The sequence below is a fragment of the Pelophylax lessonae genome, assembly GCF_965119305.1.
Source record: "Pelophylax lessonae genome assembly, chromosome: 8".
Taxonomy (NCBI): domain Eukaryota; kingdom Metazoa; phylum Chordata; class Amphibia; order Anura; family Ranidae; genus Pelophylax; species Pelophylax lessonae.
In genome coordinates, this window is record NC_138775.1 from 137,015,646 (window position 1) to 137,087,734 (window position 72,089).

At 42.1% G+C, this 72,089-nt stretch overlaps 1 protein-coding gene across 1 annotated transcript; it reads right to left on the reverse strand.

The window, feature by feature from the left end:
• Positions 1 to 42,645: 42,645 nt before the first annotated feature.
• Positions 42,646 to 44,090, reverse strand: LOC309561533 (uncharacterized protein). The gene is made up of 2 exons (XM_082265496.1): positions 44,031 to 44,090; positions 42,646 to 43,771 (listed from the first exon to the last, which is right to left on the reverse strand). The coding sequence occupies exons 1-2, from the start codon at positions 44,075 to 44,077 to the stop codon at positions 42,652 to 42,654; spliced, it is 1,167 nt and encodes a 388-aa protein (XP_082121622.1). The 5' UTR covers positions 44,078 to 44,090; the 3' UTR covers positions 42,646 to 42,651.
• Positions 44,091 to 72,089: the final 27,999 nt, after the last annotated feature.

The following is a 72,089-nucleotide window of genomic DNA, read 5'->3' on the forward strand; positions in this document are numbered from 1 at the left end:
TATAATATGCAACCCCCCCAAGCACTCTGTGTATGTCCAAATAATGTAAAGTTACTTTATGACCATTGTATTTACCCTGCGTTATCCAAACTGTGTTTAATCAAAAGTGTAAATGCAGCACATAAAGTAAACACTCTCAGGCCCCTTTCACACAGGATTTCCGATCCGGTCCCTGTCAGTTTTTCAGGTGGACCAGATTGGATGCTCCATGTACCTCTATGGAGCAGCGGATGTCAGCAGTGACATGTCCACTGACACCTGCTGCTATCCGACCTGATGTGGTCCGTGAAATTTGGATGGATGGAAACCCTATTTTCCATCCATCTGGAGGATCGGATCAGATCGAATGCAAATGGACAGGCGGTCCGTTTTCATCCGATCTCCCATAAAGGACAGGCGGGGATCTGACAGCTCCATTCCTGCAAAGTAAGCGGTGATGGCGCTGTCATGCGCCCGTTCAGCGGAGATCGGTGGATCGATCCCCGCTGAGCAAAACAGAGTCCACTGAGCACACCGCCCGTGTGAAAGGACCCTAAAGCTAAATTCACAGCTATGCATGTGAGGAATGCATGTAAAATTGTATGCCTTCCCAACAGGCACAGAAATGAGCTGCACTTTAGCAGATGCACAGCAGTTCTAATAATTGTTAAGGGCCCCCCATGCATCTTCAAATGTGCGCTCCATACTGGACTTTCTCATGACTTTTCCATGTTGCTCATGTGTGAAAAACATGCTCACACTTGGTCACACCTGTAGCTTTGAAACAAACCGGAGTACATAAAAATTACAATAGACAGAAATATGTCTCTAAATGATCAGTGTTCATATCATTGTACTTTCATCCATATAGCTTTGAAAATCATGATATGTTTATTGGGGAATGGGGATTTTTATTTTGTATATAGTGTGTGTGTGTGTAAAGTTTATTTGGGTTTACACTTTTCACAGCACAGAGTTTGGATAATACAGGATAAATGGAAAGGTCAAAAATAAACTACACATGGGGGGTGTGGCCGGCTGTGAAGGCAGATGGACGCAGCTGCATAGAGCTCTCTGAAAACGGGCTCCCTGCAGTGAAGGAAAGCGACTTTCAGCACTCCTGAGGGATTGAAAAAACACCCAAAAGATCCAGCAATCTAGCGGGAGGATGGGGAAGAGGAAAGAAAGAGGAATTCCCCGCAAATTAGGGGACTTTAGGAGCCCGGCCGGGACTCCAGGAAAATACCAAAATGGCGCTGACTCCTCCCCCTCTCATGGCAATGCTAGAGAGCAAGAAATGAATGCTGCAGAAGGAGAAGGAGAAGGATCACAGAATGCCCCAAATGAATGCAGTCTGCAGATGCATGATGACACCAGCAGCCCTCTAAAGCAGAAGAGGAAAATCACTCCTTCCAATGGAAATGTAAGTGATATTGATCATGATCATGACTATGATTTCACACGTGCTAACAATCCATATGATGCAAAATTAAATGCAATACCCACCACAGGCCAACCTATATCAGATTCCACAATTAAATACATAATAATGTCATTAAGAGGAGCCCTACAATATGATGTGATGAGCTTTATGCACCAATCTAAAAAAGAAATAGACGACCTTGGAGAGAGAGTGGACTATGTAGAAAATAAAATGTGCGATTTCACCAATGCACATAATGATCTAGTTGATGCACATTTCGAGCTGGAGGATGAGATTAAAAATCTTAAACTGAAAGTAGCAGATTTGGAAGACAGATCAAGAAGGAATAATGTAAAATTCCGAGGCATTCCTGAGAACATAAAGCCTGCTGATCTGTAAAGCTTCCTAAAAGAAATGATTTCCACACTGCTACCTACGATTCCCCATCAGGAACTGATGATAGACCGTGCACACCGGTTACCTAAACCCGCACATATACCACAAAGGCTGCCTAGGGATGTTATTGCCAAAATCCACTTTTTTCAAGTAAAAGATCAGTTGATGCAATTTGCACGGCATAACTCACCTCTACCAGATCCCTATGCAGGAATAATATTATACTCAGATCTTTCACAAGCAACTATACAGGCACGCAAGAATTTAAACACGATTACTAAAATTCTAAGGAATCATAAAATAATTTACAAGTGGGGATTTCCTACGAAAATTATGATAGACCGAGATGGAATGACGTATAATATCACCAACATGGAAGAAGGCCTGAAAATTCTAAAATCGTGGGGCTTATTACCAAAAGATGACGAGAATGCGCTTGGCAAAGTTCCACCTGAGAAAATCCCACAACAATGGCAAACAAGTAACAAATAAAATATCTCACCTATAAAAGGAGAATCTTTCCCATTCACCATATATTTTTATGATCACACGCAGGAAAAATAGGATATTATCCGCCCTCAGGTATTGAATAACTCAGGGAACCCCATGTCGGGGAGTTTTCTTTTATTCCTTTTCCCTTGTTCTCAGTTCGTTTCTAACTTTTCATTAACCCCAATAACCAGTACAGTCCTAATGTACACAGGAGTTAAAGTACATCTCCCTTTTTACCTTTCTACACCTATAGTTTATGGTTTTAGTTCTACACTACTTTCAGAAAATTACAGGGTACAACACTGCCACATACTGGATGGAACAGGATCCAACAATAAAGATCTCAATATATCACTTTTCTCTTCAAAACATCTACTAATGCTAGTCTCCATCAAAAAACCTTACCAATCTAATGGGTCTTAAATTTTTGTCAATTAATGCAAGAGGTCTCAACAGCCCCGTATAAGCGTAAAGCTCTATGGAATGACATTTTAAAACATGACAGTGACATTGTCTGCATACAAGAATCTCACTTTGCAGCAAACAAAGCACCAAAATTCTCTCATCACAAGTTTCCGCATATCTTTGTCTCCAACAACACCAAGAAAAAGAAAGGAGTTATCTTAGCAATAAAAGACTCTGTGTCCTTTCAACCTCTGGAAATTAAAACTGACTCTCAAGGAAGATTCATCATACTAGTAGGAACTATTGAAAACACAGAATATACCATAGTTAATATCTATGCCCCCACACAAAAACCCTCATCCGTTCATAAAGAAAGTAATATCGAAGGCACGGAAAATACAAAAGGGACACCTTATTATATGTGGAGATCTTAATGCACCATTGGACCCCCTTATGGACACCTCGAAGCAAGGACACACTAAAAGAATTGGCCTAAACAGTATTTTTTCTAATGAGGATATGTATGATCCCTGGAGGTGCCTTCATTCCACCGAAAGGGATTACACATATTACTCCCATGTTCACAAATCTTATTCCAGAATAGACTATTTTATTACAGACAAATTATTATTGCAGAATATAATCAATGCTCAGATACACAATATCTCTTGGTCTGATCATGCCCCTATAACAATGGAAATCAAAATAGGACAACCCTGTACCAATAACAGAGTATGGAGAAACAACACTTATATCCTTTCCCAAGAAAAACATTTGTCCATGCTAAAAGAAAAACTTAAAGAATTCTTTGCAATTAACGATAATGACTCGGTGGAAAACACCACCTTATGGTTTTCTCATAAAGCCTATGTTAGAGGTCTACTAATCCAAGTAGCCGCTAGGGAAAAAAAAAAGAAAAACGACACAATAAATAAAATATTAAAGGATATCTCGGTACTAGAAGAAAAACACAAAAATACCCCTAATGATATAAAACTAGAACAACAACTCAATAACCTCAGAACAGATTTAAGAATAATTTTGATAGAAGATCATGATAAATACTTAAATTAAACTACTACTCCCAAGGTAACAAAGCTAGCAAACTATTGGCTAACCAACTACGCCAACGACAAATTAAAAATAAAATTAGCAAAATAATTCATCCCAAATCAGGTAAAGTAAGTTATAACCCCCAGGAAATAGCTGATACCTTCTCAGAGTATTATGAATCCCTGTATAATCTTAAAGAGGACCTAAACACCCATCAACCCACATCTGAAATGATATCTGACTTCCTAAAAACAATAAACCTACCTGAAATATACCCCAAGGATCTGGAATCACTCAATGCCCAAATATCAGAGTCAGAAACCCTCACAGTTATTAAATCATTACCCAAACATAAAACCCCCGGGATTGATGGATTGTCTGGAGAATATTATCAAGCCTTCAGCAACATCTTATCTCCATACCTGACCAAATTATTTAACCAAGTAGCCAAATCTGGAAAATACCCAAAAGAGATGTTAGAAGCACTAATAATTACCCTTCCCAAACCAGGAAAAGACCCAACCTCACCCATTTATAGACCTATATAATTACTCAACGCGGATATAAAAATCTATGCAAAAATATTAGCGAACCGACTAAATAATATAACATCATATCTCATTAGTCCAGACCAAGTAGGTTTCGTTAAAGGAAGACAAGCCCCTGATGGTACTAGACGAATGATAAATCTAATTAATCATATAGAAAATAGTCAAACTCCCGCGATTCTCTTAGCATTAGATGCAGAGAAAGCTTTTGATAGAATGCATTGGAAGTTTATTTCTAAAACTCTAGAAAAATTTGGAATCAAGGGATTTATACACTCGGCCATTATGACTTTATACTCACAACCCTTAGCTAAAGTGTTCTCCTCAGGTTTAATATCCAAAAGATTTAATTTGACCAATGGAACCAGACAAGGTTGTCCACTATCTCCAATAATATTCTCATTAGCAATAGAGCCTTTAGCGGAATATATACGCAATAACCCCGATATTAATGGCATTAAAATAGGGCAATATGAACATAAACTGGGGCTATTCGCAGACGATATTATTCTAACAATGACAAACCCTGACATATCTTTACCCATGGTTCAAAAAATACTAGATCAATATAGTAAAGTCTCCTACTACAAAGTCAATCAAAACAAATGCTATGTTCTACCTATGAATATTAAGGAGGATCACATTAAAAACCTGCGTGAGAAATATGGCTACAATTGGGATGATGTATCTATATCATATCTAGGTATACAATTGACGTACCCAACCTCCAAATTATACCAAGTTAATTTTCCCAAACTCATAGAACAAACTAACAAAGACCTACAACATATCCAAAACGTTCAATTATCATGGGTTGGTAAAATAGCAGCCTTTAAAATGCAAATACTACCTAAAATCTTATACTATTTCCGGTCCCCCCCCCCCATCCTGATACCCCCCAAATTTTTCACGCAGATGAATATTAAATTAAAACATTTTATATGGAATAAGAAAAAACCCAGAGTAGCATTCTCAATATTAACAACTCCCAAAGCCTTAGGAGGAATGGGATTGCCAGATATAAAAAATTACTACTATGCATCACTATTAGACCAAATGAAATTCTGGTTCTCCTATCATGAGGACAAACTATGGACAAACATTGAAAAAGAGATCACTAAAGGACACGATCTATTTGCCCTTTCTATGGCCAAAATTATAATACCCAAAAAAATAGTCATACCCAACCTTCTTTCTATCAAATCAACACTATTAGCATGGAAGCATATCCTATCCAAAACTAAAACTGGAAACATATACTCGAAAGTAGCATTACCTACAAGAATAATAGACTACTATAAAATAAGATTATCGGCCGAAGAGTGGATAAATCAAGGTTACCATTATTATAATAACCTTCCGTTGCATCTCAGGAGTGTTGTGGAGGATAAACTAAGGAAATGCGCCCGACTAAAAGATCTGAAACTCGATGATAATATTGATATTCCCACGGAAATATGGCAATTTTTTACAGGCCAAAACTCACCAAAAAAGAAAGGAATAAAACTATTCTTTAATCTACTTTCCTTTTCCAGTAATAAAAATCCTAATATGACTAAATGGGAAAAGGATCTCACAAAATTTTACGTGGGAACAATGGCAAAAAGCATTATTGATTAATAATAAAGCATCCTCATGCATTGAGCATTGGGATAATTCACAAAAAATTCTAAACAGATGGTACTTGACACCATATAGATTATCGAAAATATTTCCTTCTGCCTCCCCGATATGCTGGAGATGCAATGAAGTAACAGGAAATCTTCACCACACTCCCTGGGCCTGCAAGAATTTAATACGTTTCTCGAAAGCTATTTCCTCACTTATAGCCGAAATAACCGGTAACCTGACAGAACTGACACCTGCGATGGCACTATTGGGAATAGACCTAGATTTATACCCAATATGTTATAGAACTATAGTAGCACACATTCTAATAGCTGCAAGACTTACTATTGCTAGTATGTGGAAATCTACCGAATCTCCCAACCAGTCCAATGTAATCACCAGACTGAATATACAAGCACAGTACCAACTGCTTTTAGCATACAAAAATTCATCTACTAATAAATTTAAAAAGAAATGGCAAATTTGGTTAAACAACCCAAGAGCATCTACTTACCTAAAGAAATGTGATATCTAAATCTCCATTATAGTTCAGATCAATTGGTTCCAATGTCCCATCCCTAATAAACCTTAGTACACGGCAACCAATCCGCTTAAAGATAGTTCCCATTAGGGGTAGGCGGTTTGGGTATGCTGTGTTTTATTTAATAATTTTTTTCTTTTTTTATATATATATATCCTTTAATAGTTTTTTCTCATCTAACTGTTACCTGGTACTCCTGTAATTCTCATAATTTTCTTCATTTTCTTAACTGTTGTTACATGTACCAAGCAATGAGTCAGAAGTAACAAATAATTGTAAATGTTATTGTTGAAATTGTTAACATAAAATTCCAATAAAAATTACTTAAAAAAAAAACAATAAACTACACATTTATCTGGACACACAGAGTGCTTGGGGAATGTTTATGTAGATAGGGATATGATGTGTGCCTGCTTAGATGTCTTTCAGCTGGGGGGGGAGGGGGCTGCAAACTTTGCCAGCTCCAACACACACACTCACCCTCGGGCTGCTATTGTCCCCCTTCTTGTCACCTTAACCCTTCTTGTCACCTTAACCCTTCACATGGTACCATAAGAACTTCCCTCCTGACATGACACTTTTCCAGGCATTGTGTGCAGCTCACCTCCCCATACTGACGAACTCTCTCCCTGCATGAAGTGTAAGTGCAGTGACTATGCCCCTCCCCCCGGGTTCTACCATCACACGGCAATGAAGATGGGAGGGGGAATTTGAGTAATGCCCCGTACACACGTGCAGATTATCTGAAGACTTTTGTCTGCAGACTTACCAAAACCATATAATATGAGGTCAAACCTAAACACTTTCAATTTGTATGCAATCTGGCAGGCCCTTGCACTACATAGAAAAGGTAAATCTGAAGACAAAAGTCTTCAGATAATCTGCACGTGTGTACGGGGCATAAGAGAGGCATAGAGCGAGCGTGCAGACTGCTGGCTGGGGAGACAGAAAGAGGATACAGAACTTCTAAATACACACACTGCCAGGCGATGTATGTATTTAGATGCAGTAACACTGCTGCTGACAAACCCCGGAATGAGCTGTAGTGGGACACCTTTCTAGATAGTGTGGCTGTCCCGGCTCATGGGGCCCCCTACTGGCCAGAGGGCCCTCGGGCAGTGTCCGAAATGCCCAAATGCTCAGTCCGCCCCTGAGTGGGACACAATCATGAAGTGGAACGAAATTTATTGGATATTTCAAACTTTTTTAACAAATAAAAAACTGAAAAATTGGGCGTGCAAAATTATTCAGCCCCCTTAAGTTAATACTTTGTAGCGCCACCTTTTGCTGCGATTACAGCTGTAAGTCACTTGGGGTATGTCTCTATCAGTTTTGCACATCGAGAGACTGAAATTTTTGCCCATTCATCCTTGCAAAACAGCTTGAGCTCAGTGAGGTTGGATGGAGAGCGTTTGTGAACAGCAGTTTTCAGTTCTTTCCACAGATTCTCGATTGAATTCAGGTCTGGACTTTGACTTGGCCATTCTAACACCTGGATATGTTTATTTGTGAACCATTCCATTGTAGATTTTGCTTTATGTTTTGGATCATTGTCTTGTTGGAAGACAAATCTCCATCCCAGTCTCAGGTCTTTTGCAGACTCCATCAGGTTTTCTTCCAGAATGGTCCTGTATTTGGCTCCATCCATCTTCCCATCAATTTTAACCATCTTCCCTGTCCCTGCTGAAGAAAAGCAGGCCCAAACCATGATGCTGCCACCACCATGTTTGACAGTGGGGATGGTGTGTTCAGGGTGATGAGCTGTGTTGCTTTTACGCCAAATATAACATTTTGCATTGTTGCCAAAAAGTTTGATTTTGGTTTCATGTGACCAGAGCACCTTCTTCCACATGTTTGGTGTGTCTCCCAGGTGGCTTGTGGCAAACTTTAAACAACACTTTTTATGGATATCTTTAAGTAATGGCTTTCTTCTTGCCACTCTTCCATAAAGGCCAGATTTGTGCAGTATACGACTGATTGTTGTCCTATGGACAGAGTCTCCCACCTCAGCTGTAGATCTCTGCAGTTCATCCAGAGTGATCATGGGCCTCTTGGCTGCATCTCTGATCAGTCTTCTCCTTGTATGAGCTGAAAGTTTAGAGGGACGGCCAGGTCTTCGTAGATTTGCAGTGGTCTGATACTCCTTCCATTTCAATATTATCACTTGCACAGTGCTCCTTGTGATGTTTAAAGCTTGGGAAATCTTTTTGTATCCCAATCCGGCTTTAAACTTCTCCACAACAGTATCTCGGACCTGCCTGGTGTGTTCCTTGTTCTTGATGATGCTCTCTGCCCTTTAAACGGACCTCTGAGACTATCACAGTGCAGGTGCATTTATACGGAGACTTGATTACACACAGGTGGATTCTATTTATCATCATTAGTCATTTAGGTCAACATTGGATCATTCAGAGATCCTCACTGAACTTCTGGAGAGAGTTTGCTGCACTGAAAGTAAAGGGGCTGAATAATTTTGCACGCCCAATTTTTCAGTTTTTTATTTGTTAACAAAGTTTGAAATATCCAGTAAATTTCGTTCCACTTCATGATTATGTCCCACTTGTTGTTGATTCTTCACAAAAAAATTACAGTTTTATATCTTTATGTTTGAAGCCTGAAATGTGGCAAAAGGTTGCAAAGTTCAAGGGGGCCGAATACTTTCGCAAGGCACTGTATATATGTGCCAGGGTATAGTTTGTGCAGTGCAATGGGTGGGCCATGCAGACTAGTCGTGCCAGTCTATGATTCTATAAAACTGCCATGCTGTCAGTGTTTTGTACCTGCTCTGCTTATAACTCATAGCAGCACCTGATGTCAGCAATGCAGCCCTCTGCTCCCATCTTATAAACCGATACTGACTTCTGCCCATCTACTCCAAGCAGTCTAAGCAGATAATTAGACTCTGTAATTTGTGAAGTGGGGCCTTGATGGATCGAACTTGTTTTTCGAGCACATCATACAGATCCTGGATTGGATTGAAACTGAAGAATTTGGAGGCCAAGTCAATATCTCAAATTCATTAACACCATAACAGATTGGCACTCAGTGGCGGCTGGTGCTCCAATTTTTTTGGAGGGGGGGGGGGGCAAACAGAAAAATGTAATAGGCATTGCTTTGCGGCAAAAAACGCTGTAAAAAATTGCGTGACTTTGAGGTCACTAAAGTGTGAAAGGGGCCTTCAGTAATTAAGGCAAAGCGTGCCCCCTTTCAATGCAGAGAGACCAGCGTGCTCCCTTTCAATGCACAGGGACCTGGTGCCCCCTTTCAGTGCGCAGGGACCTGCGTGCCCCCTTTCAGTGCACAGGGACCTGCATGCCCCCTTTCAGTGCACAGTGACCTGCGTGCCCCCTTTCAATGCACAGGGACCTGCGTGCCCCCTTTCAGTGCACAGTGACCTGCGTGCCCACTTTCAATGCACAGGGACCTGCGTGCCCCCTTTCAATGCACAGGGACCTGCGTGCCCCCTTGATTTAGTGTGTGAGTTAGTGCAAAAATATTGTTTTTTATAAACACTTGTGCAAAGATCATTGTGCCCTAAAAATCAGCAGCACCTTATTTGTATTCTACTGATCATGTGCTTTCAGAAAATATATGGTTTGGGGGGGTCTTTAACAAACTCTGAAAGCTGTAAGAGAAAAATAAAAAAGCAATGGAAAAATTGCAAAAAATGGCCTGGCCAGCTAAGTTTAAAAGTGGAGCACAGGGCCTGTCAGCAAAGGGTTAAGCATCAGTAAATCACTGCTCATTTAAAATGATGTTTTCTTTCAACCTTTTTTTGTATTGATACATATCCCCCAGGGTAGTACCCAGATCCCCATAACCATTGTATGCCCAATTACTTGCATAGAAGCCCTCAAAATGGGCACTTTTGATACAGTTCGGGTCCCATACGTTTGCAACGTTCAAAAGTTCTGGTGCAAACCAAACAGGGGGTCGTTCAGCCCATCCCTAGTAAGGATCTGATGTGGCCAATGGCTTCGGAATCTGAGGAATACAAAGCCCACTTCAAGTGAGTGGCAGTCCCAGATCACAAATGTGGATAAATTGCAATCAAATCTCATAAATATGATGGAATCCGTTCAGTAATGAGATAGAGAATGTAGTGTGGCAGAAGAGTGAACCAAGTTACTGTGTAAACTACCAGGGCAAACCCGGTTCGGTATCACTCTGGTAGCTTGTGCCGAGGGATAGAGACGCCAGTTGATGAAACCTGTATTCAATCTCCATGCCTGGAGCTAAAAGTAGGGTCTTTGGTTACTCACTTGAATTGGGCTCTGTACTTCTCTGTACTTCCGAGGCCATTGACCACATCAGATCCTTACCATGGAATACACAGCCTGACAACATTGAGCAATTATCCATAATTTCATCATTCTTTGTCATTTTGGCAATGTATGGAGATTTAGGCACTACCAAATTATGCCATATAGTTCTAACCTATTTTTTTGCAACATTCAAGCGATACTTATCAGCTGTTGGTTATTACTTTGTTTTCACTGACTGCAAGTGTTATACGGGTTGCTCCCTTCACACAGTCTGAAACATTGAAGCTATTGCATTTTTATACCTGTTTGTATCTCCTGTACAGCCGCATTCCCCTGCAATTACAACTTTGCATATCACCTTACTTAGCAGAGGAAACTGTCGCAGAACACATCCAAATGAGATCCAACAGGGTTATCTCTAATTAGGGCTCTTACTATGAGTCCGAACTCCATGTTTTTATATTTTGACAACACTGTAATTTTTTATGGTGACTGGTGGAGGCATTGATTTTTCTATGTGATGATATTTTTCATGTATTAACATTAATAAAAAAAATATTCCTAATCAAACTACTTGGATTATCAAGGTACCTTCTTTTGGATGGGCCCTTTGATTCCATTTTTTTAATTTGGTAGTGATATCTATCGGAGTTTGTTAGATCAAAGAAATAAACCTAGCCAAGGCCTGGACAGCAGTCCAGCACAAAGACTAATGAGAAGTATTGCCAGTACCCTGTTACTTTTTATCATCTGTTGGTTCAAATTTATGCAGGTGGTTACCACTAGGGATGATCGAACGGTTCGGGTCGACCATCGGTTCGGCCCGAACATTGGGTGTTCGAGGTTCGGCCGAATTTAGAACTTTTTGCCCAAAAAGTTCGGAATTCGGCAACCAGAACCGACAGAAAATGCAATGCTTCAGGAAATGGGCTTTAAAAGCCAGTGATTGGACCAGAACCATTAGCAAAAGCCAATTGAGGGGGGCAGGAAAATGCTAGGAATGTGATTGGAGTGACTAGGGGGTCCCTAGACCAATCATTAGTGAATACGCCCCCCAGTATATAAGATCGCCCCCGCCAAATTCCTAGCATTCTTGTACGGGACATGGAAGAGAGTGGAATGCTGTTCTGTTCTAATGTGTTACAAAGTGTCATTTAGCTATTTTTAGTGTGAGGAAAGGGATATCTAGTGTAGTTAGAGTGCTCCTTTACACTTAAGTTAGCTTCAAAAATGTAGTTTCTGTAGGGAAAGTGTAGTGTAAGGGGACCGTAGTGTAGTGTAGGGTTAACTGACAGTGACTGCTATGGAAGGGTGAAAAAACCCTTCCATAGCAGGGTGACCGCTATAGAGAAATGATCATTTCTCTGAGTTGCTTCGGGACAGGAATATGGCTTCTCACCAACCAAGCATTTTTCATGCTGCAGGGGCTGCCACTGCCAGTGCTTTTTTGAGGACATGTTTGATGTCAGACATGACATCTGAACATGTGTATAGGGGATATATATACACATATATGTCTGTATATATACCCCTAGACATATATAGGTGTGATAGTAGCAGAAAAATATGCTTGCGCTAATGAAATAATTTACAGTAATATATTTCTGCTACTATCACACCTATATATGGCTAGGTGTCTATATACATATAATTATGTGTGTATATATACCACTATACACAAGTTCAGATGTTTTGTCTGCCTCAAAAGAACCCCAAAAAATGCCAAAAAAACGCTAGCGTCAAAAAAAAAATGCCCAGGTGTGTTTTTGCTGGCATTTTTTGGGAGTTTTTGGAGGCAGGCAAAACATCAGAACTTGTGCACAGTACCACTATACACAAGTTCAGATGTTTTTCCTGACTGCAAAGAACCCAAAAAAATGCCTGCTTTGAAACCGGCAAGGTGTGAAAACCGAGAAGAGAAGCTAACCCCCTGAGCTGAAAGTGTTCTAATACAAACAATCTTTTTTTTTATGGTTCTGGACATGCTACAGAGCTGAAACTTCACATGTACACTTTTTTTTCTGGTTCTGTAGCATGTCCAGAACCAGAAAAAAAGATCATATAGGTGTAAAAGGAGGGTCCCACATCCCTGTTCTACTGAAAATCATCTTTTTTTTTTCATGGTTCTGGACATGCTACAGAGCTGAAACTTCACATGTACACTTTTTAGACCCCCCAGATACTAAATCCAAAGTCAAAATCAAAAAATCTCTTACATAGTTACATAGTAGGCGAGGTTGAATAAAGACAATAGTCCATCCAGTTCAACCTGTGTAGGTGTGTGTGACTGTAATCATCTAACATAGCCCTCAATCTCCTGATCCTTGAGATGTAAGTCTAAGAGTCTTTTGAAAGTCACCATACTACCCGCAGAAACCACCTCTTGTGGTAGACAATTCCACAATCTTGTAGCCCTAACAGTAAAGAACCCCCCACGTTGCCTGAGGTTAAAACGCTTCTCCTCTAATCGCATTGTATGTCCTCGAGTCCTCATGCAATTCCTTCGAATGAACAGCTTTTCTTCTAAGCTGAGATCCCCATTAAGATATTTATAAATTGCTATCATGTCCCCTCTCAGACGTCTTTTCTCCAGGGAAAATAAATCGAGCGATTGCAGCCGCTCTTCATAGGTAAGGTCCTCCAACCCCCTAATCAGTTTAGTTGCCCTTCTCTGGACTTTCTCCAGCTCCAACACATCCCTCCTGAGGACTGGCGACCAGAACTGGACAGAATACTCCAGATGCGGTCGGACCAGAGTTTTATAAAGTGGAAGGATTATAGTCTTATCTCTGGAATACATCCCTTTCTTTATGCATGCTAATATTCTGTTGGCTTTGGAAGCTGCCGCTTGGCATTGCATGCTGTTGCCTAATCTATCATCAACTAAGACTCCCAAATCTTTCTCCATTTTTGATTCCCCCAAGGGTTCCCCTCCTAACGTGTATTGTGTTTTTATGTTTTTGGTCCCCAAGTGCAAAACCTTACACTTCTCCACATTAAACCTCATTTGCCATGTCGTTGCCCACTCCGTAATTTTGTCCAGGTCATTCTGTAGGATAACTGCTTCATGCTGTGCAGTTATTGCCCTGGCCAATTTTGTGTCATCTGCAAAAACTGATAACGAACTACTGATCCCTTCCTCAATGCTGTTTATGAATAAATTGAACAAGGTTGGTCCCAGGACTGAGCCCTGGGGCACCCCGCTTACTACCTCTCTTTTTTTTTTTTCAATAATTGGCTTTTTTATCAAAAATGACAATTTTTAAGAGCTTTTTTTTTGTGTGATTAATAGTTAATGGGGCATGACCCAGAACCCTAGGGACTTTTTAGGGGCATTTATTGGGTTTTAGGGCTTAAAAATGGTGTTTTTTGATTACCGAAGTTCGGGTCCCATTGATTTCAATGGGGTTCTGAAATCCGGGCCGAACTTTCGGGAAGTTCGGATGTTCTGGCCGAACCAAACTTTTCAAAAGTTCGATCATCCCTAGTTACCACTGCTGTGCCTGTGAATGGGCTGCCATGCCCGCACAAAGAACAGCTCTCAGAGCCACAGAAGTGTGAACTAGGCTTAAAAAACAAAGCTTGTGAATGATGGCAAAGCCAAATTGAAGCTGGAGGATCAAAATCAACAAGCATTTTACTATCAGGGCTCATAAACATATAAACATGGCCATAAGGGCGGGTGCGTTACTGAGCCACCATAAAAACTTTCCTGAAACCCGCAGCAGCTGCGTGCACCCACCTAGACTGTCTTATTTTGGGACATATGTCCATGTACGTGCTTTAGGCAAGCCCCCCACACACATACCTGTGCACAGCCATATCTTCTAAAGGCTATCTATGGACAGCTGTACAGTCCCGGGCACATTTGTATGGAGGCTTTGAATGCTGTACTGCGACCTTGTGGCCATATGCATGAGCCCTAATAATTCAGCCAAGGATCTACCAGTTCCAGAGAAATGTCAATGTATGTGTTCAGCCACTGGACAAATATAACAGGCAACGGCAAAAGGTGAACATTTTGCAAAAACTAAGACGCTGGTCCTGTGTGGCAATAGCAGAAGGCATGAAGAAAGCTTTGAAGAAATTGGGGACTTTTAAAAAAGACAGAAGAAAGAATCAGGGTAAGATCATGTGAACAAAATTTTAGCACTTATACCTATATTGAAACTACATCTACAGACACAGAAGCAGCAACAACACAGCAAGCAGAACAGTGGGAAGTGACTTCAGAGAGCAGAATTGTAATGCATAATGATTTATGATTTAAGTACCACATGTAGGTGGGGAGACATCATGTCGTAACTTAAGCAGGCAGAGCAATCAGAAAGATAACTCTTCCAAAACATCATGTTTAATGTACCATCTCTTTTTAGGCCTCATGCACACTGGACATTTTTGCAGCTGCTGTTTTTGGCGTCAGACATTTTTTTCTGCAGCCAGTAAAACCCCCAGCATGTTACCCAATGTGTCCATGCACAGATAGGCTGTTATCAGCAGTTTTTCTGACTGGTAAAAAAACGCTCTAACTCTGATAAAAGCTGAAAAATGGCAAAAAACGCTGAAAAATGCAGCTATTCTGTGTTTATCAATGTTTTCGAGCCATAAGCTTTTGTGGGAGTATAGATTTGTTATAAAAAAAAAAGCTAAAAAAACGCTACAGCTGAAAAAAGCTAAAAACAGCTGAAAAATGCTGAAAAACGCTACTGCAAAAAAGCTGAAAAACTCCTTCTACAGCTACAGCTTTCCACTGAGGTTTTGATAACGTCCAGTGTGCATGAGGCCTTATAGTTCATTACAGTTAGATCACTTGTATTTATGAGGTGAACTGTAAAGCAGGACAGCTCTGACTGCTTGATAAACTGAACTACTCAGAAAAATGATCTACCTGTATACATCTCAAACCTTATTTTTTAGTTCTAACTAATGGTACCATTTTTTAAGATTATGCTACTATTTTAGGAACAAATAGATATCAAATCAGAAATACTTTACCATATTCATAGCTTTACATTTGTCTTGACAACATGCCAGAAGATAAAGTGAGGCTCTAGTTACACAGGAGGAAACATCATATTGTTGGCTTTGCACAGAATGGAGAAACGCAAGGACTGCCCAAAATAAATCTGTCTCGGGTATATATCTGTAGAAAAAATATATACTAATTAATTAACAAGTTTTCATTGATGTTATGTACAGTTAGAACAGGCATAAAAAGTTTTCGTAATGGTTTTATTATAACCTCTAGCTGACCACAATCAATATGCATATGTGTTTTTTCAGGGAACCAATCTGCAAGTTCTGACCTTGTGATCACCATGAAACTCATTCATGATGATCACTGGAACTGTGTTGGCATGTTAGCTTACAAAAAACATCTCTGCCAGATGACAGTGAAGATTGTCACTGTTACTGTGTAAAAAAGCGCAAAGTTAATAGCATTCCTTCTACCTCCAATTCCCTTCAAGTGGTTTTAAAGCCTCAATGTTTTTCACTTTAAAACAGAACTATAGGCAAAACTTGTTTTATTCTTATTTTGGATAGAGCAAGGGAGGGTTATAACTCCTGTCAAATTTTTTTTAGCCATCTGTGTCCCATTGTGGAGATTTCACTTTCAATGATAATGGTAAACAGGACAAATAGAGAGGGTGAATTTCCTTAACAAGGGAACAGACAGCAATAAAAACTGTCAGGTATTCTAAACCCTCTTCACCCAATCCAAAACTAAAAAAAAAAAGTTTTGCCTTTAGTTATACTTTAATGCATTCTATGCAGTAGGGTGAAAACCTTCTGTGCTGCAGCTCCCCCAGACCCCCTCTTTTTCTTAACGGAGCCTGATTCGATCCAGCAATGTGCATGAGCAAAGCGGCTCCAGCCACTGTCTCTTTCCTCATTGGACAGAATAATAGCAGCAGAAGCCATTGGCTCCCACTGCTGTCAATTAAATCCAGTGACATTGGAGTGGGGGGGGGGGGCAGGTCAGAGTCTCACGGTCTGTGTCAATGGACACAGCAGCAGGACTTGGGAGAGAGCCTGCAAAGATGCCCCCAGGGAAAGCAGCTTTCTGTGGGGGCACCCGATGAGGAGGAGGGGCCTGGAGCGTCAGCGGGCAACCCAGAAAAAGAGGATCAGCTCGATTGCACGACTGCACAGAGCATGTAAATATTGGCATGTTTGTAACTAATAAATATAGGTAATTGATATGTATAGTTAATTGATTTTTTAGGTTATAGTTGTTATTGTCCATTAGCCTTTTTACTGCCACCGCCACATGGCAGCGGAGGGTTTTACACACACACTCCTGGAGGCTACAATGTCACTTCCAGGTCCTGGTATCACTTTTCCCAGCAAGTATGGCCACAGAAGAAGCTAATCTATACTCCATTAGGTCCATTGGAGGGCATGTGAGACAACAGGGTTCTTTTATACCCCTGATGTCTCATTAGGTGAACCGGTCACCAAACAAATCCTCACATTTTTCTCCCCTGTGTTGAAAAATAAATTTCAGTGAAAATATATTTTTTTTCAAAAAGTTTAAGAAAATTTCAAGTCACACCTAAGCATTGAAAATGTTTTTTTAACCCCCCACACCCCCACATACATGCATTTACAAAAGAAAATGAATGTGTTGGGGGTGCCTACGCATGCACAAATGTTGAATGTGATACACATATTTCATGTTGATGTGGTCGTCATTTTGTGGGTGTTTCTCTCATCCTGGCACTTCAGGGACTTAAGAAATATTATAGGTAATCAGGAAATAAGCAAGTAATTTATGCTCCTTGAAAGCTGAAGGTGCTCTTTAGATGTTGCTTCTAGGCTGTGAAAAAGTCTCACACATGTGGTATATCCCATACTTTCACACATACTAAATAATACACACATATTTGTGGGGGGGGGGGGGTTTCACCAAGGAAATGTAGCTGAATACTTTTTGGCTTACATTTCTGAAGAAAAATTATTTAGTTGCAAAGTTTTTATAACAGAAACTAGGAAAAAAATGTTTTTTTTTTTCAAAATGTGTTGATAGTGGAATTGAGCAATTTTCTTTCCAAAAGAAAATTGAATAATCTATGGGCTGCTTTAGTCTTGGTCTAACCATGCACTGTTTAACTAACAAATGCATCCAATTACTAGTTGGTTATTAAGGAGATATTACCTGCTGCATTTATAACAACCACTGACTCATCTGCAGTCAGCCAATTCATTCCCTGGGGACAGCAAAACGTAAACAAAAGAGCAGACAATTAACTCACGTGAGTTTCTCATGCCAGACCAAGAAAGGGGGGATAACGAGAGTGCAGCCCTCTACTAAACCATGCCAGGCCACATGCCCTTAACATGGGAGGAGTGCTTTGCCGGGAGAAAATTATAAAGCACCTTGCTCCTATGTTGATGAGATGAAGACAAGGGCCTCTTCTCTCCCCACAACCCTGGTCCAGTGGTTAAGGGGAGTGACTTATCAGAATCTGGTAACAACTTTTAACGAGGGGCCCCCAGATCCTGTCCCCTCAATGTGAATGAGTATAGGGTAGGGTTAGTAAATAAAACACAAAGACAGTTTTGGACAAATCCTTTATTACGTCCAACATCAAACACGATTGGCAAAAAATGTAAAACAGACCAGCAGGCCTGAAAATTCCCCCCCATGGACTCATAGACAACCACCTTTGTAAAAATAATACAACATTTTATCAACAAACATTTTAAAAGGAAAAGCACACACAGTACAAATTTGTGTCCCTATCCAGGAGACACTAGACATGTGTACAAAATACATGAAATGGGTAATACATATCAGAATTTGGTGATGGGATATGGATGATGCCTGACATGTTTCGGACTAAGTAGCATAACATCCTTCCTCAGAGGCTGCATCCCAATTAACACTTTTATCTGAATAAAACAATATCATGGAATTAGAATGCGTCAAGACATAGTCAATATGTTCTATATAATGCAATGTGCATCTGCATGTTATAGTACTCACGTATCCATCAAGGAATGGCATGTATGAATACCATCCAATACTGGCTTAGAGAGCAGGCGGATAGGTGCTGCTTTTACGCAGAAGTGACAGGTCGCAATACTGAAAAGGATATTGCCAGACAGCGTGATGCAGTGCGCCCGCCAATGGGATTGTGTGGATCACAAGGACCCAGGGCTGGTAGAGCAATGAAGGCTACATACCTCTATCCATGCATAGAGCGCTCAGACAGCAAGATGATACAATGCCCAAATCGCTTACCTGATGCCTGCCGTATAGAGTATATATATTTATCAGGGTAATGATACTTAGTAAGATGTCCCGCAGCTGATGCTTATTGAGAAAGTAGTTGTGTGGGAATTAGCGTTGTTGGAGTGGGTCCCTCGGTGAGAGGGTGCGCAGCGCCGTCCCGTCAAGGGGCGTGGCAGGGTCCCGCGTCATGACACCGCTGGCGCGTGATACGTCACACGCATGCACATTGGGAACATCAGTTTGCCAAGATGGAGTGCGCCAGCGCGGGGTGGTTACCAGGAAGTGGCCACAAGATGTGAAATACAAAGGCCCTACCGCTGTGATTGACAGCGGAGGGCCTTTGTGCGCCGGGGATCACACAAAGTATGGCCATTGTCTACACCGCACCTGCCAGACAGCACCCAAATACCAGCTATCACACTGATGTGTGAAACATAGTAGACTCTTAAAAAGAAAAAGAAAATATTTTATATTTTGATAAGACAGTATATTGTAGTCAGCATTGAGAAATGTCGACACCTTGTATATAAACATCAAGAGAAAGGAAAAAAAAAGGGGGGGGGGGAAATGAAAAAATATGAATATGTGTTGGTAAATAGATTTTAAATACCAAAAACAGAATAGAGGACTGGTTATTGTTTATAACCCAAATTCATATGGCCCTGATTGAAAACCTGATAAAAAAAAGTTTTAAAATTGGTGGTTTTGTTAAGACCTGGGGAATAAGTGGCATTAAGCCAAAATATCCATTGTAGTTCTTTCTGTAACAACAGTTTATTCAGGTCACCCCCTCTGGGGTTTGGATGTATGTAATCCAGTGCTAGAAATTTGACATTGGGTATTTTATCAGGATGTACTGCAGCACTATGTCTGCCAAGGGGTAATTCAGGATCTCTTTTGTGTATACTATTAATGTGTCTGGATATCCTGTATCTAAACTAAAGTTTTGTCTTCCCGACATAATAGCACCCACAGTCGCAAGAAAGGAGGTACACAATCCCTATGGATTTACTGTTCGCCGTTAGGTAGAGCGATAATTTTTTTAGTGTCCATGTATTTGCACTGATTGCAAACATCGCACATAAATGTTCCTGTATACTTACAGGTATCTGTTCTGTTGAGTCGGAGTTTTCTTTGAACAAGTTTGTCCCTAAGAGAAGGTGCTCGTCTAAAGGTCACTAGTGGTTAAGCGGGTATAAATTGTGATATGGACTAGTCCATTTCAAAAAGGTGCCAGTATTTGCGCAAGATGTTTTAAAATTGGGCATGCTGCGCAGTATACTAGGTAACAATTCTTGATTTGTTATCTGCTTTGTCCTTCTTATTAAAGAATAGTAGTTTGCGACGTCAAACACGATAAACGATGGCCACCACCCGCACGTTAAAAGAAATCACCAACACCTGACTGCTGTCAATGCTTGGTTCCGTTGACTGACTTCTCCCTGCTGCTTAAGTAAAGAAAAGGGCGAGGTCATCCGATGATGTCATTGATTATATCTATATACTGTATATATATATATATATATATATATATATATATATATATATATATATATATATATATATATATACAGTATATATATAGATGTATCCATATATGATCAATGATGCCACTGGGTAACCCCATCCCTATAACATCATTGACCTAATATGAATGTGTCCATGTACAGTCAATGACGTGACCGGGTGACCCTGCCCTTTCTTTACTTAAGCGGTAGAGAGAGGTCAGTCGGTGGGAAACCAAGCATCGTGTTTTTTTTTAATGTGATTGACATAAACCTAAATTGCTTGTCGACGGGATTGACAGTACAGTAGATGTACATCGGGAGCATTTTTTTTTTACTTCTATAATAAAGGACTTTTGGTGTGTTTATTTCTAGGTTACATTCTATTTTTTTGGTGAATGAGTAAGGGTACTATATACCCCTTGCTCTTCAACATGGGGGGCCGGGATCTGAATCTTACAGATTCTTATAAGTAACTTTCCCACACCCCCACAACCCCACAACCCACAATCACTGGGCCAGGGTTTTGGGGCAACCCACAACATGGGGGCAAGGTACTTTGCCAGAGGGGGTCACCTCCAGCAAAGTATCTCTCTGTGCTGAGGGCATGTGGCCTGATATGGTTTAAGAGGGTGGGCCGCGGGGGGGCATGGCTGGGATGTGAGCGGGAAGGACGTGCAGGCGGACACTTCTCTCCTGTAGTGAGACAGATCCTCCCATCTATTATGCATCCTCTGGTAGCTTGGACCATCAGGAGTGTGCTGGGCAGCCGAAGATGACTTCCAGGGGCCGTGGGAAGCCCGTAAAAGCTTTGAAGCCACCGAGCTCTGCTAAGGGGTTGAGCTCTGATCCGGCAGTCGCCATGTCACTTCCTGTGGATGGCTCCTTAGGCCGCAGCTCCTTGGATGCACAGAAAACTCCGGACTCTTCCATGGTGACTGCAGGTGAGTCACTGGTTTCTTCTGCTCCTGTCTCACCAACGGGAATGAAGCATGATCAGGAAGCCATTACCAAGTCGATCCTGGAAGCAATTGAAGGGTGCAAAGCAGCCCTCATGCTGCGCATAGAACAGGTGGCCTCAGAATGCACCCTGATTAGACATGATATGAACAAATTTAGAGGAAGGCTTACGGAGGTGGAGGATCGTGTGGGTGCAGTGGCTCACGTTCTCACCAACTAGCTGACCTGCAGTCAAAAGTGGCATCCTTTTAAGTGGAGGATGCAGAAAACCCTCAGAGACAGAATAATGTCCAGGGGGTGGGCCTTCCTGAGGGGGCTGAGGGCTCTAAACCGGCGGAGTTTGCGGAGGCCTTCTTTAAGCAGCTTTTAGGCATTCAGGAGATGCCACCCACTTATGTCGTGGAAAGGGCGCACCGAGTGCCAACAGGTGCGCCCCCACCTGGTGCCCCTCCACGCCCATTTCTGGTGAGGCTCCTGAATTTCATGGATCGGGACATGATCCTGGCTGAGGCCAGAAATCGGCAAGAGCTTCCTTATGAAAATACCAAGAGTATGCTTTTCCTGGATTTCCCAGCCAAAACTTAAAGAAGAAGATCATTTACAGAGGTGCGACGCCGTCTGAAGGAGAAAAACATTGGATACAGTATGCTTTATCCTAGCAGACTGAAGGTCCCTTATCGTGGGGTGGCCAAGTTCTTTGATTCCCTGCAAGAAGTCAGTGACTGGCTGGATACCTTGTAAGTCTGTGTGGGCGGGAGGCCCTTGCGAACGCTTTCTACTGGAGCTAGCTAGATATTCAGAGAAGTGGGCACAATTTCTTCTGTTAGAATGACTTTTCCTTCTCCTTGCTGGCTTTCATCCTAACTGTATACTCCGCAAGAGGCCATGGCTATATGAGAGTGGCTATTTACATTGTGACAGACATTAATTCCTATCATGAGTGCTGGGTCTTTTTTTGGGGGGGGGGGGAGGAATGCGCAGACTCTGTTATATGGTGGAGTTACTATTTGGTCAAACTTCTGCATTGGGATCAAGGCTAACTAAGCATAAATATTACCTAGAGCACAGCCTTGCGGTACTGAGATTAGGAACTTTATGGACAAAGGCGTGGTTACGCCTCTCCTTTTTTCCCTATGGTTTGGGGATCAGGTGTTGGAGATACAACAGCTTTTAGCTTATCCGATAAACTGCAGTTCACAAATAGAACAGTAGATGTCGCTAATGCTAAGTGATATGCTATGCATTTTCTCTGATGTGTATTTCCTGTACACTGCACTTTACTTGTTGGTTATCTCTTCCTGTCTGTTGTTCTTCTCAAAATGAGAAGGTGATATCTTTGATTAGTGTGTTATGTTCCAATAAAGAAGCCAGTTCCTGTTTACTCCACAATGTCTAATCTAATCTGCACCCAGTGATCGCACTCTGCAACAGGTTATGGGCCCAGGATCCGGATAAAGTCTTATGACCAGGTGCGGCCCAGGCAGAACAAAGCTTTGAATGGGAGACAGTGTGACTGATGCGGAGATCGACATAAGGAAGGTTTCCAGTGATATCTCCTATAGACAAGTAAGACTGTTCATATATAAAGGAGGGAAAAATGTCCGGAAACTCAGAACTTAAACTCTAAGTGGCCAAGCTGAACAATGACAATTATCAGCTATGGACGTTTAAAGTGGAAATGCTATTATCTAGAGATGACTTGTGGGAGGTTACCACCACAGAGAGGCCACAGGACAGCAATCAGGACTGGGACAAGAAAAACAGACAGGCACGGGCCACCATAAGCTTACTAGTGGAGGATGATCAGCTCATACATATACGCCATGAGGACACAGCTAAAGGCATGTGGGACAGACTTAATAGACTGCTTTAAAGATCCAGTTTAAACAGCAAGCTGTTTCTACTGCGGAAACTTTACAGAATGAGACTTGGCAGAGAACAGGACATGCAGGAGCACATAAACGCAATGCTGGAAGTGATTGCGCAACTCATATCAATCGGGGAGAATATAACAGACAGCCACGCAGCAGCCATGTTGTTATGCAGTTTGGCCGAAACATATACTGCACTGATCAATGCACTGAAGACACGTCCTGAGACAGATCTGACACTAGCATTTGTAAAAACCAGGCTCATAGATGAGTATCAGAGAAGAAAGGAATTAGTGCATGACTCCACAGAAACCGACACCAGAACCGCTCTTAAAGCTACAGACGCAAGGTTACACAGGAAAGAGACCAGAGTGTGTTTCAGATGTCACAAACAGGGACACACAAAGAAAGACTGTACGATATGGAAAGCAGAGCAAAGAAGACAGCGTCCCTCATATGCTAAACAAAAGGTCAAAGCCACAATCAATGATCCATGGGAAGGAAACTGGAATGCCACATTAAAAGCGATAGGCAACCATAAATGTCAAGGCTGGTGCATCGATTCGGGGGCAACCAGTCACATGACGAGTGATAGAAGTTTTTTCACAGAACTTGATCTGAACAACAAAGAAACTATTTATCTTGCAGATGGAAGCAAAATACATGCAGAAGGATATGGGCATGGAACCATTGTATGCCCCGATGATGCGGGACAGAACCTAGCCATACCAGTGAAAGATGTGCTTTATGTTCCTAATCTAGAAGGAGGACTCTTATCTGTGAAGGAAAGGGGAGGTTGGGACTTTGAGTGAGAGGCGTGACCAGGCTGGCAGAGAACAATCGGCATGTTTATTGGTACATATAATTCAAATTACATATACAATGTTTTACAAAAAATTGTTGCATAATAGAAAAACAAATAAGTAGTCCCATGGTCCAATTGCATAGAGATCAACAGAGTGGGATTCCATATATGATGGAGTATTAAGGAGTATACATAGTATCGCAAATAGGGATTCCAAGTAGTAATAATATAGTAGTAGGATTAAGAACATCATAAGCTCTACGCGTTTCGTGGCCCGAATCGCCACTTCATCAGGAGAAGATGAACAAAATCTAAAAGGAAACATATAAGGAAATCGGCACAATGCTGATAATATGTATTGGAGAAGAGGGAGAGGGAAAAGGGGGCGAACCCCCATACATACCCATACTTGTATGAGGCTCAGATGGTAGTTGGAGGGGAGAGTGGAAGTGACCCCATGAAGTCTCACCGGGAGCTGAGGGCACACAAAGTCGGCGGGGCAGGCAGAGCGAGCCGCACACATGGTGAGTGTGGGCTGAGGTAGGTGTTGTAAGAGGATAAAGATATGTAGCAGCATAGAGGGATGTCTATCAAAAATATATATATGTAAATGATGTTGTTAGTAACATTGGGATAAAAAGTTATTAGAAGTACACCATAGTGCTGCTGCAGAATGAGATAAGAAGGAAAAGAAAAAAAAAAAAAGGTTGTATGTAATGATGTATATTGTATAATGTATATAGAATGAATAAGGAGTATGTGGTCCTATGATATAATGTAACATCATAAATAAGGAGTATATATATATGATACATATATGATCATGTACTGTAATATAGTATAATGCATAAAAAATGTAATGAATAATACATATTATATAGTATATAGTATTTAGTATATATGAAATATTTGGGTATGGCATGAGTGAATGGGAGATATGTGACCGTGTATTAGATATAAAGTGTAAGTGGATAGGAAATGTGTAATAAAAAATATGGTCTAAACATGAGAAATAAAGTGTGTGTGGGGGTGTATGGGTGAAAATGATATGCGAGGATAAAAAATGTGGTGATGTGTTGTATACTACTATATTATTACTACTTGGAATCCCTATTTGCGATACTATGTATACTCCTTAATACTCCATCATATATGGAATCCCACTCTGTTGATCTCTATGCAATTGGACCATGGGACTACTTATTTGTTTTTCTATTATGCAACAATTTTTTGTAAAACATTGTATATGTCATTTGAATCATATGTACCAATAAACATGCCGATTGTTCTCTGCCAGCCTGGTCACGCCGCTCTCTCAAAGTCCCAACCTCCCCTTTCCTTCACAATTGAACCGGGATGGAGTCGCACGGCACTCCCACTGTGCGCCTCAATTAAAGTCCCAAACCTCCCCCCCCTATGCATTCAAATTTAGGGATGGAGAGTCGTGACCTTAGCTGGCAGGTACATATGTGGATGACCTTTCCATGACCATCCAGCCTGGCTTTCAATCCCTTAGCCTCAGCTGTTGGTTCTGGCTCAATCCCCCTAGACCAAATGGGGGATAATATTTGTACTCTCTCTTTTTTATGACTATAACTACATCCATATTGTACCATTGGTTTATGTCTTTACATTTTTGTCTTGTAATGCTATTGATGTATTGGATGGGTGTTATGGCTGACCTGCTGTTGTTCCACTCGGGAGCTGCGATGCGCATCGACTGCTCTCCCTTTCCCTCTCTGCTATTGCACGGAGGATCGGGTGGGCGGGCCGCTGCGCATCGGCGCCACGCCCCACGCCGACTCATGGCGTCATTTTGACGCCATGGCGCCGGCGGCTGGTTTCCTCCTTCAGTGCATATGAGACAACACACGAGACGGCCATGCCTGTTGGCATCTTCCGTCCCTGGCTGTCTCTCTCTTGCACTGAGCGTGACGCTGGGTCCACTTGTCTGGCGGCCTCTTGGCGGATGCGGAGCACCTTGTTATGGAGTCTGGGCTCCACCTGCTGGTAGTACTTCCTTTCACTTCCTCCTAACTCATTCTTTTTGGTTCCAGACCCTTTGGTTATCTACATTGTCCCCTACTTTTCTGTTTGTCTCTGACTGGGTCCTCATTTATTTTGTTTCACGTGGCTGCTCACTCACCTTTTGGTTTCGGTATACCTTCACCTTCTCTTTTACTATGCCACCCTACAACACATCACCACATTTTTTATCCTCGCATATCATTTTCCCCCATACACCCCCACACACACTTTATTTCTCATGTTTAGACCATATTTTTTATTACACATTTCCTATCCACTTACACTTTATATCTAATACACGGTCACATATCTCCCATTCACTCATGCCATAACCAAATATTTCATATATACTAAATACTATATAATATGTATTATTCATTACATTTTTTATGCATTATACTATATTACAGTACATGATCATATATGTATATATATATACTCCTTATTTATGATGTTACATTATATCATAGGACCACATACTCCTTATTCATTCTATATACATTATACAATATACATCATTACATACAACCTTTTTTTTTTTCTTTTCCTTCTTATCTCATTCTGCAGCAGCACTATGGTGTACTTCTAATAACTTTTTATCCCAATGTTACTAACAACATTATTTACATATATATATTTTTGATAGACATCCCTCTATGCTGCTACATATCTTTATCCTCTTACAACACCTACCTCAGCCCACACTCACCATGTGTGCGGCTTGCTCTGCCTGCCCCGCCGACTTTGTGTGCCCTCAGCTCCCGGTGAGACTTCATGGGGTCACTTCCACTCTCCCCTCCAACTACCATCTGAGCCTCATACAAGTATGGGTATGTATGGGGGTTCGCCCCCTTTTCCCTCTCCCTCTTCTCCAATACATATTATCAGCATTGTGCCAATTTCCTTATATGTTTCCTTTTAGATTTTGTTCATCTGCTCCTGATGAAGTGGCGATTCGGGCCACGAAACGCGTAGAGCTTATGATGTTCTTAATCCTACTACTATATTATTACTACTTGGAATCCCTATTTGCGATACTATGTATACTCCTTAATACTCCATCATATATGGAATCCCACTCTGTTGATCTCTATGCAATTGGACCATGGGACTACTTATTTGTTTTTCTATTATGCAACAATTTTTTGTAAAACATTGTATATGTCATTTGAATTATATGTACCAATAAACATGCCGATTGTTCTCTGCCAGCCTGGTCACGCCTCTCACTCAAAGTCCCAACCTCCCCTTTGTAATGTTCTGGTACCTTTGGGTACCCTAATTACTCTTTCATAAGTGTATGCGCCCCACCATTCTCTTTTGGTAAGGTGCGCATACACCTTTAAGACTGATGCTGTCATCACTGAGCGCCGGACTGGATGGCTATTTAGATCGACGGCTCTCACTCACATGTGTTCGTTCAAACTGCTTTGTGCCTTGATGCTAACCTGTCTTGAAGCTCACATGCTTGCAAGCATACCTCGCTGTCGGAACCACGCTGCGCTGATCCCTGTATCCCGCTACCGGATCATCCACTCTTGCCGAACCTCTCCTCTGCTACATTGCTATTAGTGATAAGTACCCCACAGGGGAAACCTCTATAACCTTTATACTAAAGCTTACACTATCTAGCTCTGCATACTAAGGACTATTACTACATCTGCATTATCTAAGATTGCTAGCTCTTGAGCCTACTACCACCTGTTCTTGCACTGGGTTGATCTCTCTTGTATGTCCACCTGCTACTCTGTCATCTACTACCATACATGATTGCTAAACCTATCTGCATCCCATCTGCTACTATCTTACTTTCAAGAACATTTCCTTTCAAGTGTCTGTCATCTACCATCTCTACCCAACCTGTCTCTTCAGCCTATCATCACTGTGTTACTATATACATAAGTCACTCTAAGAAACATCTTATTGAGTGTGTGTATTTACTTGCTGAATTGAGATCATCCACACATGATGAGTCATACATGACTACTGAAGTGGAATATTTCTGCAGCTGAAAATCCACATCATACGTAAAACGCAGGAGCGTTACAGATTGAACGAACCACAAATGGATTCAGCAGAAATAACCACTCAGATGACACAATTAAAACAGCAAGTACCTGCGTTAATACACGCACTTGCTGAATTAAAAGAAGACAATCAGGCTCTGTCGCAGCAGGTAATTAGACTGACACAACTTACCACTGCTCAGTCCCCTGAACCCAAAATAAATCCTCCTTTGGTATTTACAGGCGATCGCAAAAAATTTCGCGAATTTAAAAACGCATGTGAGTTACTTTTCTTGCTAAAACCCCGTACCTACCTTACTGATCACATTAAGGTTTGTACTATTATTTCTTACCTAACAGGCGATCCTCGGGCCTGGGCAGACTCTCTTTTTGAGAAAAGCGACCAGCTTCTCAACTCCTATGCCTTGTTCCTAGCAGAACTCGCTAGCCTATATGATGATCCCAATAGGCAGAGTACTGCCGATCTTCAATTAAGATCCTTGAAACAAGGTGGGAGACCTGTAGAAGACTTTGTCGCAGAATTCAAGAGATGGACCCTTGATTCAGAATGGAATGATGCATCTCTGAAATCCCAATTTAGGCTTGGCCTATCAGAGGCCGTTAAAGACGAGCTCGCCCGAGCGGATCTGCCAAAAACCCTGGATGCATTGATACAACTCAGTATCACCATAGATAGAAGACTACGAGAAAGAAAGGCTGAGAAAATGGGAATGCCATTATCCAGTTCTTCTCGGATTTCGGCCGTTGACCCCGTTCCTATGGAGGTAGGAACCATACGCCCACCTCTATCAACTATGGAAAGAGCCAGAAGACGATCTGGTAATCTCTGCTTGTACTGTGCATCCCCGGATCACAAGATAAACGTCTGTCCCCTAGTCTACAAAAAGAAGGGTGAGTGTTCACATGTCCTCCTAGGGGGATTGACAACTTCAATCACTAACCCTTACCTTTCTGTTTGCTTAACATTACAGTGGGACCAGAACAGGATTACTACTAAGGCCATGATTGACACAGGATCTTGTGGAAATTATATTGACATACGTTTTGCTGCTTTAAATAAAGTTCCTATTATTTCTAAACTTAAACCTGTCTCAGTGAGTCTTATTAACGGTGTTCCTTTATCCTCTGGTCCGATCACTGATCAGACACAGGCACTCCTAGTCACTACTAACGGGTCTCATATGGAGACCACTACCTTCGATCTAATACCTTCACCCCACTTTCCCATTGTTTTGGGACTTCCCTGGTTGCACACACATCAACCAACCATAGATTGGAAGGAACGGACCCTGACCTTCCTCTCTTGCTATTGCGAGGGTACGTGTAACCTCCCGTCTTTCGGGAAGATCCTGTCTGTGGTGACAGATGAGATTGCACCACTATGTTATCAGGATCTCTCTGAGGTTTTTCTTGAGAAAAATGCTCAAGCACTACCTCCCCATCGAGACTATGATTGTAGCATTGATCTACTCCCAAATAGCAAATTGCCGTTCGGTCATGTTTATCCTCTTTCACAGGATGAACTTTCCCATCTCAAAGACTATTTGGATGAGAATTTGGAAAAAGGTTTTATTAGACCTTCCACTTCTTCCACAGCAGCAGGACTCTTTTTTGTCCGCAATAAGGACTCAAGTCTCAGGCCTATCATCGACTATAGGCAATTGAATGCTATTACAATAAAAGATCGCTATCCTCTACCGCTTATCCCTGAGCTCATTGAGCAGGTGCGTGGAGCTACCTATTTTTCAAAATTGGACCTGAAAGGAGCATACAATCTCATTCGAATCCGTGATGGACACGAGTGGAAGACTGCATTCAGAACCAGATACGGATTGTTCGAATATCTTGTAATGCCATTCGGGCTATGCAACGCCCCTGCAGTTTTTCAACGATTTATAAACAATATTTTCAGAGACTTACTAGATGTCTGTGTTGTGGTATATCTGGACGATATACTTATATATTCACGATCCCTGTCTGAACACATAAGACATGTAAGACTAGTATTATCGAGATTGCTTGCACACAACCTTTATGTGAAACTGAAAAAAATGCTTGTTTCATAAAGAAGAGGTACTGTTTCTAGGCTACATCATATCCAAAACAGGAATCGAGATGGACATGAGTAAGATATCCTGCATTCAGGATTGGCCTACACCAACCACATGCAAGGCGCTACAGCGATTCCTTGGATTTTCGAATTTCTACAGGAAGTTCATTAGAAACTTCTTTGCCATTGTGAGACCCCTCACACAGCTCACTAGCATTAAAAAACCATTCAAATGGTCAGATGAAGCAAATAAAGCTTTTCACCTGTTAAAGACAAGGTTTACTTCTGCTCCCATACTACGCCATCCAGACCCATCCCTCCAATACATTCTGGAAGTAGATGCGTCAAACATGGCAGTAGGAGCAATACTCTCCCAACAACCAACTCACACTTCACCACTTCATCCAGTCGCCTTTTTTTCTAAATCCCTAAGCAGTCCAGAGATAAATTACCCCGTGGGTGAAAAGGAACTGCTTGCTATAAAATTGGCTCTGGAGAATTGGCGACATCTACTCGAAGGCACCCAATTACCAATACTTATATACACGGACCATAAAAATCTCCAATATCTTCAGACTAACAAAACTCTCTCGCACCGACAGGTACGATGGTCACTATTCTTTCTAAGGTTTAACTTCCTAGTGACCTACACACCTGCAGATAAGAACAAAAAGGCGGATGCACTATCACGACTAACTGAAGAAAACTACTTTGAAATCCCTTCCGTTCCTATAATACCTCACAAACGCATTATTGGAGTTGTCCGTTCCTTGAAGGAAGAGGTTTTGCATGGTATAAGTTTGGATTCACCCCCACCACAACTAAATACTGATGCAGAAGGCTTCCTCTACTACAACGACAAACTTTACATACCACCTACCATACGCACCAAGATCTTGGAATTATCGCATGATGTGCCTATGGCAGGACATATGGGTATGACAAAGACTCTTAATCTGATTACCAGGCAATTCTGGTGGCTTGACATGAAAACATCTATACAAAAATTCGTCTCTTCATGCAATGTCTGTGCCAGGTCCAAAATTGACACTACGAGAACATCCGGTCTACTATGCAGTCTACCAATACCCCAAACTCCATGGGAAGTTGTGTCCTTGGACTTTATAGTGGAATTGCCTCCTTCCAAAGGATTTAATACCATCTTAGTGTCAGTGGACCATCTGACAAAAATGGCACATTTCATTGCTATTCGCAGACTACCTTCGTCCAAACAAACGGCAGAACTCCTGATGAAACATGTCTTTAAGTTACATGGTATCCCAAACTCTTCTGTCTGACCGTGGATCACAATTTATTTCCAAGTTCTGGCAAGAACTATGTCACATACTACGGATCGAGCGGAAGCTCACTTCTCCTTACCATCCGCAGACCAACGGACAGACTGAAAGAGTCAACCAATGCATCGAGCAATATTTACGTTGTTACACTTCTTACCAACAGGATGATTGGGTGGATCTTCTCCCTCTGGCAGAATTTACCTACAACAACGCAACCCACAGTACGACCAAGCAGAGTCCGTTCTACTTGAACTATGGGTTTCATCCCTCTATTCTTCCACCACGCATCCTTCCTTCAAATAACCCCGTAGCTTCAGACTATCTTACCCAAATAAAGGACTCTCTGGGTTTGCTTAATACTACCATTGCACACGCTCATAGTCAACAAAAGAAGTACTATGATCTTCGCAGAAGACCTTCTCCTCAGTACGCTATCGGGGACCTCGTTTGGCTCTCAACAAAAAATTTAAGACTGAAAATCCCTAGCAAAAAGCTTGGACCTCTGTTCTTGGGACCTTTCCCAATCAAGAAACTTATTGGAAAAGCTGCAGTACAGCTTACATTGCCAATAGACCTCAAAATACATCCCATTTTCCATGTGTCGCTACTGAAGCCCCATGTTCCTGACCAAGGAATAAGGCCTACTATCCCTCCTCCTCCTCCTGTACAAGTTGAAGGTGGAGAAGAATATGAGATAAAAGAGATTCTGGATTCTCGTATCCACAGAGGAAGACTTCAGTACTTGATTCGATGGAAGAACTATGGGCCCCAAGACGACACCTGGCTAAACACCTCTGACATACATGCCTCTAGATTAATCCGCAATTTTCATGCGAAGTACCCAGACAAACCAGCTCCAGAGGCCTTCAGGAGCCGGCCTTAAGGGGGGGTACTGTAATGTTCTGGTACCTTTGGGTACCCTAATTACTCTTTCATAAGTGTATGCGCCCCACCATTCTCTTTTGGTAAGGTGCGCATACACCTTTAAGACTGATGCTGTCATCACTGAGCGCCGGACTGGATGGCTATTTAGATCGCCGGCTCTCACTCACATGTGTTCGTTCAAACTGCTTTGTGCCTTGATGCTAACCTGTCTTGAAGCTCACATGCTTGCAAGCATACCTCGCTGTCGGAACCACGCTGCGCTGATCCCTGTATCCCGCTACCGGATCATCCGCTCTTGCCGAACCTCTCCTCTGCTACATTGCTATTAGTGATAAGTACCCCACAGGGGAAACCTCTATAACCTTTATACTAAAGCTTACACTATCTAGCTCTGCATACTAAGGACTATTACTACATCTGCATTATCTAAGATTGCTAGCTCTTGAGCCTACTACCACCTGTTCTTGCACTGGGTTGATCTCTCTTGTATGTCCACCTGCTACTCTGTCATCTACTACCATACATGATTGCTAAACCTATCTGCATCCCATCTGCTACTATCTTACTTTCAAGAACATTTCCTTTCAAGTGTCTGTCATCTACCATCTCTACCCAACCTGTCTCTTCAGCCTATCATCACTGTGTTACTATATACATAAGTCACTCTAGGAAACATCTTATTGAGTGTGTGTATTTACTTGCTGAATTGAGATCATCCACACAGGATGAGTCATTGAGAGTTGGGAATGGTGTCTCAGCGTTTCTCTACATGACTACTGAAGTGGAATATTTCTGCAGCTGAAAATCCACATCATACGTAAAACGCAGGAGCGTTACACCCTTTCCTTCACAATTGAACCGGGATGGAGTCGCACGGCACTCCCACTGTGCGCCTCAATTAAAGTCCCAAACCTCCCCCCCTATGCATTCAAATTTAGGGATGGAGAGTCGTGACCTTAGCTGGCAGGTACATATGTGACTGACCTTTCCATGACCATCCAGCCTGGCTTTCAATCCCTTAGCCTCAGCTGTTGGTTCTGGCTCAATCCCCCTAGACCAAATGGGGGATAATATTTGTACTCTCTCTTTTTTATGACTATAACTACATCCATATTGTACCATTGGTTTATGTCTTTACATTTTTGTCTTGCAATGCTATTGATGTATTGGATGGGTGTTGTGGCTGACCTGCTGTTGTTCCACTTGGGAGCTGCGATGCGCATCGACTGCTCTCCCTTTCCCTCTCTGCTATTGCACGGAGGATCGAGTGGGTGGGCCGCTGCGCATCGGCGCCACGCCCCACGCCGACTCATGGCGTCATTTTGACGCCATGGCGCCGGCGGCTGGTTTCCTCCTTCAGTGCATATGAGACAACACACGGGACGGCCATGCCTGTTGGCGTCTTCCGTCCCTGGCTGTCTCTCTCTTGCACTGAGCGTGACGCTGGGTCCACTTGTCTGGCGGCCTCTTGGCGGATGCGGAGCACCTTGTTATGGAGTCCGGGCTCCACCTGCTGGTAGTACTTCCTTTCACTTCCTCCTAACTCATTCCTTTTGGTTCCAGACCCTTTGGTTATCTACATTGTCCCCTACTTTTCTGTTTGTCTCTGGCTGGGTCCTCATTTATTTTGTTTCACGTGGCTGCTCGAGCCACGAAACGTGTAGAGCTTATGATGTTCTTAATCCTACTACTATATTATTACTACTTGGAATCCCTATTTGCGATACTATGTATACTCCTTAATACTCCATCATATATGGAATCCCACTCTGTTGATCTCTATGCAATTGGACCATGGGACTACTTATTTGTTTTTCTATTATGCAACAATTTTTTGTAAAACATTGTATATGTCATTTGAATTATATGTACCAATAAACATGCCGATTGTTCTCTGCCAGCCTGGTCACGCCTCTCACTCAAAATCCCAACCTCCCCTTTCCTTCACAATTGAACCGGGATGGAGTCGCACGGCACTCCCACTGTGCGCATCAATTAAAGTAGCAAACCTCCCCCCCTATGCATTCTTATCTGTGAAGCGTCTGACAGCCAGAGGACTCACTGTGAAATTCCAAGGTGACAAGTGTTCAATCCTAAACGGCAACCAGACAATAGCAAGTGCCAAGCTGGATGATCATCTATATCACCTCGACACAGTGAAGGAAAAGGTGAGACTATGTACTATACATATATGGCACAGACGTCTAGGTCACAGACACCCAGAATGCATACAGGAACTACAGAGGAGGAATCTGACAAGGGATCTAACAATATCCCCTTGTTCAGTTACTGTTAAGTGTGAATGTTGCATTAAATCCAAAGCTACAAGAGCAACACTTCCCAAAGTCAGTCAGAAGAGAGCTTCAAGACCACTTGACTTAGTTCACAGTGACGTGTGTGGTCCCCTAAACCCACCTACACCTGGAGGCAAAAGGTACATAGTGACTTTCATAGACGACTATTCAAGATACACAGTCACCTACCTAATGCAAAACAAGAGTGACGTTTTTCACAAATTACAAGACTATATAATAAAGACCAGTAACAAGTTTCAGAGGAAGCCTCTCATACTTCTGAGTGACAATGGAGGTGAATTCACAGGATATAAGATACAAGAGTACTTAAAACAGAATGGAATAGAACATCAAAAGACAGTCCCATATACACCAGAACAAAATGGAGTAGCTGAAAGAAAGAACAGAACTCTGACTGAAATGATCAGATGTATGCTGACAGACTCTGGACTACCACAAAAATACTGGGGTGAAGCAGCTATGACAGCTACATATTTGCAGAACAGACTTCTTTCCAGAACAATAGAGAAAACTCCATATGAACTTTGGCACAATGAGAAGCCAAATGTAAAACACCTAAGAGTATTTGGATGCAAAGCATTCATCTACGTACCTGAAGAAAAACGCACCAAACTCCAAAACAGAGCATTTGAAGGTATCTTCGTTGGATACAGTGACAATGTCAAAGGTTACAGAATCCTTAATCCCAAAACAGACAAGGTTACCATTAGCAACAGCATAACTTTTGTTGAAGATTTCAGAGACAATGTAATGACAACAGTAGAAGCAAGAATAGAAGAGAAAACAGACATTGACCAGCCCATCTCTGTAACTTCTGAACAAACAGTTGAAGTGAGTGCAGACTCTACCAGTACTGAAGAGCAGACACAAGAAGGCTCAGACACAAAACTGAGACGTTCAACAAGAGAAAACAAAGGTAAACCACCTGTACGTCTCTCATACAAAGCAAGCACTGCCAGTATCAACGAACCTGCAACCTGGGAAGAAATATCTCAGTTTTCAGAACAAGAAGCAAGTAAATGGATAAAGGCTGCTGATGAAGAGATAAAATCCATGCATGACATTAAAACATGGACACTTACAGAACTGCCACCCGGAAGGAAAGCCATAGGCTGTAAATGGACTTTTAAAGTGAAATACAATGCAGATGGCACAATTGAGCGATACAAAGCAAGGCTAGTAGCCAAGGGCTATTCTCAAAAATACGGAGAGGACTATGACGAGACATTTGCACCAGTAGTCAAGCACACTACAATACGGACTTTACTGACAGTAGCCGTCACAAGGAAAATGCAAGTGAAACATTTTGATGTGAAAAACGCGTTTCTACATGGCGAGCTAACAGAAGAGATTTACATGGAACAGCCGCCAGGGTTCAAAGATGAACAAAGGCCAGACCTAGTATGCAAACTTCACAGGAGTATATATGGACTAAAGCAAGCAGCCAGAGCGTGGAATATAAAAATAAATGAAGTACTTACACACCAAAACTTTCTGAGGAGTAAAGCAGACCCTGGCTTATACACAAAGAAATTGTCAGACAGATGGGTCTATATGCTTATTTATGTGGATGATATCCTGATTTGCTTTGAGCAAGAAGGGGATGAAGCAGAAATCCTAGAAAAACTAAATCAGAACTTCAACACCAAAAATCTTGACAACATAAAGAATTACCTCGGCATCCAGATCGAGAGAGAGGAAGATGGCAGCTTTCTTCTGAACCAAAGACACAAAATACAAGAAATAATTGAAACATTTGGAATGGAAGACGCCAAACCAGTAAAGTCTCCTATGGAAACCAACTACCTAAAGGAGATGAACTGCCAAGATAACCCATTACCTACTAATACTCAATACAGGAAGGCAATAGGGAAATTGCTGTATCTTACCACTGCTACAAGGCCGGACATTGCAGCAACTGTTGGAATCCTATGCAGAAAGGTTTCAATGCCAAGTCAAAAGGACTGGAATGCTGTAAAGCGAATCATTCACTATCTAAAAGGGACTTTGCACTACAAGCTAAAGTTACCAGCAAGTGATGAGAGCAGCTTAATAGGATATGTGGATGCTGACTGGGCAGGAGACACCAGCGACAGGAAATCTACCAGTGGCTACTTATTTTTTCTGTCAGGAGGTGCCATCAGTTGGACTAGTAAAAAGCAACTCTCTGTTTCACTGTTGTCTACTGAAGCAGAATACGTTGCTGCAGCGCAGGCAAGCCAATAAGTTATATGGCTGAGACAGCTATTAACAGATTTGGGTCAACCACAGTTGGGACCAACAGAAATCTATGAAGACAATCAAGGATGTCTCGCACTTGCACGCATGGAAGGAGTTAGTTCAAGAACCAAGCACATTGATGTGATGTTCCACTTTCTTAGGGATCTTCAAGAGCAAGGTCTTCTTGAGTTACTTTATTGCCCAACCGAGGATATGACAGCAGATATCCTTACAAAGCCTCTGACCGCTGAAAGACATTCAAGGCTTACAAAGAAGATGGGTTTAATAGACTAAGCCTTAGCTGTTGAGAAGGGGTGTTGGAGATACAACAGCTTTTAGCTTATCCGATAAACTGCAGTTCACAAATAGGACAGTAGATGTCGCTAATGCTAAGTGATATGCTATGCATTTTCTATGATGTGTATTTCCTGTACACTGCACTGTACTTGTTGGTTATCTCTTCCTGTCTGTTGTTCTTCTCACAATGAGAAGGTGATATCTTTGATTCCTGTGTTATGTTCCAATAAAGAAGCCAGTTCCTGTTTACTCCACAATGTCTGATCTGAATGGACTCCACTAGGGATGATCGAACTTTTGAAAAGTTCGGTTCGGCCAGAACATCCGAACTTCCCGAAAGTTCGGCCCGGATTTCAGAACCCCATTGAAATCAATGGGACCCGAACTTCGGTAATCAAAAAACACAATTTTTAAGCCCTAAAACCCAATAAATGCCCCTAAAAAGTCCATAGGATTCTGGATCATGCCCCATTAACTATTAATCACACAAAAAAAAGTTCTTAAAAATTGTCATTTTTGATAAAAAAGCCAATTATTGAAAAAAAAAAGAGAGAGATTTTTTGATTTAGTATCTGGGGGGTCTAAAAAGTGTACATGTGAAGTTTCAGCTCTGTAGCATGTCCAGAACCATAAAAAAAAAAAAAAAAAAGATAATTTTTCAGTAGAACAGGGATGTGGGACCCTCCTTTTACACCTATATGATCTTTTTTTTCTGGTTCTGGACATGCTACAGAGCTGAAACTTCACAGGTACACCTTTTAGACCCCCCAGACACAAAATCACACAAAAAAAGTTCTTAAAAATTGTAATTTTTGATAAAAAAGCCAATTATTGAAAAATTAAAAAAAAAAAAAAAAGAGATTTTTTGATTTTTACTTTGGATTTCGTATCTGGGGGGTCTAAAAAGTGTACATGTGAAGTTTCAGCTCTGTAGCATGTCCAGAATCATAAAAAAAAAAAAAGATTGTTTGTATTAGAACACTTTCAGCTCAGGGGGTTAGCTTCTCTTCTCGGTTTTCACACCTTGACGGTTTCAAAGCAGGCATTTTTTTGGGTTCTTTGCAGTCAGGAAAAACATCTGAACTTGTGTATAGTGGTACTGTGCACAAGTTCTGATGTTTTGCCTGCCTCCAAAAACCCCCAAAAAATGCCAGCAAAAACACACCTGGGCATTTTTTTTTGACGCTAGCGTTTTTTTTGGCATTTTTTGGGGTTCTTTTGAGGCAGGCAAAACATCTGAACTGTACACTAAAAAGTGTACATGTGAAGTTTCAGCTCTGTAGCATGTCCAGAACCATAAAAAAAAGGATTGTTTGTATTAGAACACTTTCAGCACAGGGGGCTAGCTTCTCTTCTCGGTTTTCACACTTGCCGGTTTCAAAGCAGGCATTTTTTTGGGTTCTTTGCAGTCAGGAAAAACATCTGAACTTGTGTATGGTGGTACTGTGCACAAGTTCTGATGTTTTGCCTGCCTCCAAAAACTCCCAAAAATGCCAGCAAAAACACACTTGGGCATTTTTTTTTTTTTTGACGCTAGGGTTTTTTTTGGCATTTTTGGGGTTCTTTTGAGGCAGGCAAAACATCTGAACTTGTGTATAGTGGTATATATACACACATAATTATATGTATATAGACACCTAGCCATATATAGGTGTGATAGTAGCATAAATATATTACTGTAAATGATTTCATTAGCGCAAGCATATATTTCTGCTACTATCACACCTATATATGTCTAGGTGTGTATATAAATATATGTATGTGTGTATATACACCACTATACACAAGTTCAGATGTTTTGCCTGCCTCCAAAACCCCCCAAAAAATGCCAGCAAAAACACACCTGGGCATTTTTTTTTTTTTTACACTAGCGTTTTTTTGGCATTTTTTTGGGTTCTTTTGAGGCAGGCAAAACATCTGAACTTGTGTATATTGGTATATATACACACATAATTATATGTATATAGACACCTAGCCATATATAGGTGTGATAGTAGCAGAAATATATTACTGTAAATGATTTCATTAGCGCAAGCATATATTTCTGCTACTATCACACCTATATATGTCTAGGGGTATATATACAGACATATATGTGTATATATACCCCCTATACACATGTTCAGATGTCATGTCTGACATCAAACATGTCCTCAAAAAAGCACTGGCAGTGGCAGCCCCTGTAGCATAAAAATGCTTGGCTGGTGAGAAGCCATATTCCTGTCCCGAAGTAACTCAGAGAAATGATCATTTCTCTATAGCGGTCACCCTGCTATGGAAGGGTTTTGTCACTCTTCCATAGCAGTCACTGTCAGTTAACCCTACACTACACTACGGTCCCCTTACACTTAACACTTTCCCTACAGAAACTACATTTTTGAAGCTAACTTAAGTGTAAAGGAGCACTCTAACTACACTAGATATCCCTTTCCTCACACTAAAAATCGCTAAATGACACTTTGTAACACATTAGAACAGAACAGCATTCCACTCTCTTCCATGTCCCGTACAAGAATGCTAGGAATTTGGCGGGGGCGTATTCACTAATGATTGGTCTAGGGACCCCCTAGTCACTCCAATCACATTCCTAGCATTCTCCTGCCCCCTCAATTGGCTTTTGCTAATGGTTCTGGTCCAATCACGGGCTTTTAAAGCCCATTTCCTGAAGCAATGCATTTAGGTTGGTTCTTGGGCAAAAAGTTCTAAATTCGGCCGAACTTCGAACACCCAATGTTCGGGCCGAACCGATGGTGGACCTGAACCGTTCGATCATCCCTAGACTCCACTGCACCCAGTGATCGCACTCTGCAATATCAGGCTGGGTGTACAAATCGCCATATGGCTATTTTGTTGTTACACAACAGCAGGGAACTTTTGTTTTTTGGAACTGTTTTTGAACTCTCAGTGCAATTCTCTTCCTATTTTTCTTATTCACTTGCAGATTATGAGCGTGGGGTTGCTCTCTCCTGTGGGACTTTAAGCTCTAAATCCTCTCTCGTGTTAATGCATATGTTTATGTCTGCTTTATCATGTCGGTTCATAACTTACAGCTAGTTTCCTGAAATGTCAGAGGGTTGAATGATAAATTTAAAAGGGCTCAGGTGTTCCAGTATCTCAAGCATACTAGGCCTCATGTAATTGTTTTCCAGGAGACGCACTTGGACAGCGGTAGGGTGTTGGCCCTCCATCACCCATGGGTGCAAAGGGCGTTACATGCCACTTATTCCACATATGCAAGGGGCGTCTTGATATTAATTATTAAAACGGTTCCCTGCACCATACACCAAATTGTTACGGATTCTGGGGGCTGTTTTATTATAGTAGTGGCAGATTTGTTCATGTGTAAAATGGTACTGGTAAAGGTTTATGTTCCTCCTCCGTTTCAGGTACAAGTGCTATATGAGATGATGGGAAAGTTGGCTCAGTTTATGCACCTTCCTGTCATTGTTGCGGGGGATTTTAATGCCATTCTTGATACCAAGCTGCATACCTCTACCTGGTGGTGGTAATCTCGTCAAAAGTGCTGTATTTCCTAGCCTTAAATCTACATTCCCCGATTCCAGCATTTAAAAGGAGGTTGGAGGCCTGGAGGCATCTACCCCTCTCCTTAATAGGAAGGATAAACCTGATCAAAATGAAGCTTCTGCCCATTATTCTGTACTTTTTACGGGTGTCACCAGTGTGGATTCCCGGATCTCATTTTAAAAAGATAGAGGGTTTGTTTAGCTCCTTTATATCAGTGTTAATTTTGGCAGCAAATTTCAATTTAGTTTTAGTCTTAGTCTTAGGACTAAAATGGCATTTTAGTTTTAGTCCCATTTTAGTCTTCTGCAAGTGTTTTAGTTTTAGTCGTATTTAGTCGACTAAAACTCCAGTACATTTTAGTCGACTAAAACTCCAGTACATTTTAGTCGACTAAAACATCTTACATTTTAGTCGACTAAAACGTCCTACATTTTAGTTGACTAAAACTCATTTTAGTCATCTATAATCGACTGGGTGTAGTTCAATTGTAATTTGTAATGCATTATTTAAGCATTTCTCTACAATTTCCAAACTCATTATATACTACTGCTGGTCCTGGAGTGAATGAAAAATCGAATATGTTATTATTTATGGTATTAAGCTTTGAGCATGCACTAGCACAGCACTACACACTACTATACAGACACAGAGTTAGTCATTATTGTCTTTATTAAGGCAAAATTGTTTTGCCAATGCCAATAATATTGCTTTTTTGACCAAACCAAAGGGGGTAACATAAAAATGTAAAAATGTAATAAAAATACAAAAAAATAAAAACTTTGCAGACATAAGCTCACTTCACATCAGTCCTGCTCTGTCACGCTCATGGCAACAGTACAGCATCCTGTCCTGAGACCCGAGACCACTGTGGGGGCTGGGGGGGTTGCTAAGTTCTCAGCCAACAAGGGAGTGTGCTCGCCTCACTCACTGCTCACTCACAATTTTGCCTAAGAACATACAGCCATGAATAAAGAATGGTAAAAAAACATCCATAGAAGAGAACAACTTCCTTCCTCCAGTCCAGTCCCAGCTCCCCCCTCAACCATCCAAGAACAGCTACAGAGACTCCAGGGAAGAAAAAATATGCATCAGCTCACTTTATCAATCCTGTGTCATGCTCATGGCAACAGTACAGCATCCTGAGACCTGAGACCACTGTGGGGGGGTTGCTATGTTCTCAGCCAACAAGGGAGTGTGCTCACTCACTGCTCACTCACAATTTTGCCTAAGAACACAGCCATGAATAAAGAATGGTACAAAAACATCCTCAGAGAGAACAACGTCCTGCCTCAACCATCCAAGAACAGCTGCAGTGCACACTTGCACAGGCACTGTCACTGCCAGTCTGGCACTGGCACTGCATAATAAACCAATACTGTAAAACTTGAGGAGGGTAATGCTTATTTCTAAATAAGAAGAACCCAATACATTTACAGTGTCAGCTTATTATTTTAACAGTTCTAATTCTCAGACTTATTCAATAAAAATGTGCACAGTGCACACAGTCTAATAATGCCATTAGCGTAAGAATTATAACAGACTTACCACTTTTTATCAACTCCTCCTCTCTCCTCTTTCTGAGTCTCAGCATTCGCAATGACAATAGAGGTAAATATTACACTAAAAAGATCTGCAGCAGGACCCCGATGTAAGGCTGCCCTTTTTGACCGTTACTGATCTATTTTTCTTTTTCATTAGTGTGATATTTGTCTCTATTCATTTGTCAATGTCAATGCTAAGAGAGAAAGAGGTTAATAAGTGGTGGTGGTTGTGTTATTGTTCCACATACAAATGCATTTTGTAGCCTGTGTGCACTGTGCAGCAATTTTCTAATGAATTGAATTGACAATTACAACTGTTTTTGAAGCACAAGTATTAGTTATGCTTTTTATAGAAATAACAATAATAAAACACTTCTATTTGTTTCGATTCATTTTAAGGAAAGCACTTCGTGCCAAAATGACCCTTGCTCTATTCTGCCGGCCTCTAGAGAGGTCACCTGTGACACTGAATACCCTCTCTGCAAAGGCTTGAGAAGCTGGCATAGCCAGCAGGTCTAAAGCAAAAGGTTTTAGCTGGTGATAAATAGTGTCACTCTTTGACAGCCAAAAATCTGTTGCAGTGTTGTCCTCAACTTGATGCAAAAGCTCTTCCTTATATTTTCTGATCTGCTGTTTTATGCTGTTTGGGGAGATCCTCTGCCTGGGTCTTCTGCGGCATTTAGAAAGAAACCGAAAGATTGGCTGCTTAGATGTGGATACCGGTGCTTCTTCAACTTCCTCAGATTTTTCAATATTCTCCTGTTCTACTAGTTCTTCCACATCATCTTCAGACAATTCATGATGTTGCATGTGGGGCGAAGTGGATTTTCTTATCACATACTCCTCTGCCTTTTTAAGCAATTCCTGAATATTCTCATGATCTGCCACATCAACAAGGGTTTCACAGACAGTAGGGTTGACAAAACAAGCAGCTGCTGCAAGTGGCGAGAACATTTCATCTGTTGGATCTAACAATGAAGCAAAACGCTGGTTCACATTCCCTTTCATTTTCTGTGCAATTGTGGCAAGGTCTTGGTAGCTAGTGTTCTGTTTAAAGTCCTCAAGGTGGCTGAGTAGATCAAAAAGAGCAGGGACAGCTAGGGACATTGACATGGTGTCACTCTGGAGGGTTTTAGTATGTTCTGCAAAAGGCAGCAATAGGTCATGCAATGATGTGAGCTTTTGCCATTCACTAGGGAGCAAGCTGTCCCATCCCATGTTGTTCGCGATTTGGCAGACTGACTCTTTCAGTTTGAGGAGTCTTGCGATCATGTTGAATGTGCTTGACCAGCGAGTGGGGCAGTCATTGAAAATGGTCAGGCCACAATGCTCCAATATCTTCTGTGTTGCGATGGAAGACTTGCGGAAGAGGTGCACTATTGATCTTGCTTTATCCAGTATTCTCTTCACACTTGCCTCCTTCTGCAACATGTGGACCACTAGTTGTAAGGTATGCACTACACATGGTGTCCGGTCCATGTCGATCTGTTGGTACCTAACAGTGGAACACAGCCAAATAAGCATAAAGTATAGAAAAGCTTTCTGTTCCATTCTATTATTTTAACATTTAACATCTTATGGGAATACTTTTAGAAAAGACTACTGGAAAAATAACAAAGATGCACCCATAGAGTAGACTAGAGCACGGATACTAGTGCCCCCAGCCCCCCACATCAATCATCTCATATGCATGTGATAATTAACTGTCAACCATACCGTGTCATGTAAAATAAAATCAAAATTGGCTCACCCACCGTAGGTCATCAATTTCAGACTCTGCCTCAGAGTCACTTTCTGTCATGGGGGAGTCTTCCTCACTAGAGGTGGGTGGTTCTTCTGCTGCTGCTGCTGCTGCTGCTGCGGTTTGTTTAAATGCTGCCACCATATTGCTCCCATTGTCTGTTATCACTGTAAGGATCTTCCTCTTTGGTATGTCCCACTCTTGCAAGCATTTGTCCACACATGTTTTAATTGACTGTGCAGTGTGTGGGTGGGCTACTTGTTCAAGGGCCAACAATATGTGTTCAGGTTTATGTTGTTCAACACAAAAGTAGCATGCACTTATAGCAAGGAATGAAGCTGAGAGTCCTTTCTTGGTCCACAAATCAGTGCAAATAGATACTCTCCGAGCACCAGTCAGTCTCTTTTTGATTTTTTGTTTTTCATCTTCATATTGTTTGTCAATTAGATTGCTTATTTTAGTTTTCTTTGGAACAGTCAGCTTTCTATCTACTGTCTCCATCATGCTAACAAAGTCCTCATCTTCAATCGTTCTGACTGGTAATCCGGAGCGCCCAATCCATCTTGCTATGGCTTCCTCCCTGGCCTGTTGTTCCTTAGAGTCAATTTTGTATTTTGAAGCACTGAAAAGAGCAGCATAAATTGTTTGCTGTGGTGGTGCACTGGCTTGACTTGGTCCATCATTTGAGGTTTTCTGTATCTGTGGGGTTAAATTAGGGGGGAAAATTATAGTTATTCTGATTTTACATTCTCTCGCACTCAGCGCTAAGTTATCTCTTTATACAAAAGTGGAGTTAAGTGCTATCATGCACTGCTTACCTTTGTATGAATTTCGGGATGAGTTGTCCGCAAATGACGCTTCAAGTTTGTTGTATTTTTGCCAGTTAGTGTCACTCCACATGGTTTGCAAAGGGTCTTGTTGTCCTTAGCATCAAATGTAAAATACACCCATAGATCTTCTCTTCTCTTTCTACCAGTCACAGACGAGACAGACGCGGCGGTTGCTGACATTTCTCTGGATGACAGTGAGTGCTGTGGGGAACTGTGGATGACAGTGGTCGTCAGAGCGAGGAGGAATGCTGCTGGACAGTGCTGGACTCTGGAGCCTGGTGGTCTCAGGTCTGTAAGGGATGTCCTGTAATGCCCTGGATGCCTGTGGGGGTCAATGGTCAGGAGACTCAGGACAGTCAGACAGAGGGGGCCTGTAATGCTGCTGGACAGTGCTGGAGCCTAGTGGTCTCAAGTCTAAGGGATGGCCTGTAACTGTAATGCCCAGGATGCCTGTGGTGGTCAGGTCAGTCAGACAGAGGAGGCCTGTAATGCTGCTGGACACAGTGCTGGATCCTGGTGGTCTCAGGTCTAAGGGATGGCCTGTAATGCCCTGGATGCCTGTGGTGGTCACTGGTCAGGACAGTCAGATAGAGGAGGCCTGTATTCTGGACAGTGCTGGAGCCTGGTGGTCTCAGGTCTAAGCCAGGGATGGCCTGTAATGCATTGCAGTATTGCACACAGGGCTGAAGGTGGTCTCAGTCTGGTCAGAGGAGGCCTGAAATGCTGCTGCAGTGAGTGCTGGTCTGCTGGATGGTGGTCTAATCAGTGCTGGATCTGGATGGGGGTTCGGGTCTCAGGTTTAAGGGTGGTGGTCTCTAACTAGTAACTAACTAGAAGTTATGGGCCGGGCGGGCCTCAGCGGCCTATGCCTCACGCGACGGCACACACAGTCCTGGATCATAGCGGTGGTCTGAGCTCTGAGGGGACTCAGGGGCAATAATAGCTGGCTGTTGCAACTCACTCTGGAGGATGTGGTGGTGTGCCGCGCCGCCACTGCCTGGTCGTCTGCCGTGTGACTGTGTGATGAGTCGGGCCTGGCTCTGGCTGTAGTGCTGTCTGGTGATGAGGTCTCAGGTCAGGTGACTGGTCTCGAGTCGACTCTCTTATAGACGTCGGACGTCACGGGGCACGCCACGCCAGACGCCACACAGGCGGAACTCAGTGAAAACCGGAAGTTGGGTAAACGTCCCTGCCTCACATTCTCGTTTAGTTTTGGTTCGTTGACGAAAACGGATTTGATTTTCGTCATCGTTGTCGTCATTTGACGAAAATGTGCCTTTACTTTGCGTCTCGTTTTCGTCATTTGAAAAATGCCGGTGACGAAAGCGGTGACGAAAACGTTTTCGTTGACGAAATTAACACTGCTTTATATGGTCCTCCTCACACACTTTACTGGGAATAGGAGTCCTTGAGGAGCCCTTGGATCAGGGGGTCTTGCGCTACTAGATTTATATAAATAATTCTTAGCAAGTCGGATGGTATATGCTCATAGATGGTTGATTAGGGATGATGGAGATGCGGCCAATTTTCTGGAGGCAGCATTAGTGGGCTTGTATGAGGGCCTGCATCACCTCCTTTTTCGGGGACTTAAGGGAAATCATGTACTCACGGATTCAATGAAGGTCACAATTAAAGCATTGGACAAGGTACGACTCCTTATGCAACCGGAGGGTGGTGGGCATTCCCCTGCTATGCCACTCTGGTTTAATCACATCCTACCTCACTTTGCTACTATACTGGATCCAGGTATTTGGGTGGAGAAAGGAATTAAACAGCTGAAAGAAATTGTGGGAGGAGGGCAGTTACTTACCTTTGATGAACTAAAATCCAAATTTCATTTACATAATTGGTACTTCTTCCGTTACTTACAGCTGCGGCATGCCTTCATTTCCCAATTTGGAGGCACTTCATTGCTAACCCAATCTTCTGATTTGGAGCGGTTGATGGCCTCAGAACATTTACCCAAAGCGCTGTCCACAGTATGTAGGGAGTTGTTCACTACACGTCCAAAGTCAATCAACAAATGTAGGGAGCGATGGATATCTCTAATACCTGAGTTACAGAGTGAGGACTGGGATGACATGTGGGATTATCCATTTAAATTTTTAGTATCTTCCAGGGACCGCCTTATACAATATAAGATTCTCCATCAGGTATACTACACGCCAGCCAGGAATGCAGGGATATATGCTTCTCGCTCCGCGGACTGTTGGTGGTGTTGGCACTCCCCTGCGGACTTTGGGCATATATTTTGGCAATGTCCGCTCATTCAGGGGTTCTGGCAGGGGGTGGTTGGGACTCTAGAGGATATTACCACATTGAGGGTGCCCTTGACTCTGACAGTGTGTCTGCTTGGTCTGGTGGAGGAGCTGGCACCCATGCGGGCACAGAGAATTCTATTATCGAATGCTCTGTTTTATGGGTGCAAGGCTATCCTTCCGCATTGGAGGAAGGCTGAAGCGCCATCTTTAGTGTACTGGAAGACACTTGTGAACAAGGTGCTGCCATTCTACAAGGCAACATACCTAAACAGAGGATGCTTTAAAAAGTTTCAAAAGATATGGCAGAGATTGAAAGAGAGCCCATCTACTCTCCTTGAGGTGGTTGTGATCCGCTAAGGGTGAGGGAGGTGGTCACATTGGAGTGGTGAGTAGTGGTCCCCTGATACTTAGGGGGGTAATGACATAAAATCTATGTTAAATGGACAGCAGGCAGTCGGGAATGAGTAGGGGAGGTTGACTTGTAAACCTGGATGGGGCCTATATGGGGGAGGCACCACCACGTTGGGATTTTCCTGGAGGATTTTCCTTTTGCTTTTACTTGTATGCATTGTATTATGTGGGCATTGCACTGGGGTCGTGGGAGGGTGAGAGAAGGGGTGGAGAGTATAGTTGCACCTCTGGTGCGGAATGTAGTAGTATTTTTTCTGTTGTTTTCTTTTCTGTTTTTTTTTTAGATTTATTTGTATGTGTATGTTTAAAAATCAATAAAATAATTTTTTTTTAAAAAAGAGGGTGGGCTGCATGCTCATTCCTCTCCCTTTCCTGGCCTGCCACGCTGCATTCTCATGTAAGGGTGTGGTATGGATTTTGAATCTATACCAGACCTAAAGCGCCTGGAATTAATTGTGTGGGGGGGGGGGGACCACACACATTTTTGTTCTACTGTAGCTCTTTTGTTTACATTCTTCTGTTACCAGGGAATCCCCTGCTGACAACAGATGAGTCACTGGTTGTTAAGGACATGGTGTGTGCTGGTTCTTTAAAAAAATCAAATTTCTTCTTTATTTTAGGCCAATATGTGTTCTGTGACATGTTTTTATTTAAAAAAAATCCCAATAAGCCTATATTAATTGGTTTGTGCAAAAGTTATAGTGGCTATAAATTAACTAATGTAGTATTTTTATGGAGTTTTTTTTTTTTTACTAGTAATGGCTGCGATCGGCAACTTCTAGCGGGACTGCGATATTGCAGCGAACAAATTAGACAATAATTAACTCTTTTTGGGGACCAGTGACACCAATACTGTGATAAGTGCTAAAAAATAGGCACTGTGACTGTACTAATGACACTGGCAGGAACGGGGTTAACATCAGGGGCGAACAAATGTTAAATTAATTCCTAGGGAGTGCTTTCTAACTGTGTGGGGGTGCTTGTACTGTGGGAAGACAGAGATCCGTGTTCCTGCTTAGCAAAAACTCTGGCTCTCTGTCTTCCCTTGTCACTGACTGGCGATCTGCCTTGTCCACTGGACCCACTGATTGGCTGTCACTGTGTCCACTTACAGCTGGAACTGGTCGCTCAAAACAAGTAAATATGATAGACTCTTCAGTCTTATAACTAATGCTAGAAGCATGAGGATTAAAAATATTCAATATTCATTGGGAGAGTGAAGTTTCACTTTAACAACCAGCTAGGTTAGTGCAGAAAAATCAAACATTTTATAACTAACATACCTTACCATTTAAAGGAATAGTGCATAAGGTATTTTAGCCATGTTTTTTAATGAATTGACAATCTTTTAAAAAAAATGCCGCAATTTTTGGTATGGTATTTTAGTTTTAATGAATTGAGCCCAGTGTCTCTTCAATCTATATAAAACCCATAGAGCCATCTCTATAAATAAATTTCAGTGTATATATATATATACACATATATACATACATACATACATACTGTGCTGCCACGCAGCTTTAACTGTCTAGCAGTTGTTATTACATGTTATGTTATGCTATGTTATTGGTATCTTCCTTGCACCCCTGCTGTTTCTGGCTAGATGGTTGCTCCCATCCTCCATTTCCTGCTGTAACTCCCATTTTGTTTAGTTGTTATGAGGAGACTGCAGAGTGTGGAAGCTGTGTAACTTCATTGAAAATTTACCTATGGAAAAGTCTCTATGTTTATGCCTTTGCTAACTTGAAGCATAAAGAAGCATTGGAGAACACCTCTGGAGTCTTTATTCATTGAGTAAACTATCTGTTAAAGCCATCATTCAACCTGCTGCACACACTTACAGACTGGGGGTCTACAAGAAGGTCACAGGTACAATCGATGCTGAGACAGAACAGTAAATTTCCAAGGTAATATGCAGCTTCAGAAAGTAAATTTCCATGGTAATATACAGCTTCAGAAAGTGGAATCCATCACATGGTTATCTCTGCAGCTTCAGAAAGTAAATTTCCAGAAGCATCCATCACAGGTATCTGCAGCTTCAGAAACGTGAGTACCACACATGCCTGTGTGTCACCAGAAGCATTACTCTGCATATGAAACCAGACACCTACTGAATGCTTCATTACTATTACAGCCTTCTGTGCTGAGCTATCCAGTCTGAACTAGTTTTCAGCACTAGCCAACTATTGTAACAACAAATACCTCAGCCCAGCCTGCTTACTAACAGAAGTCACTACTTACAGAGCTGAGCTCTGGCAGATTTCTAACAAGACACCAAAACTACAGTACTTATTATGTCTGACAGAGATCTCACAAAGTTACCTGCATTTAGTCAATATAAAGCAGACTCCTTACTTCATTCTGCTCGTCCTGTCAGAGCCCCTCATCCATCCTTGAAGGCAAGGGAGGTTTATGAAGCAAGTAAGGAAGAAACATCTAGTAACCAGACTGCATTATGGGAAAAGACTTTAAGTTGTATAACAGCCACTAATGAAACTAGCAACAATTCTGAGCAATTGAACACTGCTCTCTCAAGGGTTAAGAAGGCATTTGAGAATTATAAAAGACTTTCTGAGAAGTACTATTCCCTATTGTCACATTCCAACATAGAGGAAGCTGCATTGGAATTAAAGGACTTTACTTCTAATGACCAGCAGAGGCATAGCACATATCTTGAAGCAAAGGCACAGATAGAAGGTAGATTGGCACAGCTACATGAAACTACATCCTGTAACTCTGCTTCTTCCAGACACTCAGGAAAATCTTCTAGGTCTGCCCGCTCATATCATAAATCCTCTTCTAAGTCATTGCGGTCCTGCTCTATAAGGTCAATACTGAGCGACCAAATTCTCGAAACTCGCCAAAAGGTTGCAGTAGCCCAGGTTCAAGCCTGCTCTGAAAAAGAAGCAGCCTTCAAGGCAGAAGCTAAATGCAAGGAGGCAGAAGCTAAATACAAGGAAGCAGAAGCTAAACACATTCAAGCAAGAATACAAGCAGAAACAGAGGCTCAGCTAGAAATTCTTCAGAAGAACAGAGAAAAGGAAGTAGCTTTAGCAGAGTTATCTGTCTTGGAACAAGCCCTATTGGAAGAAGAAGGAGCAGTTTGTACCAGCTTGCCTGCTTGTCAAGACCCTGTTGAAAGGACCCTACAGTTTGTCTTAACTCAGAACCACGACAATACAGTCCCACCTACAGTTGGAGATTCTTCTCATAATCATCCAGTAAGTGGATCAGAAGGCAATGTGTCGCCAAAGCAAGCTGGTCAACTAGACACACCTACTAACAGAGACCCTCCACAACTACCGCACGTCACAAAATCAAGTGAATCAACCTACGCAGCTCATGTGCCACCACAACCCTATGTGCATAGAGATTACAAGGGCACAGCAGAAGACTACAGAATGAACTCTATACCCCCTTTGATACAGCTCTCTTTGACTTCAAATGCTCAGAGACCTTCAGACGACAGACCCTTACCTAAATTAAACCCATCTGCAACACCTTTCTCTCTACCTACCAGCCAACATCAGATACCAACCATGGTCCAAGACGGCGCACCATCAGTAGACCCTGTGGCTATAAAAACTGAAAGCACTGACATTGCAGAGTTTAGCAAGTATATGATTCGACGAGAGTTGATTACAACTGGACTGTCTAGATTTGATGACCGCCCAGAGAACTACAGGAGTTGGAGATCTACATTTAAGGCGGTAACCAAGAACTTGGACATTGAACCTCAAGCAGAACTTGACTTACTAATAAAGTGGTTGGGGCATCAATCTTCAGAACAAGTAAAGAGACTTAAATCTGTCTACATTTATAACTTTAAAGCAGGCCTTGATGCTGCCTGGGAACGTCTAGAACAAGACTATGGGAGCCCCGAAGTCATTGAATCTGCCTTATTCCAGAGACTAAACGACTTTCCTAAGATCTCTGTTAAGGACAATCATAAGCTTAGAAAGTTAGGTGACCTCCTTCATGAACTTGAAATTGCTAAGTTAGATCCTAGTTTACCAGGTCTTAACTATTTAGACACTGCTCAGGGCGTAAATCCTATTGTAGCAAAGTTGCCTAGTTATCTTCAGGGAAAATGGACTAGTGTAGGATCAAAGTATAATTATGAACATCATGTTTCCTTCCCTCCCTTTTCTTATTTCGCAGAGTTCGTGCGGAAGGTTGCAAGATCCAAGAATGACCCAAGCTTCTTCTATCCAGATACAACCACCATTCCTTTAAGTACTTCAAGGGGTATTGCCACCAACAGTAAATTCAAGGATTTAAGGCATCCTATTGCCGTGAGGAAGACCGCGATAGCATCCAATGTCTTAGCTACAGACATTAAAGCTAGCAATCTTAGTCAACAATGTCCTATTCATAATGCGCCACACTCTCTCTCCAAATGTTGTGCATTTAAGGACAAGCCTATTGAAGAACGCAAGTCATTTCTCAAAGAGCATAATATCTGTTTTAAGTGTTGTGCATCCTCCGATCATTTAGCTAGAGACTGTAAGATCGTCATCAGATGTTCTCTCTGTAACAGTGCCAAACATGTGGACGCTCTTCATTCAGACCTGTTCAAAAGGAAACCTTCACCCAGCAGCAACCTCAAGACTACATCAGATGATGGTGGGGAGAGAACTGAGCAATATGCCAACCCCGTAACCACAAGGTGTACCGAGGTATGTGGAGAAGGGCTTCATAGCAAGTCTTGTAGCAAGATATGTCTTGTAAGGGTTTTTCCTGAAGGATGTCCACAAAATTCCTTAAAAATGTATGCCATACTCGATGATCAGAGCAATCGCTCATTGGCCAGTACAGAATTCTTTGACCTATTCAACATTCAAGGAGAGACCTGGTCCTATACCTTGCAGACATGTGCAGGAAAGGTCAATACTTCTGGAAGAAGAGCCCATGGCTTCATAGTTGCATCAGAATATGAGGACACAGAGTTTCCTCTTCCAACTCTAATCGAATGTGATCAGCTACCGAACAACTGAGAAGAAATCCCCACACCAGAGGTTGCACGTCATCACCCTCATTTGAGCCACATTGCTAACTACATTCCACCACTTAACAAGGATGTTAAGATTTTGATTCTACTAGGGAGAGACATTCCTAGAGTTCATAAAATAAGAGAGTTGTGTAACGGTCCAGATGATGCTCCTCAGGCCCAGAAACTCGATCTTGGATGGGTGATAATAGGAGAAGTCTGCTTAGACCAATCTCACAAGCTCTTGGATGTAGCTTCCTACCATACTAATGTTACCTGTCGATTGATGAAATGTCCATCGCACTATTATGTGAAGGAAAGACTTGATTTTAAAAATGAAGTTCCATATCAAGCACTCCAAAGCATTAACTGCAAGCTCACTTCTCAAAAGGACTTTGGTGATTCAGTGTACCAAACTACTCATGATGACAACAAGATTGCCCCTTCAGTCGAAGACAAGGAGTTCATCAAGATTATGGATGAAGAGTTCTTCAAGGACAATTCCAACAGTTGGGTAGCTCCATTACCCTTCCGAGTACCAAGGCTTACTCTCCCTAACAATCGAGAACAAGCTTTAACCAGATTTGCTGCACTTAAGAAAACTCTCCGTAACAAACCTGAGAAGCAAGAACACTTTCTAGCATTCATGCAGAAGATTTTAGTGCCAGCAGTTGTCCTCACACAAACCATCTGGTTTTCAGGACCCAAGTTTTTAATGGACCAGTCTTCTACAAACTCAGAAGAAGATATCGATTTCCACCTGGAGGATCCAGATACTGACCTGGAAATCCGGCCTGAAGTTGTAGCATTGAGTTCCAACATCTGCTCAAGAAGAAATTTGGAGGTAAGACGTTTTGAACGTTTCTCCTCTTGGAAAAGGTTGGTGAAGACTATAGCAAGGTTGATTCATATTGCACAGATTTTCTGCAAATCGAATCAGACATCTTCTTGCCATGGATGGCACACCTGTAAGGAGTCACCCAACGCATTCGAGTATGAGAGGGCTGAGCTGTTCATCATACGTCGTGTGCAAGAAGAAGTCTTTGTGGAAGAGATTAAGTGCTTAAGAGGCAATGGACCAGTCCCAAAATGTAGCCCACTATTCACACTGAACCCAGTGATCGACAACGAGGGCATGCTTCGAGTCGGTGGACGACTGAAAAGGTCAAACCTGCTAGGGAAAGAACAGAACCCCTTGATAATACCAAGAAACCACCATTTGGGAAAATTGATTATACAGCATTACCATGAGAGAGTCAAACATCAAGGAAGACACTACACAGAAGGTGCAGTCAGAATTGCAGGGTTCTGGATAGTTGGAGGGAAAAGACAAATAGCCACGATCATTCACAACTGTGTTAAATGTCAGAAGTTACGGGGTAGACAGCAGTTTCAACAGATGGCTGACCTACCTGCAGACAGACTGAGTGAAGATACACCCTTTGCATATGTCGGAATGGATGTGTTTGGACCATGGACAGTAACGGCTAGAAGAAGTCGTGGTGGTCAAGTCGACAGCAAAAGATGGGCTGTAATGTTCACTTGCTTAACTGTAAGAGCTGTGCATATCGAAGTAATCGAGTCAATGGATACTTCGAGCTTTATCAATGCTCTAAGATTTCTTGCTCTAAGAGGTCCCGTGAAGATGTTGAGATCAGATTGTGGAACTAACTTCATTGGTGCTTGCAAAGAGTTACAGATCGACCGACAACAAGTTGGAAATTATTTGAGTGATCTAGGCTGCATGTGGAAATTCAACCCACCACACGCTTCACACATGGGCGGAGCATGGGAACGTATGATTGGGATGGCAAGGCGCATACTGGATTCTATGTTGCTTGATGTGAGTTCTTCACGTCTTACCCATGAAGTACTTACTACATTCCTTGCTGAGGTCGCAGCAATAATCAACTCAAGACCGCTGACAGCTGTATCCACAGACCCAGAATGTCCAACTGTTTTAACTCCAGCTGCATTATTGAGCCGGAAAATTGGACAGATCCCAGCGCCAAAGACCATCTTTGATGAAAAGGACATATATAAACGTCAATGGAGATACGCTCAATACCTTGCAGATTGTTTCTGGGACAGATGGAGGAGGGAATACCTCACACTTCTCCAAGGACGTAAAAAGTGTCATACCCAGAAGCCTAACTTAAAGGAAGGGGACCTGGTTCTTCTAAAAGACAAGCAAACTCACCGGATCCAGTGGCCAGTTGGAGTTATTACAAAGGCCATTGCTAGTGATGATGGAAAGGTCCGAAGTGTGGAAGTCAGGATTGTAAAGGACGGGAGCCCAAAAACCTTCCTGAGACCAGTCACTGAGACAGTCCTAATTATGCCTGCTTCCAAAAATTCTGATTCAGTGTTATGTGAAGGAGTCACTTAGATCTCTAACATAGTTAGCTTAGAGGAGAGAGCTACATAGCATTCTACTGTATGCAATGTTAATTGTATGTTTATGGAAAATAATTGTGTAGTGGTATCTCACGATACCAGGCGGGGAGTGTGCTGCCACGCAGCTTTAACTGTCTAGCAGTTGTTATTACATGTTATGTTATGCTATGTTATTGGTATCTTCCTTGCACCCCTGCTGTTTCTGGCTAGATGGTTGCTCCCATCCTCCATTTCCTGCTGTAACTCCCATTTTGTTTAGTTGTTATGAGGAGACTGCAGAGTGTGGAAGCTGTGTAACTTCATTGGAAATTTACCTATGGAAAAGTCTCTATGTTTATGCCTTTGCTAACTTGAAGCATAAAGAAGCATTGGAGAACACCTCTGGAGTCTTTATTCATTGAGTAAACTATCTGTTAAAGCCATCATTCAACCTGCTGCACACACTTACAGACTGGGGGTCTACAAGAAGGTCACAGGTACAATCGATGCTGAGACAGAACACATACATACATACATACATAGATAAGAGTCCATATTTACCTGTCTTCCATAAAGTAGGAAACACAAGCAATAAAAATCAAAGCCTGTTGGTGGCATCTCAAATCTTCACCGGTATGAGTAGCGGGTGACTCCAATAACACAGTTAGTGTTTCTCCTATACTGCCTTCTATTTGTATCATACTCTTATTCAAAATATCATATACCTCTGTGAAAAAGAAGTGTTTCATTGAGTGAGCTAATCATCATATCTTAAACATATACATATGCGCAATTCAGTGTAATAAAAACTATAACAATATGAACACAAACATACAGTTTAAGAAAATGCCTGCAAATTGCAGAGGACTATACATCTGTGTTTGGGGCCGCACATCTGCTCCTGCATGCCTGTCAAATTAGGACACGTGGCTGTGTCTATTCAGCCGCTGTGTCTGTATTCACTTCCATAGGCTGCCTGCATGCAGCTCCTGGTGAGTCCAAGCGCAAACTCAAATGCTTTATTCAGGCAGTACAGGTGCCAGCCCCTGTGTGAATGAGACCTAATACAGCATTAAAGCAGTATTAAACTCAAAACCAACATTTTAACATAATGCAGCTTACCAATCCTTAGATGTGGTGGCTGCATTTGTTTCTTTAGACTCTTTTCCCTTTGTTTTCACCCAGCGATCTGACCAATAACACATTTCCTGTATTAAGCCTAGTACACACTATAAGCCTTTTTTAGCTCAATTCAGCGGGCTGAACAAAAAAAACTGAAGAGCTTGGGAGGAGATCCGGTGCTAACAATCCAATGTTAGTACAGTGATTTCCCCCTCTGATCTATTATGTTCTGACAGTGGGACTGTCCCCCTGCCAGAACACGCCAGTCAGCGTTCTCAGCCATTGGCTGAAAGCGCTGATTGAATGCCGATCGGCAGACCTTTTTCAGTCATGCCTCTTCGACAGAAGCTGGCATTTGTCTAGCTTCCATCAGGCCGGCTGCCATACACGGTTCAATCGTGTACATGCCTCATCAGCTCAATCAGCTCTATGGACAGCTGACGGAACCACTGGCTGCAGTCTCGGGTTACCGGTGGGACAGGAGAGTCAGAGAAAACCATGGAAGGTGGTGGGAGGGGAGGGGAGTCCACTCCCACTGCTTGTAAAAGCAGTCTAGCGGCTAATTATCTGCTAGGATTGCTTTTACATGAAAGCTGACCGCTGGCTGTAAAAAACAATACCAGAAAGTGTGTGGTATGCCCACTATTAGACCTCCCAGCATCCACCCACTTCTAATGATGGGCATACATGCAATGCTCTTTTTTTTCCTTCAGCCCATGGGCTGAAGGAAAAAAAAAGGACATAGCAGATTCCTCCTGAGCAGATTCCTCCATTTGCATCGATCGACGTAGATGAAGAAATCTCTGCCAGGAAAAGTGTTAAAAAAAAATATGGCGAAGCATAGGGGGGATCCGCCCCCTGTCCACCCCATCCCCGCCATATATGCTCTTTTTAACTGTGGTGGTAAAATCACCATCTACAGCACTGCTAACATTGATTACATATATGGTGAGAGCAAACGCTGTTGCTGTCAGAATAAACAAATCAGTGCTGCAGCTGAAGAGCGTGCCTGCAAAGCAAACAATGGTTAACAATAAAACACAGTAACAATAAAACATTACAGTGTAACAGTATATTATAAAGTACAGTAAAAGTAGAAATAGTAAAGTAGAGTAAGAACAGAAAATTGACTTCATAAAACGACAACTGTTTTTGGCTTTTTTCATTTTATTTTTTGTGTTATTTTTTTTTTGTAACTTTTTTTTTCACTTTTTTTGTAACTGTTAAAAAACTGTTCCAGGCTAGGGTCTCTCAAAATGCGATAACCAACATCTTTCGAGACCCTGTGTGAACAGTGTGCCCTAGACTGTGCCGTACTGTACCCTATACTAATACTCTACTGGTGTGTTGTAGCGACAAAAATAACGGGTGTCACACCTAAATCCGCGTTTCCTACAGACACGACATCTTCTTTGGGGTTGTCACAATCAGGGGTCAGGCTCGAAGACCAGTAGCTATAGTAGTGGAAGCTCACACAGGAACCCGCAGGATAGGAACACAGGCAGGTTACCCAAGCAAATGATGCAGGCTCACCTGAGGTGCGGAATCTAATTACTAACTGGTGTTCACCAGAGCTCCTGATGGTGGAGATGGATTTTGCTGAGTGTTAGCACCAGGTCGCGGTCCTCAGGATCGCCCCATCAGGAGGTGAGCAAACCAGGATCCAATAGCAGATATAGCAGGTAGGGATCAAGCAGAAGCTTAGTCAAAGAATAGCCAAGGTCAGTAACGAGTAGTTGCAGGTTGGGATAAGCAGAAGTGAAGTCGAGGAACAAGCCAAATGTCGATAACGAATGGTAGTGAAGATACGGACGGCAGCAGGAGAGACAAGCCAGATATTGGCTGGGAAGGCACAATATTCTGGCAACCAGGAAGTGCAGAAATATGGCTTAAATCAGGAAGTTCATGGGAGGAACAAAGGGTTCAAGGTTCAAGGCAATTAAGATTCACAGCAGGATCATTCAAGGATTTTTGCAGGAAACTGTCCAGCATTTCAGGTGGCTCAGCAAGCAGAGACATTGCCAGACATAGGTGGGTACCAGGTTTAAGTCTGGGTCCTGACAAGGGTGTTCTTTGGGTAGGGGCACTAGGGAGGACATCCGGAAAATGCCTCTCAAGCAACTGGCTCACTGCATCTGGATTGTGAATTTGGGCCACAGCACCTTCTGGATACAGAAGGGCTGTGATGATCTCTTCCTGGAATTTTAGGAAAGATCTACTTCGTCCTGACGCTTTGTATAGCACATAAGCGTTCAGCAGAGCCAATTGAAAAAGGTATACAGACACTTATTTGTACCAGCGTCTGGCCTTACGGGCAACTAAATACAATGCCATCATCTGGTCATTGAAGTCTATCCCTCCCCTGTTAAGCTTGTATTCGTGGACACGGAGGGGCTTCTCAACACCAGTTGCCGCTGCAATTTCGCCACTGTCGTATCTGCGTGGAGGTCAGAACGAAAACATTCTGTGTGTCCCTCCACTTCACTGCAAGCAATTTATCAGACTATAAGCAGGCTCTCTCCCCCATCTAAGTTGGGTACAGTTGGGTACCAGTACGTCAACAGGTGTTGGAGGTGGAAGAATTCTTCCAGAAAAAGGATTTTCCCTAAATGGCTTTGAGTAGTGATATGTGAAAATCTGGGTGCATTTTCATATTGTCAGGAGGTTTTAGACAGAAAGTGACTGGGTTAATCTGAGCAGAAATCTGGAAAGTTCCCCCAAACTTTTGTCCCAACTTTGCAGATGGAACATGGACCTTCAAATTTTAGGTTGATAACCAAACTTTGTTACCCACATGAAAGGTAGGAAATGATCTGCGATGTCTATTAGCAGCCTTCTTGTAACATTCCTGAGCTTCCCTCAAAGTCTCAATCAATTTCTCCCGAATCTCTTGCAACATAGTTAATCTGTTGGTTACAGCAGGAATTGGAGTTGAGATAGGGAGATCAGGAATAAAAACTCGATGATACCCATTGTTTAAGAAAAATGGGCTTTGAGAGGTTGAGCTATGTCTAGAATTGTTATAGGAAATCTTTGCTGTAGGAAGATAGTCCACCCAGTCATCCTGAAGATAGCTCACAAAACATTGAAGGTACTGCTCTAAAGTTGATTGGTCCTCTCGGTCCGACCATTACAGGGAGGATGAAAAGTTGAAGAATACAGGTTGATTGATACCCCTAAAGCTGAGCAAAAGCTTTTCCAAAACTTTCAAGTAAACTGTACTCCTCGATCTGACACAACATCTTCAGGAATTCCATGTAGTCTGAAGACTTCTCGAACCATCAACTCTGCAGTTTGTTCAGAAGAGGGTACCCCCTTAACCGATATAAAGCAAGTCATCTTGGTGAGGCGGTCAACGAATACCAAGAGAGTAGTCATTACTTTTCAGGGGGGTAAATCAACCACAAAGTCCATAGAAATTGACCCCCATGGTCTTGATGGAATAGGGATGTAGTTGGAGCAACCCCAAAGGAGAAGCCCGGGGTGTCTTATTGCGTGTACAGGTCAGGCACGAGGCTACATACCTTTTAACATCTTTCTTGTACCCAAGCCACCAAAAGGAAAGTGATAAAAGTTCCTCTGTTTTGAAAACTCCAAAATGTCCAGCAAGATTTGAGTCCTGAATCAACTGGAGGACTTCATTCCAAGCAGATTCAGGTACATAGAGGTGATGTGTTTGAGTCCAAAAGCCCTTTTTGTACACAAGGTTGATATCCATAGGAGGATTATTGAGGAGTGAGTCATTCTCGTACCCTTCTTTGAGGAGACTCAAAAATGCCTTTGAACTTGTGGCCCCTAGGAAGTTCTTTTGAGGCAGGATAGTGTATTCAGAGTTGTTTTCCTGAAAAGGTCCTGACAACATCTGTCATAAGGCATCAGCCTTACCATTTCTTGACCCAAGTCGATACGAGATAATAAAATTAAATCTAGAAGAGAACATTGAGAACGGTCACAGGATGATTAGTACCTTCCAGCAGATGCCTCCATTCGGAAAAGTCTTCCTTAATTGCCAGTAACTCTTTATTCCCTATGACGTAATTCCTCTGGCTGAAGTAATTAAACGAGAGAAGTAGCTGCATATTTTCACTGCTTCATTGAGAAAGGATAGCTCCCATAGCAGAGTCAGAAGCATCCACTTCCACTACAAAAGGTAGCTCAGGATTGGGATGTACCAATACTGGTGCAGAAGTGAAAAGAGTCTTTAACCAGTTCAGCTCCGGAAATCTTTACTCCCTTAATGACCAGGCCATTTTTTGCGATTCGGCACTGCGTTAATTTAACTAACAATTGCACGGTCATGCAATGCTGTGCCCAAATACAATTGATGTCCTTTTTTTCCCCAAAAATAGAGCTTTATTTTGGTGGTATTTGATCACCTCTGCGGTTTTTAGATATTGCGCTATAAACAAAAAAAGAGTGACAATTTTGAAAAAAAAAACAATATTTTTTTACATTCTGCTATAAAACATTCCCAATAAAAAAAATTAAAAAATCAAAATTTTTTATCAGTTTAGGCCAATTTGTATTCCGTTACATATTTTTGGTAAAAACAAAAATCCCAAAAAGCGAATTTCCTTAACGTTTCCAGGGACAGGCCAATTTACTACTGCTTTAATCTTTTCAGGATCCATGCCTACTCCATCTGGACAAATAATATACCCCCAGCAACTGGATCTGGGTTTGTTTAAAATCAAATTTCTCCAATTTGATGTAAAGTCGATTCTCGGAAAAAATAAAGATGTCATCCAGAATGCAACAGATCTCAAAAAACATTGTTGATGAAGTGTTGAAAAGTTGCAGGGGCATTGCAAAGACCAAAAGGCATAACCAAGGACTCAAAATGTCCGTATCTGGTTCTAAAGGCAGTTTTCCATTGATCTCCTTGACGAATGCAAACAAGGTTATATCGGAGTAAAATGAGTTGCGCTAATAATATATTGCATAACATGACAAATGAAAGTCCGTATCAAAAACAGTCTTGCTCTGGAGGTACAGGTACAGGTCACAGGGTCATCCTATACTCCACCCGGGTGTTCATCAGAAAAAGATTGTGACAATCCCAGCCACCACACACTGACTCTTACCAGATATCAACGGGGAATATGGCAGTAAGCGGTTATGGGACCGCTATAACCCCTCACAAGGACCAAGCACCTCAGAGATATCCTCCAGTTCCTCGGCTTTCACTCTCCAATGGATATGGACAGGAACCCGTATGGTATAATAACCCGATTCTCGTTTAAACTTGATGGTACCGCACCTCATGCAAGTGGGGGAAAGCATCAACAAAGGGACAAGCCCATAGTGCGTTATCCCAAGTAAAACTTTATTAAAAGTCATCTAAGGTATGCACTCACTCATTTAATGGTAGTAAAAGCATATCAATACAGCGACATGTACAGGAGACGTCAGGCAATGTTCTTTCCATGGTAACCAAAAAGATGGCCGACCTCTGACTTCCGGGTGTGACGTAGGTGACAGTATGGCTAGCTCCTCCCGACGTGTTTCGTCATTACAACGTCTTCAAGGGGGCATAGCCAAGCCTCTGCTTCACATCCCTTATATACGATACTAAAATCAAACGGAGTTTGAAAGCACCTGTGAAATCAATCCAGGTTTGCTCAGAACCGAACCCGGAAGTGACCTCTGCACTCCACCGACAGGAAGAGAGCAGGGAGACAACAACCAGAGCCGGAAGCTCAAAGACATAAAGCCAATCCTATAGGGGACACAACCGCATCTCAAATTGGATACATCTAAATAGAAAAAAGATAAAAACCCATCACACACGGAAGTTCAAAGGAACATTGCTAGTACAATAAAGTCACAAATAACTATTTAAAAAGCCATAAAATACTATAAAAATTAGCACTAAAAAGAGTTACAGATGAAGAAATCACATTTCCAATGATTACAGATGAAGAGATCACATTTCCAATACCGAAATAAAATAAAAATAAAAATAAAAAATAATAAAATGTAAAAATAAATCTAAAAATAAAAATAAAAAAATATAAATAAAAAAGAAAATAAAGAATGCAGACAATGAGTTGAACCTTAAACAAACAAAAAATTACCGGCATCAACAACCTAGTTGTTGTGATACGACGTGGCAACTGAGGTGACAGAGGAGGGGGTGGAATACAACTTCTACATAGAAGGGATCTAGTTGTTGTTGATGAACACATTCACGTCCCATTCTATATTTAGGCCAAATGGTCGATATACCTTAAGTGAGTAGATCCACCATGTTTCCAGCTTTGAAATCTCCCTCCTACTATAACATCCTCTCCAATATGGTTGGAGAACATCAATCACCATAAAGGAAGTGCCCTTAGGATCCCTTCCATGATGTTGATCGTAATGTTTTGACAGGGAATGCTTAGGAAAACCCTTTCTTATATTTGCCACATGTTCATTCATCCTAATTTGAAAAGTACGGATGGTACGTCCTACGTAGTGCAGCCCACAAGGGCAGGTAATGAGATATACTAAATTTTTCATGGTACACGTGGAAAAATGTTCCACTTCATACTTCCTGCCGGTAACGTTAGAAGAAAATTCCGTATATTTTCTACTCTTCAATTGATTAGTTTTACATACAGAACATTTCCTACAGGGAAAGAAACCCTTCATTTGAAAAAAGGGGCCAGGCTTCCTCGGGGGTTCTATAATGTTAGGAGCGATAGTGAGCCTTAACGGAGGTAAACCTCTGAAGGTAACCGAGGGGGTCTCCGGAAGGAGCGTTCCCAAGACCCTATCACTCCTAAGAACTTCCCAATTTTTTTTAAGAAGTCTCTTTACCATGTAGTGTTGGGAAGAATATCTAGTGAAGAAAGAAAATTTGGGTGGAACCTTGGGGGCTCTAGTAGTTACCTCTGTAATAGTGGTCCTACGCGAAGGGTCAAGGATAAGTTCTCGATCCATTGACCCCACCTCCTGGGCAATAATATCTAGTTCCTCCAAGTTGCAGCCCTTAGAGACAAATTTCTGTTTCAACAAATCTGCCTCAAATTGATAGTCCTCTAGGCGGGAACAGTTTCGCCTTAAACGTCTAAACTTGCTTTTAGGAACCCCTTGTAGCCATGGGCGGTGGTGGCAGCTGTCTAAATTGATGTAGCCATTACAGTCCGTCTCCTTGAAATAAGTAGATGTTACCAATTCACTACCCTCCACTCTAATCTTCAAGTCCAAAAAGTTGATTTCAAATCGCTGGCTACATACTTCAACTCAATTCCCCTGTCATTGAGGAATCCCATAAAGGAGTCCAGAGATGAACTATCGCCTTTCCATAGGAGGATGACGTTGTCTATGTATCGCCTCCAGAGAAGGAGCTCTGGTACATTGCCAGCATAGACGACATCATCCTCCCACTTGGCCATAAATAGATTTGCCATAGAGGGCGCAAATTATGCACCCATAGCAACTCCTCTCTGTTGGAGGAAATATTTACCATTTTACCAGAAATAGTTATGTTCCATTGAGAACTTCAACAGACTGAGAATGAACTTTTGTTGTTTTCTAGAAAGGGAGGAATTTCTGGCCAGAAATAACTCCACCGCTTCCATACCATGAGCATGTGAAATTATAGTATAGAGCGAGGTGACGTCTGCCGTCACCAACAAACAGCCATCTTCCCAAACTATATTTCTCAGCGTGTTAATGACTTGTGTGGTGTCTTTAAGGTAGAAAGGCATCATAGTCACAATAGGCTGTAGGAAGTTGTCCACATACCTTCCCACCCGAGAGGTCACGGAGTCTATCCCACTAATAATTGGCCTCCCAGGGGGCCGGATCGGATCCTTATGAATCTTAGAAAGTAAATGACCGGCACCCTAGGAGCTGCCGGAATCAAAAAAGCTTTTTCTTTCTTGTTCAAGATGCCCTTACTGAATCCCGCATTCACCAGATGAGACAATAGTTTTTTATATTTAATAATAGGATTACCAGACAACTGGACATAAGTGTTAGAATCAGACAAGATATTACTCATTTCCATATCATATGCCTCTCTGCTCAAGACCACAATGCCCCCACCTTCATTGGCGGGGCGAACCACGATATCATTGCGTCTTTTGAGTGACTCAAGTCCCTTTCTGAAATTTGAATCCTGGGAGACTCTAGGGATCTTTATTTTATCTAAATCAGATGTCATAACGTCCCCAAATACACTTAAAGAAGGGGCCATAGTGCCAGGCGGGTTGAAGTGGGAAGCATTCGCCAATGACGTATGTTGAAAGCCACTGGAATTAAGGAGTGTGTTACGGACAGGGTTCGTGATGAGGTATCTCTGGACGTTCAATTTTCTCACAAATTTCTGAACGTCCATAAATACCTCAAACTTACTCAATGAGCGGGGTGCAACGTATTTAAGTCCCTTACTTAATACCCTTTTCTCCTCATTGGAGAGGGGAGCTCCACTCAAATTCAATATACCCCTGTCATCTACAGCTTTCTCCTTTTTTGCTCTAGATTTCCTCCCCCCTCGGGACCCTCATTTTGTTCTATGGCCCTTTTTGGTCGTGGTTGTTCTTTGGGAAAAAAATGTCTATTCTCATTATTGGAACCATTCCTCACAGTGTTATCTCCAGGACCTGAACTCCTAGAGTCCCACCCAGGAGAGTCCTGATATTCAGGCTCTCTCCTTTGTTGCGGATAATCATTATACCCTCTGTATTGTTGTTCTCTCGGGTGCCTTCTAATATACCTATCATCTTCATATTCCTCATAATCATAGAGGGGTTTAAAATGGTTGTAGGTGGAAGTATATTCTCTCTGGGGATGACGACCTTCTCGCCTTTTACCTCGCCCAGACCTACCCCTACCTGACCTACCCCTACCACGGGGTTTAAAACTCTGAAAATACTCAGTGGAACCTATAGAATTGTTTGGCCTTGGGATGGATGGGTGGGTACGGTTTTGGTTTACAATTGTATGATCTGTAGGAGGGGGAGGACCACTCCTCACTGCCTCCAATTTGGTCTGCCATTTGAAGACTTTGCTATTCCTATAATCTTCAAGGTCCCTCAGGAATTTCTCCCTTTTCTTATTTCTCTGATCAATTTCCTCCTTCTCTAAATGTTTTTTCAAGTCCTCCGATTTTATCCTATAGTTGTCCTGTTAATTAAATGGTTCCAACTTAGTTTTATGGATGTTAACCTCTTCATCTATAACATCAAGTTTCCTCTTTTTCTTGGAAGTTAAAAAGCGAAAGACCTGCTTCATTAAAAAAGGTAAACCATTCCCCTGTATCCGGGTCCTCATTATAAGGAGCTAATTCCCAGCGGAAACTCCTAGGTACCATTTTTCTCAAGAAGGATGATATCCCACTTTGTGTGCATTTCTGTAGTCAAGACATTTTTCAGCCTCAAGAGAACAAGAAAGAAAAAGCTTTTTTGATTCCGGCAGCTCCCAGGGTGCCATTCATTTACTTTCTACCTAAGATCCATAAGGATCCAATCCGGCCCCCTGGGAGGCCAATAATCAGCGGGATAGACTCCGTGACCTCTCGGGTGGGAAGGTATGTGGACAACTTCCTACAGCCTATTGTGACTATGATGCCTTCCTACCTTAAAGACACCACACAAGTCATTAACACGCTGAGAAATATAGTTTGGGAAGATGGGTGTTTGCTGGTGATGGCAGACGTCACCTCGCTCTATACTATAGTTTCACATGCTCATGGTATGGAAGCAGTGGAGTTCTTTCTGGCCAGAAATTCCTCCCTACATAGAAAACAACAAAAGTTAATTCTCAGTCTGTTGAAGTTCTTAATGGAACATAACTATTTCTGGTACAATGGTAAATATTTCCTCCAACAGAGAGGAGTTGCTATGGGCGCAAAATTTGCACCCTCTATGGCAAATCTATTTATGGCCAAGTGGGAGGATTATGTCGTCTATGCTGGCGATGTACCAGAGCTCCTTCTCTGGAGGCGATACATAGACGACGTCGTCCTCCTATGGAAAGGCGATAGGTCATCTCTGGACTCCTTTATGGGATTCCTCAATACCAATGACAGGGGAATTGAGTTGAAGTATGTAGCCAGCAATTCTGAAATCAACTTTTTGGACCTGAAGATTAGAGTGGAGGGTAGTGAATTGGTAACATCTACTTATTTCAAAGAGACAGACCGTAATGGTTACATCAATTTAGACAGCTGCCACCACCGTCCATGGCTAAAAGGGGTTCCTAAAAGCCAGTTTAGATGTTTAAGGCGAAACTGTTCCCGCCTAGAGGACTATCGGGTTGAGGCAGATCTGTTGAAACAGAAATTTGTCTCTAAGGGCTACAACTTGGAGGAACTAGATATTATTGCCCAGGAGGTGGGGTCATTGGATCGAGAACTTATCCTTGACCCTTCGAGTAGGACCACTATTACAGAGGTAACTACTAGAGCCCCCAAGGTCCCAAATTTTCTTTCTTCACTAGATATTCTTCCCAACACTACATGGTAAAGAGACTTCTAAAAAAAAATTGGGAAGTTCTTAGGAGTGATAGGGTCTTGGGAATGCTCCTTCCGGAGACCCCCTCGGTTACCTTCAGAGGTTTACCTCAGTTAAAGTGTAAAAAATGTGTATTAAAACCCGTGCTAAATAAACATAAAATAGTGTCACCTGCAGCTGCTGCTCACAAGGTAAAAACCAAGAAAATTGTAAGGCTCACTATCGCTCCTAACATTATAGAACCCCCGAAGAAGCCTGGCCCCTTTTTTCAAATGAAGGGTTTCTTTCCCTGTAGGAAATGTTCTGTATGTAAAACTAATCAATTGAAGAGTAGAAAATATACAGAATTTTCTTCTAACGTTACCGGCAGGAAGTATGAAGTGGAACATTTTTGCACGTGTACCACGAAAAACGTAGTATATCATATTACCTGCCCTTGTGGACTGAACTACGTAGGACGTACCATCCGTACTTTTCAAATTAGGATGAATGAACATGTGGCAAATATAAGAAAGGGTTTTCCCAAGCATTCCCTGTCAAAACATTATGATCAACATCATGGAAGGGATCCTAAGGGCGCTTCCTTTATGGTGATTGATGTTCTCCAACCATATTGGAGAGGATGCCATAGTAGGAGGGAGATTTCAATGCTGGAAACATGGTGGATCTACTCACTTAAGGTATATCGACCTTTTGGCCTAAATATAGAATGGGACGTGAATGCGTTCATCAACAATAACTAGATCCCTTCTATGTAGAAGTTGTATTCCACTCCCTCCTCTGTCACCTCAGTTGCCACGTCATATCACAACAACTAGGTTGTTGATGCCGGTAATTTTTTGTTTGTTTAAGGTTCAACTCGTTGTCTGCATTCTTTATTTTCTTTTTTATTTATATTTTTTTATTTTTATATTTATATTTATTTCATTATTTTATTTGGGTATTGGAAATGTGATCTCTTCATTTGTAATCATTGGAAATGTGATTTCTTCATCTGTAATTCTTTTTAGTGCTAATTTTTATGTTTTATTTTATGGCTTTTTAAATAGTTATTTGTGACTTTATTGTACCAGCAATGTTCCTTCGAACTTCTGTGTGTGATGGGTTTGTATCTTTTTTCTTTTTAGATGTACCCAATTTGAGATGGGGTTGTGTCCCCTATAGGATTGGCTTTATGTCTTTGAGCTTTCGGCTCCAGTTGTTGTCTCCCTGCTCTCTTCCTGTCGGTGGAGCGCAGAGGTCACTTCCGGTTCCGGTTCTGAGCAAACCTGAATTGATTTCACAGGTGCTTTTAAACTCTGTTTGATTTTAGTATCGTATATAAGGGATGTGACACAGACGCTTGGCTACGTCCCCTTGAAGACGTCGTAATGACGAAACGCGTCGGAAGGAGCTAGCCAAGCATCACCTACATCACACCCGGAAGTCAGAGGTCGGTCATCTTTTTGGTTACAACGAAAGGAAAATTGCCTGACATCTCCTGTAACGGTCGCTGTATTGATATGCTTTTACTACCATTGAATGGGTGCGTGCATACCTTAGATGACTTTTAATAAAGTTTTACTTGGGATAACGCACTATGGGCTCGTCCTTTTGTTGATGCTTTCCCCCACTTGCATGAGGTGCGGTACCATCAAGTTTAAAGGAGAATCGGGTTAATATACCATACGGGTTCCTGTCCATATTCATTGGAGAGTGAAAGCCGAGGAACTGGAGGATATCTCTGAGGTGCTTGGTCCTTGTGAGGGGTATAGCGGTCCCATAACCGCTTACTGCCATATTCCCCGTTGATATCTGGTAAGAGTCAGTGTGTGGTGGCTGGGATTGTCACAATCTTTTGCTGATGAACACCCGGGTGGAGTATAAGATATGACCTGTACCTGTACCTCCAGAGCAAGACTGTTTTTGATACAAACTTTTATTTGTCATGTTATGCAATATATTATTAGCGCAACTCATTTTACTCCAATTTTACTTTTAAACCTTCCAGTGTTTGAGAGTTTGCTGCTAGTGCTTTGTAGGGGCGTGTGGTATTAATATCATTATTTTAAACAAGGTTATATGCCCCCGGTAAGTCAAGCTTTGTAAAAATTTTGGCAGAATGAAGTCTTTCCAACATTTCAGAGATCAACGGGAGAGGATAATGGTTTTTAATAGTAATTTTATTCATGTGCCTATAATCCAATGCATGGTCGCAAGGTGGAGTCTTTCTTTTCAACAAAAAACAGGGCTGCTCCAGCAGGAGATGTTGAGTGTCTAATAAACCCCTTCTCTAAATTTTCATCAAGCCATTCCCTGAGTACCTTTTAATTCAGGTTCTGACAGATTGAAAAGGTGGCCGAAAGGTATTTCTGCCCCTGGGAGCAGCTCAATGGGGCAATCATATGGAGGAGCAGGTAACTGGTCCGCATTCTTCTTATCACAGACATCCCGAAACTCTTGGTATTGTGGAGGCAGGTTGAGCTATAACTGTGCAGAAACCACATCCAACTGACTCCTTAATTGGTGGAGAACTAGTTTGACAAGGCTCTCTACAGTATTCCTCACAATGGGGGGATGTAAAATGTATAACCCGTGCTTCCCAATTGATTGAGGGATTATGGGTGGAGAACCAAGGGATGCCCAAGACGAAGAGAAATTTAGGCAACGTAAAAACTGATGTTCAGCCTCAAATTGGAGAACCAGAGGGACTGTTTCATGGGTAACAGGTCCTGAAGTTAAGGGGGAACCATCCACTGTCTCCATATCCATAGGGGCAGATTTATTTCTTGTTTGAATATTATTGTTTTTGGCAAAGTCTATGTCCATAAAGTCCCCCCCTGCACCAGAGTCCAGCATAGCAGAGCAAAAAAAATCTCAATGCCCTAAGAAATAAGTTTAATAGGGAGGAGAAAATGAGGTAGTGAAGAATTTTACTTTATTTTCTTCCTGAACCAATGGGGAGATAGACTGGCTAATGGAGTTTATTTGTTCAGGCATGATCACATCAACCGATATAATTGTTCTTCTAACTTTTTTAGGACAGTTAACTGCGTAATGACCAAAATCTCCACAGTAAAGACATAGGTTCTCAGAACGTATTTTTTCTTTCTCCTGAATGGAAATAGATCTTTTAGTTGCATCTACCTGCATTGGCTCAGGAGTGCTTGAATCCGGGGAAACCTTGAAATCCTGCTGAACAAATGGAGTAGCAGAGAAACGCATGCCACCCTTACTTGCAAACATTCCCAGCCTCTCCTTCCTCATTTCTGCAAGTCTCTGATTAATCCTGAGTCCATTCATTCTATTAGTTCATTCCACCGCCCATTCCTCATCTATGGCCCCACTGTGAGGTATGCGGTTCTCCACAGCCACACTCTGATTCAGCCCCGGATTGGTTTAGGCTGCTGGCAGCTCCCACAACAGGTACACAGTGAATTAGGAAGGATACCGGGTCATGACACTCCACTTTTTGCTTTTATGTAGGTCTTGATATGAGCTTAATAAATTTGTTATTACTGCTTCCCTGAGTGGCGCCTTCTCTTTACCCTGTAATGTTGGCGGTCTCCGTTAAACTTAGATGGCAGAGGCTGAAGCATATGTGTGTTAGTATCACCTCGGTCCAGTAGTTGTCTCTGCAGAGTACGTACCTCCTCCTGTAGCCTTTCCACTATACCGCCTAGTTGAGTAACTCTTCCTTCGTAGGTAGCACTAAAATCTTGCAGCACAGCAATTTGCTGCCTCAGAGGAGTCACGACGCTTGCTATAGCGGACTCCATGTTTAGGCCAGAATATTCTGTTACAAAGACCAGTAGCTGTTAGGATAGGAATACAGGCAGGTCACCCAGGCAGATGACACAGACTCATCTGAGGTGCAGAATATACGTACTAACCGGTGTTCACCAGAGCTCCTGATGGTGGAAATGGATTTTGCTGAGTGTTAGCACCAGGTTGCGGTCCTCAGGATCGCCCCTCCAGGAGGTGAGCAAACCAAGGTCCAATAGCAGATATAGCAGGTAGGGATCAAGCAGAAGCATAGTCCAAGAATAGCCAAGGTCAGTAACGAGTAGTTGCAGGTTGGGATAAGGAGAAGCGAAGTCGAGGAACAAGCCAAATGTCGATAACAAATGATAGCGAAGATACGGACGGCAGCAGGAGAGACAAGCCAGATATTGACTGGGAAGGCACAATATTCTGGCAACCAGGAAGTGCAGAAACATGGCTTAAATCAGGAAGTTCATGGGAGGAACAAAGGGTTCAAGGTTCAAGGCAATTAAGATTCACAGCAGGATCATTCAAGGATTTTTGCAGAAAACTGTCCAGCATTTCAGGTGGCTCAGCAAGCAGAAACATTGCCAGACATAGGTGGGTACCAGGTTTAAGTCCGGGTCCTGACAAGGGTGTTCTTTGGGTAGGGGCACTAGGGAGGACATCCGGAAAATGCCTCTCATGCAGCTGGCTCACTGCATCTGGATTGTGAATTTGGGCCACAGCACCTTCTGGATACAGAAGGGCTGTGATGATCTCTTCCTGGAATTTTAGGAAAGATCTACTTCGTCCTGTCGCTTTGTATAGCACATAAGCGTTCAGCAGAGCCAATTGAAAAAGGTATACAGACACTTATTTGTACCAGCGTCTGGCCTTACGGGCAACTAAATACAATGCCATAATCTGGTCATTGAAGTCTATCCCTCCCATGTTAAGCTTGTTTTCGTGGACACGGAGGGGTTTCTCAACAACACCAGTTGCCGCTGCAATTTGGACTGTCGTATCTGCGTGGAGGACAGAACGAAAACATTCTGTGTGTCCCTCCACTTCACTGCAAGCAATTTATCAGACTATAAGCAGGCTCTCTCCCCCGTCTAAGTTGGATATCTACAAGCCGTTGGGGGAAGCCCCAGTGATTAGGTCGCACGGTGCCACATGCGCCAATTTCAAAATCAAAAAGGTATTTTTTTTTTCATCCCTCCCTCCCCCCTATCCTAGAATATAGAGTATAGATTTTCCATATTGTGATTGTTATTTTTCTTCTTCTATGTTTGTATGATTTGTTGGCTATAAAAAATTAATGAAAAGAGATTTAAAAAAAAAAAGGTGTCTATAAAGTGGCACGCTTGTATAGAATTTTTCTCCACGTGTACATGGTACCCCTTTCCGAATAAGGGTGACACCAAGTCCCAAACAATCTTGCCACTGCTCCCCATGTAGTCTGGGCAGTTGGGGGGCTCCACATTGCTATCTTTTCCCTCATAAACCCTGAAACTAAATGTATAACCTGCTATCTTTTCCCCATAAACCCTGAAACTACACGTATAACCTGTTGCCCTGTCACAGAGCTTATACATCTTGATCCCAGGCAAGGCAGCCAGAAAATGTAATCAGGGACTCATCAACGCAGACATCTTGTTTGGGCACATACAAGGCTGCAAACTTCTGGTTGAAGTGCTTTACGAGGGGCCGTATTTTGTGGAGCAGGTCATATCCAGGGTCCTCACGAGGATGACAGAGATCATTGTCACTGAAGTGCATGGACCACAAGATTTGCTCGTGTAGCAATATTTCTAGGCCTTGAGCCTGATGTGGGTCTGCCATTGCTACCGGTGACACTTCCAACACATTTAAGTTGTGAACCCAAGTGTGAGAGTTGAGACAATGACC

Bases quoted from the DNA above. Each gene is read 5' to 3' on its own strand.
- LOC309561533 (XM_082265496.1), bottom strand. From the start codon at position 44,077: ATGACAGAAAGTGACTCTGAGGCAGAGTCTGAAATTGATGACCTACG. The intron at 43,772-44,030 runs GTGGGTGAGCCA...TTCCACTGTTAG, and splicing joins TCTGAAATTGATGACCTACG to GTACCAACAGATCGACATGG.